This window comes from Bufo gargarizans, chromosome 2, assembly GCF_014858855.1.
Source record: "Bufo gargarizans isolate SCDJY-AF-19 chromosome 2, ASM1485885v1, whole genome shotgun sequence".
In the NCBI taxonomy this organism is placed as follows: domain Eukaryota; kingdom Metazoa; phylum Chordata; class Amphibia; order Anura; family Bufonidae; genus Bufo; species Bufo gargarizans.
The window spans coordinates 280,549,746-280,605,769 of record NC_058081.1 but is presented as its reverse complement, the minus strand read 5'-3'; the positions used below and the strand labels follow the sequence as shown (position 1 = coordinate 280,605,769).

Below are 56,024 nucleotides of genomic sequence, written 5' to 3'. Positions count from 1 at the left end.
AGTTAATGGTTACCGTATGTATATAATCGCATAAGGAGCGCTGTGTATTACCGGTACTTACAACTACAAGCGCTCGCAGAAAGGAGGGAGGAGGCAGGCCGGGAGGACAGGCGCTGGCAGCGTGAGTCATACGTCATGCGCCCACGCCGCCTGCTTTATTCATAAAGTGGGCGGCACAGGCGCGTGACGTATGACTCACACTGCCAGCACCCGTCCCCCAGCGAGCGCTTGTAGTTGTAAGTACCGGTAATACACAGCGCTCCTTATGCGATTATATACATACGGTAACCATTAACTATTAGAGAAACGATTATACAGTGAGAGGGGCCCGTATAGTAGAATAGTCACTGCACGGGCCCCGCTGTCATTATAAAAGCAGATGCCGGCCCCCAGTCCCTCCTCCCTCACAGCTGATACACCCAATACAGGAGCCAGGAGGAGCGGGGGCCGCCTGCAGGAAGTGATAATAAAAGGTGAAGGCTGGCGGCCGGCGGCGGCTACGCGGGCCACATGACGAGGTCTGGCGGGCCGGATTCGGCCCGCAGGCCTTGTGTTTGACACCCGTGTCTTAGAGCATCTCAACGGAAATAAGCAAATAACACCATATCAGCATGGCTTCGTGAGGGATCGGTCACGTCAAACTAATCTAATCAGTTGCTATAAGGTTAGTATATAAAATGAGAATGCTCGGACTGGGAGAAAACGTCTGTATGTGGGTGAGTAACTGGCTCATTGATAGAAAACAGAGGGTGGTTATTAACGATACACACTCAGATTTAGGGCTGCAACGATTAATCGACGTTATCGATAATATTCGATAACGGGATTCGTTGTCATACTACTACAGAGGGATCTGGATAAATTAGAGGCTTGGGCAAATAAGTGGCAGATGATGTTTAACACTGACAAATGTAAAGTTATGCACATGGGAAGGAATAATGCAAGTCACCCGTACATACTAAATGATAAAACACTTGGTAACACTGACATGGAAAAGGATCTAGGAATTTTAATAAACAGCAAACTAAGCTGCAAAAACCAGTGTCAGGCAGCTGCTGCCAAGGCCAATAAGATAATGGGTTGAATCAGAAGGGGCATAGATGCCCGTGATGAGAACATAGTCCTACCACTTTAGAAATCGCTAGTCAGACCACTCATGGAGTACTGTGTACAGTTCTGGGCTCCTGTGAACAAGGCAGACATAGCAGGAGAGGGTTCAGAGGAGGGCAACTAAAGTAATAACTGGAATCGGGCAACTACAGTACTCTGAAAGATTATCAACATTAGGGTTATTCACTTTAGAAAAAAGACAACTGAGGGGAGATCTAATAACTATGTACAAATATATCAGGGGTCAGTACAGAGATCACTCCCATCATCTATTCATTCCCAGGACTGTGACTGTGATGAGGGGACATCCTCTGCGTCTGGAGGAAAGAAGGTTTGTACACAAACATAGAAGAGGATTCTTTACTGTAAGAGCAGTGAGACTATGGAACTCTCTGCCTGAGGAGGTGGTGATGGTGAGTACAATAAAGGAATTCAAGAGGGGCTTGGATGTATTTCTGGAGCGTAATAATGTTACAGGATATAGCTACTAGAGAGGGGTCTTTGATCCATGGAGTTATTCTGATTGCCTGATTGGAGTCGGGAAGGAATTTTTTATTCCCCTAAAGTGAGTAAAATTGGCTTCTACCTTACAGGTTTTTTTTTTTTTGCCTTCCTCTGGATCAACTTGCAGGATAACAGGCCGAACTGGATGGACAAATGTCTTTTTTCGGCCTCATGTACTGTGTTACTAAGTGTTTCTGCCATCTGTGAGACAACCGTTTGCTGTAAAGTACCCTTTCCACCACTTAAAATGTTCGCACGGAGGTGCTCTTTCCAAAATGGGGTCACTTCTTGGGGTTTTTAATTTCTGGGGACCTCAGGATTTTATTTTATTTTTTTATGTGACATGAAATACAAACAGAAAATCCATGTCTGTTCAGGGATTAAGCGACACTTTAATCCCCTTTTTAACAGTCAGTGCTACTCTCTTTAGTCACATGGCCGGTTTTACGCCGTTTCCAGTTGGGCGGGGCGGGACGGGACGGGACGGGGGGGGGGGGGGGGGGCAGAACTCCAGCCCCGCAAATGTAGTTTTTTTCCACGAGGCACAAGGACGGCCATGGATGCGCCTAATTTATGAAGAGGGAGCACACCTCGTCATAAATTGGACAATCTTAGGGCCGCACAGGGGGGAAACTAAGACTGGCCTAAATGTGCCCCAGTACTTTCACCTAGAAGCACTGAGAATGATCTCTGCACCGTTTTGGAGTGTGATGGGGCTACACAAGGACTTAGCTCTTAGTCACACGTCCGTGATGAAATCAATGATCAGTCATTCATGAAGAATCCGTGTTTGGTCCGTTTTTTGGTTTTCCGTGTGTCATCCCTCTTCCACTGACACTGCACGGCTGAAAATGAATTTTCAGGGCATGTCTTATAAATGGTCCATGACGTTGTCTGTGTGCCATAGACTATAATGGGTGTGATGGATCCATAAATCTGGACAAACTAGAGCATGCTAAAACACAGATGTGTGAACACACGCATTAAACTGAGCAGGTATGTGTGCTGTCCGTGGAGAACGCGAACAGTAAACCTCCATGAATCGCTCACGTGTGAATATGGCATAACAGAGTGGGGGGGGGGGGGTCATTTATCAAAGAGCACTACACCAGAAACTGCAGTAAAACAGTCACACAGGACTGTTTTGCGACTTTTCAATTTAGGCGCAGGCTGCGTTTTTACGCCCTCCTCACCGCTGGCCTCAGCAAATTCACCATCAACATCCATTTCCAGGTACAGACGATTGGGGAGATTAAGCAAAACCGGTGTAAAAGAAAACTGCCTTAGTTACCCCTAGCAACCAATCAGATTCATTTTCAGAGCTCCTCTGGAAAATGAAAGGTGGAATCTGATTGGTTGCTAGGGGTAACTAAGGCAGTTTTCCTTTATGCCAATTTGGATGACTGAACTGGACACCAGTATGGAGCTGGAGAAGGAGGAAGGCGCCTGCCGTGCTCTGGCCCCGCACATGAGATGTTTGGCGCACGCACAGCACAGCTTACAGGGCGTCTGTCACGCACGCAATATGGCGGCAGAGGCTCGCGTGAAGAGACGCGCCATCCCAGCCTCCGGATTGGCCAGCAGTAGAGGTCAGCCTCGCCGACGTCACGAGCCGCACTTATAAAAGGCCGAGCAGCAGCGTGCACGGCTCTATCCAGAGGCGTTCAGAGGTAAAATGTATCGTCTTCATTCACAGGCAGTCACCGGAGTTTCATTCAGTTCTTCTTTCAAACATTTCTCCCATCTGCCGATAGAAGATTCGAATCTTATTCCTGAGAGACGTTTTAGTAAAAAGTGCTCTTCCATCGGCTGATTTTTACTTCACTCCACAACTCACACCGAGGAGCCAGGAATAACGCCCGACGCGGTGTGCTAAAGCGGGGCGAGGATTGGGGGAAGCGCCACTGACATGCCTAAATCGAAGAAGAGGAGCAGCCGGCCCGCGGGTAAGCCGGGGGAACTGGGAGGCCTGGTGTCTGAGGTGAGGCGCGCAGTGCATGCCGGATGTTGTGGTTCTTGCAGCACGGCGCCAGGGCTTGTCGCGCGGAGAAGTCATCGGGCGTGGACTACACCTCCCAGCGTACGTCGCGCGCAGTAAAGCCGGTCTTTGCCGGGTTTCTGGGAGCCGCCTGATATGGCTAATCGGATTAATAGTGGTGTCCGGACGTGGCGTGTCCCGCCAGAGGCCTCGTAGGGCGGTGACGTCAGAGAATGCGGCGGAGCACACGCTATTCCAGCATGTAACGTGCTCGTGCGGGTACACGTAGATATGACGCATGCACACGTCTGTCTACAGCAGTGACTGGTCACCTGCTGCTGCTGGCTCATAGCCATCTTGATCCCCTAGATGAGTGTTCTCTAACCTCACTCATCCCCTGCTGCTCGTCTGTCTCATGAATGGACCTGGTTCTGAGATTGGGCAGTGTGGGCCCATTGTGAGACTGATTCAGCTCTTGTGTGGGGGCTCCTGATTGTCCCCCAGAAGATGAGGAAGGACCTTTCCTCGGCGGTATGCTCCTCCGGCCCTGCATCCACACCGATTTGGATAGTGGGGGTAGGGCGCACTGCGCCACCAATGATTCTGTCGGCGGCTATGGCGGCAGAATAACATAGCCGGCACCCTGCCTCAGACAGGGAGCTGTGATCGGCAGCAGTTAACCCCTCAGGGGTAGCACTTGAGGGGTTAACTGCTGCTGATCGCAGCTTCCTTTCATATAGACAGGGCACTGCCTCCTGTATTTGTATTGGATGTTAACTTTCATTGGTGGTGCAGTGCACCCGCCCCTCCTCCTCCCCTCTCTCCTCATTGGCAGCGCGGCACAGTGTTGGGAGAGAGTGACTCCTCCCCTGCGCTGACAGCAGCGCGCTCATGTTCTGTGATGGCGCGCTGGACGCATATCAGCAAGGTTACATGCCGATACTGATAATTTAGAAAATCCATAAATATCGGTCGATCCCTACTGCAAGTTTATTCAGATTGCCAGAACTCTGACTGTTTCCAGGGAAGAAGGCATGTCGGAATAGTCCACAAGGTTTCTGGTAAAGGTCCCTCTGCACGGGACTATTTTCAGGCCGATTCTTCATAGCAATGCTCTCTTGGCGATTGGCCTGTATAAGTGTGCCGCAGATCGCCTGATGATGGAGCAAACACGTGTAACGAAATCATTGTTTACGGGCAGCACTTGTGCTGTGTGAACAGCGTTCTGCTGCCAGAAACAATGGATCTGTATGAGGAGTGGTGATTGGAGTAGTGGGCACTAGTTCCCCATGCCGCTCTTACCACCTCTGAGCAGGCGATTATTGGGGGGAAAAAGTGCTTTCCCGCCAATTGCCTGGTCAGTGTATGTAAGGCTACTTTCACATTTGCCTTTACCCTATAAGGCTAGGTCTACACGACGACAGGGCACAGCTATACTGCAAAATTTTGTTGCACTAATGTCGCGCGACAATTTTTATAATGGCAGTTTATGGTGTCGCACTGCAACATGTGACATGCTGCAACGCGACAGTTGCAGAAAAATCAATCTCAAATGGATTTTCAGCGACTGTCGCGTCATGTTGCAGTGTAACATCTTAACTGCCATTATAAAAATTGTCGCGCGACACTGGTGCAACAAAATGTCGTCGTGTAGACCTGCCCTAATTGTTGGAATCTAAATTAAAGGGATACGAGCGCTCAGGGAAACTGACAGTCATTGGATGTAGCTGAATCAGATTTCTCTCCCTCTATTTAAAGACAAGCTTACAATATATAGGCTTCAAACTGAAAAAATCTAATAAAAAAGAAACATCATATAAAGAACATGACAAGCTTACAATATATAGGCTTCATACTGAAAAAAATCTAATAAAAAAAGAAACATCATATAAAGAACATGACATTTGCGGTAACAAGATATAGATTAGGGCTCTTTCACACCTGCGTTCTTTTCTTCCGGCATAGAGTTCCGTCGTCGGGGCTCTATGCCGGAAGAATCCTGGTCAGTTTTATCCTAATGCATTCTGAATGGAGAGAAATCCGTTCAGGATGTCTTCAGTTCCAGACCGGAACGTTTTTTGGCCGGAGAAAATACCGCAGCATGCTGCGCTTTTTGCTCCGGCCAAAAATCCTGAAGACTTGCCGCAAGGCCGGATCCGGAATTAATGCCCATTGAAAGGCATTGATCCGGATCCGGCCTTAAGCTAAACGTTGTTTTGGCGCATTGCTGGATCCGACGTTTAGCCTTTTCTGAATGGTTACCATGGCTGCCAGGACGCTAAAGTCCTGGCAGCCATGGTAAAGTGTAGTGGGGAGCAGCATACTTACCATCCGTGCGGCTCCCGGGGCGCTCCAAAGTGATGTCAGGGTGCCCCAAGCGCATGGACACGTCATCCATGCGCATGGGGCGCTCTGACGTCATTCTGGAGCGCCGCGTGGACTGTAAGTATACCGCTCCCCACTACTACTATAGCAACCAGGACTTTAATAGCGTCCTGGCTGCCATAGTAACACTGAAAGCATTTTGAAGACGTATCAGTCTTCAAATGCTTTCAGTTCACTTGCGTTTTTCCGGATCCGGCGTGTAATTCCGGCAAGTGGAGTACACGCCGGATCCGGACAACGCAAGTGTGAAAGAGGCCTTATAAGACGTATGTTTCCATTTTTCTCTCCTCTCCCCTTGCACTTCCTGAGACTCGGACTGATACCTCTGCTAAAGACTGGGGAGGAGGAGGGGTACAATCACACATAAAGTGACTTTTTGACCTTGTTTTTAGCTTATCTGAGTATAACCTTTTTCTATTTAACTCTGTAAGCTCCATTCAATACATTGACCTCCATCTCCAACACTTGCGTTGTTTGAATCCGGCAGGCAGTACCGGCAATGGTCTCATCGAATACCAGATCTGATTATAATTTTTTTTTCAAAGATGAAACCAGATCCGACACTTGGTACCATATCTGGCATTAATACATCTGTGTCAAATGCGGTATTGGTCTGGGATTTTGAAATCTTCCGCCCGGCAGTGTGTTTGGTGATGTCACCGGCTCAGATGGGCGTGCTTTTGCGCTGCCCTAGCCGTTTTACTGGCTAGGGCAGCGCTAAAGCCCGCCTTTCAGTGCCGGTGACGTCACTGGGCTTCCTGGCAGCCCCATGGAGAGCCCCGGTACGTCACCGGAATTCCTAAAAATTAGGGATCGACCGATATTGCTTTTTTAGGGCCGATACCGATAATTTGTGAACTTTCAGGCCGATAGCCGATAATTTATACCGATATTCTGGGAATTTTCATTTTTGAAAAAAAATATAAAAATTCCCACAAATCTGCTGAAAATTAATGTTTATTGTTAATGTGTATTTTTTTTTTTGTAAATCTTTCTTTTTCATTTATATTTAATATTTTGGAGTTTTTATTATTTTTTTGTAACTTTTTTTTTTAACTAACTTTTAGCCCCCTTAGGGACTAGAACCCTTGTCCTATTCACCCTGATAGAGCTCTATCAGGGTGAATAGGAGCTCACACTGTCCCTGCTGCTGTGTGCTTTGTGCACACAGCAGCATGGAGCTTATCATGGCAGCCAGGGCTTCAATAGCGTCCTGGCTGCCATGGTAACCGATCGGAACCCCAGCATTACACTGCTGGTGCTCCGATCGGAGGAGCAGGGGAGAGGGGATCCTGTGGGGGGGCGCACTGCGACTGGGGGGGAGGGGGGGGGCGCACCACTGCTTAATACTGGGGGGGAGGGGGGGCGCACTGCGCCACCAATGTCTGATACTGGGGGGCGCACTGCGCCACCAATGAAGCTTAATCTCTAATTTATTCATATACAGGAGACGGGAGCTGCAGGATCACATAGCCGGCTCCCGACCTCTATGAGCTGTAGCTGCGATCTGCGGCACCTGAGGAGTTAACTACCGCAGATCGCAGCTACCGCTCATAGAGGTCGGGAGCCGGCTATGTGATTCTGCAGCTCCCGCCTCCTGTATATGAATGAATGATAGATTAATCTTCATTGGTGGAGCAGTGGCCATAGCTCCTCCCCTCCTCCTGTCCCCTGTACTTTCATTGGCTGCAGCGGCAGGAGCAGCACAGGGGGAGGAGACACTGCTTCCTTCTCCCCTGTGCTGCTGCTGAGGGAACGCGGAGAGCGCGATCTGTGTTCCCCATACACTATCGGAATATCGGCAAAATAAATACCGATAGTGTTCAAAATCCTGAATATCGGCCGATAATATCGGTAAATCCGATAATCGGTCGATCCCTACTAAAAATACCTTTGCCCTGCACGATTTAGCGCAGGGCAAAGGAGAGCATCGTAGCATGAACTGCTCCGATGCTCAAGTCAGGGAGGCTGCCTGGGTGAAAATGGAGGTATGTCCGGGTTCACCTCTGAACCTGGACAACCCCTTTAGGTTCAATGTTTTGTTAATCTGAATTTTATGTGATGGATCAGAACACAATAGTCTTAGTTGAAGTGAAATGAGAAAAAAATATATATATAAAACTATTGTTTAGAAATAGAAAGCAGAAAATTGGCATGTGCGTGTGTATTCACCCCCTTTCTTAGCCCATAAAAAGCTCTGGTGCAACCAATTACCTTAAGAAGTCACATAATTAGTGAAATGATGTCCACCTGTGTGCGCATTATTAAGTATATTAAGTATCACATGATCTGTCATTACATATACACACGTTTTTTTGAAAGGCCCTAGAGGCTGCAACACCTAAGCAAGAGGCATCACTAACCAAACACTGCCATGAAGACCAAGGAACTCTCCAATCAAGTAAGGGACAAGTTTGTTGAGAAGTGCAAGTCAGGGTTAGGTTATAAACAAAATATCCAAATCTTTGATGATCCCCAGAAGCACCATCAACTCTATCATAACCAAATGGAAAGAACATGGCACAACAGCAAACCTGCCAAGAGAAGGCCACCAACCAAAACTCATGGACCGGGCAAGGAGGGCATTAATCAGAGAGGCAGCACAGAGACCTAAGGTAACCCTGGAGGAGCAGAGCTCCACAGCAGAGACTGGAGTATCTGTACATAGGCCGACAATAAGCCGTATGCTCCATAGCGTTGGGCTTTATGGCAGAGTGGCCAGAAGAAAGCCATTACTTTCAGCTAAAATGCATGTTGTGAGTGCGAAAAGGCATGCGGGAGACTCCCAAAATGTATGGCGGAAGGTGCTCCGGTCTGATGAGACTAAAAAAACTAGAAAACGCTATGTCTGGCACAAACCCATGACATCACCCAAAGAACACAATCTCCACAGTGAAACATGGTATTGGCAGCATCCTGCTGTGGGATGTTTTTCAGCAGCCGGGACTGGGAAACTGGTCAGAGTTGAGGCAAAGATGGATGGTGCTAAATACAGGGATATTCTTGAGCAAAACCTCTACCACTCTGTGCGTGATTTGAGGCTATGACGGAGGTTCACCTTCTAGCAGTACAAAGACCCCAAACACAAATGTGTTGGAATGGCCTAGTCAAAGCCCAGATCTCAATCCAATAGTAAATCTGGAGCAGTTTAGCAAGGAGGAATGGGCAAAAATCCTAGTGGTAGGATGTGGCAAGCTCATAGACTTACCAAAAGACACTTGGAGCTGTGATTGCCGCAAAAGGTGGCTCTACAAAGTATTGACTTTAGGGGGGTTAATAGTTCTGCACATTGACTTTTAGACTACTTTCGCACCTGCGTTCGGTGTGGATCAGTCTTGTATCATAATGGATTTGTTTGCATTATTCATTCAAAAAAAGTAAGTCAAAACGGATCCGTCTTGACTTAAAGGGGTTGTCCAGGATTGGGAAGATTAGAGTATGTGTACAACAATGCCCTAAATGTTACAATCGTGCCTGTCCTACCTTTACCCGACATTTCTAATGCCCAGTTTTCAAATCTCCATCTCTCAGCCGGAAGCGCTGTTTCCGAGACTCGGTGATGTACCGGGTCCCTTTCTGCCGAGTGAAGCCTCTTCTTCCGCTTCCCAGGGAGCCCGGTGATGTCACCCTCAGCCACATGAATTATTCAAAGTGCCTGGATGGGCGGTAACAAGGCCGCAACCAACCGTGCTAAGCCACGCCCATCCGGTCCGGTGACGTCACCGGGCAGGGCGCTTTATTATGAATGAAAGAGGCAGAGCACTGAATATTAATTAGGGGGCGGAGATGGAACCACAGTGCAGTGCGGCAGGAAGGTAGGAAAAATTAAACATAGGTGTAAACAAAGCGTGGGGGGACCGTATGAGCAATATAGAAATGGTGAAAATACTTAAAAACATATGGGGGGGCCTTGATTCAGCTGTTAATAGGGAGTACACAAAAAAAGAGAAGAAATTTGATCCCGGACAACCCCTTTAAATTGAAAGTCAATGGGGGACGGATCCGTTTTCAATTGTACCATATCGGTGAAAAGCAGATCCGTCCCCATTGACTTACATTGTAAGTTAGGACGGATTCGTTTTGCTCCGCATCGTCAGGCAGACACAAAGCTGCGTTTTAGTGACCACCTAAAAAACGCAGTCAAACTGATGCATTCTGAACAGATCCTTATCCATTCAGAATGCATTGGAGCTTAACTGATCCATTTTGGATTGCTTGAGAGAGCCCTGAAACGGATCTCACAAGCGGACCCAGAAACGCCAGAGTGAAAGTAGCCTTATTTTGTCCTATTTGTTTGCTTCACAATAAAAAAAAATAATCTTCAAAGTTGTGGGCATTTTCTGTAAATTAAATGATGCAAATCCTCAAACAAGCCATGTTAATTCCAGGTTGAGGCACCAAAATACAAAGTCAAGGGGGTGAATACCTTTGCAAGGCACTGTACATGAGCCCTAAAGCAGGGTGCAGATTAAGGCCCGCTTTTACAAGTGCCAAGGACCAGGGCAATTACTGGAGTTGAGTGCCCGTATTAATGTGCGTACCCAATAAGTGTCCTGTGTAAGTGCACCACTTCTGCTCCTAGAGGCTCCATTCTCCCACCTCCCTCCAAGTCTTTATTGGCAGGGCCCTGAGTGCATGTTAGATCTCGTGCCTGCACCATGCCGTTTGGTGCAGGCATATAGTGAAGGAAGGACGCTCACTGGCTGCCAACTTCCTGCCTGCGCTGAATACTAAACAGCGAGATTTACTATGCACTCAATTCTGGTAGGAGGATGCGAACGCTGCCTGGCCCTGTCAATCAAGACTTGGAGAAAGGTGACAGGTGGGAGAACGGAGCTTCTAGGAGCAGGGGCATATTATAAATGTGCATGTTATAAAAGTTATCGTATTTTTCACCCCATAAGATGCACTTTTGGCCCCATAAAATGCCCCTGCGTCTTATGGGGCGAATGCTGCCATTTTACATCGCAGTCTGCAGACTGATGTATCAGCTTGAGGGAGGAGGGGCCGGTGTCATGCAAATGTGTGTGGGGTCATTCATAAAGTAGGCGGCGCAGGCAGATGACGTCGGTGAGTTACAGCCGCCTGCCCTACTCTGCCTGCTACAGGACATTTAGTAAATGGTACAGATGGGGCTGGGGATCGGAACTTTAATTAAAGTTATTATTATTATTAAATGGTTTAGGCAATAAGGAAGTGAGTAAGTGCATGCCACCGGCCCCTCTGTATATTAGGGCATCTGTGGATGGCACGATTATGGGGGGATTTGATCTGTGGATGGCACTGTTATGGGGGGGGGGATGATCTGTGGGTGACATATATATAGCAGTGCCATCCACAGATCCACCGCCCATAACAGTGCCATCCGCAGATCCACGCCCCATAACAGTGCCATCCGCAGATCCACCGCCCCATAACAGTGCCATCCGCAGATCCACCGCCCCATAACAGTGCCATCCGCAGATCCACCGCCCCATAACAGTGCCATCCGCAGATCCACCGCCCCATAACAGTGCCATCCGCAGATCCACCGCCCCATAACAGTGCCATCCGCAGATCCACCGCCCCATAACAGTGCCATCCGCAGATCCACAGTGCCATCCGCAGATCCACCGCCCCATAACAGTGCCATCCGCAGATCCACCGCCCCATAATAGTGCCATCCGCAGATCCACCGCCCCATAATAGTGCCATCCGCAGATCCACCGCCCCATAACAGTGCCATCCGCAGATCCACCGCCCCATAACAGTGCCATCCGCAGATCCACCGCCGCAGATCCACCGCCCCATAACAGTGCCATCCGCAGATCCACCGCCCCATAACAGTGCCATCCGCAGATCCACCGCCCCATAACAGTGCCATCCGCAGATCCACCGCCCCATAACAGTGCCATCCGCAGATCCACCGCCCCATAACAGTGCCATCCGCAGATCCACCGCCCCATAACAGTGCCATCCGCAGATCCACCGCCCCATAACAGTGCCATCCGCAGATCCACCGCCCCATAACAGTGCCATCCGCAGATCCACCGCCCCATAACAGTGCCATCCGCAGATCCACCGCCCCATAACAGTGCCATCCGCAGATCCACCGCCCCATAACAGTGCCATCCGCAGATCCACCGCCCCATAACAGTGCCATCCGCAGATCCACCGCCCCATAACAGTGCCATCCGCAGATCCACCGCCCCATAACAGTGCCATCCGCAGATCCACCGCCCCATAACAGTGCCATCCGCAGATCCACCGCCCCATAACAGTGCCATCCGCAGATCCACCGCCCCATAACAGTGCCATCCGCAGATCCACCGCCCCATAACAGTGCCATCCGCAGATCCACCGCCCCATAACAGTGCCATCCGCAGATCCACCGCCCCATAACAGTGCCATCCGCAGATCCACCGCCCCATAACAGTGCCATCCGCAGATCCACCGCCCCATAACAGTGCCATCCGCAGATCCACCGCCCCATAACAGTGCCATCCGCAGATCCACCGCCCCATAACAGTGCCATCCGCAGATCCACCGCCCCATAACAGTGCCATCCGCAGATCCACCGCCCCATAACAGTGCCATCCGCAGATCCACCGCCCCATAACAGTGCCATCCGCAGATCCACCGCCCCATAACAGTGCCATCCGCAGATCCACCGCCCCATAACAGTGCCATCCGCAGATCTCCCCCTCCATAACAGTGCCATCCGCAGATCTCCCCCTCCATAACAGTGCCATCCGCAGATCTCCCCCTCCATAACAGTGCCATCCGCAGATCTCCCCCCCCATAACAGTGCCATCCACAGATCTCTCCCCCCCCCCCCCCATAACAGTGCCATCCACAGATCTCTCCCCCCCCCCCCCCCCCCCATAACGGTGCCATCCACAGATCTCTTCTCCCCCCCCCCCCCCATAACGGTGCCATCCGCAGATCTCCCCCTCCATAACAGTGCCATCCACAGATCCCCCCCCATAGTAGTGCCATCCACAGATTCCCCCCCCCCCCATAGTAGTGCCATCCACAGATTCCCCCCCCATAGTAGTGCCATCCACAGATTCCCCCCCCCCCCATAGTAGTGCCATCCACAGATTCCCCCCCCCCCATAGTAGTGCCATCCACAGATTCCCCCCCCCCCCATAGTAGTGCCATCCACAGATTCCCCCCCCCCCCATAGTAGTGCCATCCACAGATCCCCCCCCCCCCATAGTAGTGCCATCCACAGATCCCCCCCCCCCCATAGTAGTGCCATCTACAGATCACCCCCCCCCCCCCATAGTAGTGCCATCTACAGATCATCCCCCCCCCATAGTAGCGCCATCCACAGATCCCCCCCATAGTAGTGCCATCCACAGATCTTATTTTCCTCCTCAAACCTAGGTGTGTCTTATGCGCCGGTGCGTATTATAGGGTGAAAAATGCGAAATATTTCTGGAGTAACGGGGGCATGGATAAAACTAGGAATAGGCTAGCACTTTGCGAATGTCAGCCAGTTTAATTTGGGCATTTCTGGTGACAGTGCACCCTCTGGCAGGGTGTACCGATTAGACTGGTGTAAAATGCTGGTCTTTGATAATTTCCCCCGTTGTCTATAATAGACTTGTCTTTCAGACAATTTTTTAACATTACACTGCTCTGGCATCGCCCTATACAGCATAGTTGGACATGTCCTCCTTGGCCAGGACACCTAATACAGATGTGTTCCTGCAGTCCTTCCTGTGGTTTGGATTACTTCTGGTGAAGGGGCCCGTTCTGATAAGGGGTGCGTGCGGTGGATGGCTGAATTTCCACTGATAAACTGGTTTAAGGACAGCTGAGGTGACGCTCCACCTGACTTCTGCAGATCACCACTCCATGCTTCTTGTAGATAGTGGGCAAACAGCTGATGGTGACTTGCATGTTCTTGGCATAAAGCCTGTGATGGTGAGTCATTCTGATGTCTGCATAGGAGCTGGAACAGTAGTCTGGTTGTGGAAGACTAGAAACGAGGTAATTGTGACTATTTGGGAAGCTCCTGGTAAGTAAAGAAACTCCTATGAAGTGGGGGGAGCAATATATTGTGGTATGGGTGTTCAGTGGATTAATACACGGATTGTTCACATTTGGACATGGTTGCTGTGTTAGCTATGACACTTGTGTGAACTGAGCATGGGCTATTAATGAGCGAGTGGCATCAGAAGTGTGGCTTGGAGCTCACCCCACAGACAATATTACTACAGTGTGCTCCTGTTCTCTTCTGTGGGAGCGGTGCTTGGTGGTGGGCGGACCCTGGGAAATCTGGGGTCCTCCAGCCAAAACTCTCCCCGCACTGTTCTCCAAAGGTGGACCCCCCCCCTATCAGACAATGGGGGCATATCCTAGCGATGCCCCCATTGTCTGTGATGGGAATACCCCTTTAATTCCTGGCAAACCCCTTAAATGCAGTGGATCCATTTGCAGCTTTAGCCCCATTTAGTGGTGCTAATCTGTGAGTAGACACCCACTGAGGTTTCTGGGGTGGTTCACCATGCATGGTTGAATGGGGGTAGTGCTGCATTAACCAGCCCTGACCATTACACAGTGGATGGAGCCATGTAGTTCCAAAGCCGGCCATTAATATAAAAATCCCAGAAAAACCCTTTACATACATTTTATTTTTTTAACAGCATCGGTCCTATAGCTAGTCCACAACATGACAGGGTGTTGAACACTTCTACGTTTATATCTAATGCTGATATATGAACAGAGTTTTCAGCAGCTATCCTGTGGGTGGGCAGTCACTGTTTAACTGGTGGGGGTCTGACCTTGTACTGCAGAATGTCCCATTCACCTTTCAGAGGAGCTGCAGTACCAGGCATGCCTGTATGGACAGTCGCTGTACCTGAATGTCATTCTCCACTGATCATACATGGATATCCTTTTAAGACGGGTACAGAATATGTACCTTGTAGGACCAGTTTCTTTGGGAGTGTTAAATCTGAGTTTCAATTCAGGCCAGCCCAGGTGGCACAGAAGTTCTATACAGATATGGTCCTGGTTAGGTTTGACCCCTCATGGTCTTGCCCCTGAGTTGCCAGGACGAGCCACTGTGTTAGTCTTGTATGTTATTTGCAGTTATAAAAATGCTCATTTATAGTGTTGGGCCTCAATAGTTGGACATGGTGGTCACCTAAAGCTACTTTCACACTGGCGTTTTGGCTTTCCGTTTGTGAGATCCGTTCAGGGCTCTCACAAGCGTCCAAAACAGATCAGTTTTGCTCTAATGCATTCTGAATGGAAAAGGATCCACTGAAAATGCATCAGTTTGCCTCCGATCAGTCACCATTCCGCTCTGGAGGCGGACACCAAAACGCTGCCTTGCAGTTTTTTTCTGTCCGCGATGTGGTGCGGAGCAAGACTGATTCGTCCTGGCTCACAATGTAAGTCAATGGGGACACATCAGTTTTCTGGCCATAGAAGACATAATACAACCGGATCCGTTCATGACTAATGCATGCGGTTGGATTATTGTAACGGAAGCGTTTTTGCAGATTCATGATGGTTCCACAAAAAAAGCTAATGTGAAAGTAACCTTAGACTCCTAACCTCACAAAACAAGTCTGTGTGCAGTTGCTCTCCTTTTTTGACCTGTTCCTTTGTGTTGGGTCATGACCAGGCCTGAGACTTGCACATCTGTGGATGTGTATTTTTCCGCTGGTGAGTGTTCAGTGTAAATACTTCATAAATGGTTTACCTGCTGCGGTAAACATCATGCTCATTCCGCCTGTTGTCTAATACAGACTTGGATCATGGCCTCACAAAACATTTCACCTGCTCCTTTCTGCTAGAAGTGGGCTTGTTCATTGAGATGACAGTACTCCGTGGTTAGAAGTATGGAACAAACTTGTTACCTAGCAGACACCTTTCAAGCAGGAACTAAATGTCAATGCAGAGTTACTCTAGCACTAAAACTATACAGCTCTGTCCAACATATTCAAATACTGATTACGAAGGTGTTACTGAATAAAAAAGTAAATTTTTCATATTCTTTTCTTTGTCAATATATGGAAAACTAGGTATGGTTTACCTGGAGGGGAAGGACTAAAGCTAGTAGAAAGGTTCATTAATAGTAAAGCCAAAAGACGGTGCACATTTCATTGCAGATCTGTGCCGGCTCATAACAGGACAGACCAAAATGCACCAAATTTAAGATATATTTTTTTTAAACTACTAAAAGAAATGCAATTTTTAAAGAGGAGCTGTCACGACAAAAAGAAATGCAATCTGAAACCACTATGATGTAGAGCAGGAGGAGCTGAGCAGATTGATATATTTTGTGGGAAAAGTAAAACCAGTAATTTATACATTTACCGTATTTTTCACCCTATAAGATGCACCTGCCCATAAAATTCACCTAGGTTTTAGAGGAGCACAGTAAGACCTCAGATCAAACCAGTTTGGGGTGAAAAATACAGTATGTCTTTGCATTTTCCACCTCCTGTGAAGAGCTATCAGTTACTGACAGCTATCTCTTATGTACTTATACACACAAAGCTGTCACTGATAACCCCTCCTCCCTGTACAGATACTTCACAGGAGGTGGACAAAGCAAAGATATAAATGGATAAATTACAGAATTGCATATCAATCTGCTCAGCTCCTCTTTATCATAGTTTTCAGATTGCATTGCATTTTGTGGTGGCATGTCCTCTTTAACCACCTAACTATTCTGCCCGAGCTGAGCTCCAGCTGTGGGAAAAGTACATAACTGTTCTGCCCCAGACTGCTTTAGCCACTGATATCTCCACGAATGGTAGCAGCTAGAAGCATGGTCTTGTTTGTAAGCTGGAATTCCAGGCTTTCATACAAGACAAAAATGACAGCATTTCTCAAAGCTAAACAGGAGAGATCACTATTGGAAATAGTCGAGAATAATCACCTGCTTTTACTTTCCCTTTCAGCTCTATTCACTGCATCTTGATTTCTAACAGTGATATCTTCCCATGTACTAAAGATATTGCTGTCATATCTCTAGCCTGTACTAGGGATCGACCGATATTGATTTTTTAGGGCCGATACCGATAATTTGTGAACTTTCAGGCCGATAGCCGATAATTTATACCGATATTCTGGGAATTTTCATTTTTGAAAAAAAATAAAAATTCCCACGAATCTGCTGAAAATTAATGTTTATTGTTAATGTGTATTTTATTTTTTTGTAAATCTTTTTTTTATTTATATTTAATATTTTGGTGTTTTTTATTTTTGTAACTTTTTTTTAAACTAACTTTTAGCCCCCTTAGGGACTAGAACCCTTGTCCTATTCACCCTGATAGAGATCTATCAGGGTGAATAGGAGCTCACACTGTCCCTGCTGCTCTGTGCTTTGTGCACACAGCCGCATGGAGCTTACCATATTAGCCAGGGCTTCAATAGCATCCTGGCTGCCATGGTAACTGATCGGAGCCCCAGCATTACACTGCTGGGGCTCCGATCGGAGGAGCAGGGAAGGAGGGGATCCTGTGGGGGGGGGCGCACTGCGACTGGGGTGGGGGGGCCCTATGCGCCACCACTGCTTAATACTGGGGGGGCGGCGCACTGCGCCACCAATGCTTAATACTGGGGGGGAAGGGGGGGCGCACTGCGCCACCAATGAAGCTTAATCTCTAATTTATTCATATACAGGATGCGGGAGCTGGCTGCAGGATCACATAGCCAGCTCCCGACCTCTATGAGCAGTAGCTGCGATCCGCGGCACCTGAGGAGTTAACTACCGCAGATCGCAGCTACTGCTCATAGAGGTCGGGAGCCGGCTATGTGATTCTGCAGCTCCCGCCTCCTGTATATGAATGAATGATAGATTAATCTTCATTGGTGGCGCAGTGGCCATAGCTCCTCCCCTCCTCTTGTCCCCTGTCCTTTCATTGGCAGCAGCACAGGGGGAGGAGACACTGCTCCTTCTCCCCTGTGCTGTTGCTGAGGGAACACAGAGAGCGCTGACAGCAGCGCAATCTGTGTTCCCCATACGCTCGGAAAAATAAATAAATGCCGATACTGATAGCGTTCAAAATCCTGAATATCGGCCGATAATATCGGTAAATCCGATAATAGGTCGATCCCTAGCCTGTACCAAACCAGAGATATGAGCAGCTAAAGCAGCTGCCCCCCTTCTCCTTTATTCTGGAGGGGGAGCAGTTGCAGACCGGACAGCCTGCAGGTGGAAAGGAAACAGTAAATATATATATATATATATATATATATATATATATATATATATATATATATATATATAGCATTATCATCATTGTACTGAAACACATAATAAAAATTTATTTTACCACGCTGTAAATAAACAGGACTGCTTTAACACAAAGGTGGAACATATTATTGGTCCTTAAGTCTAAAATTTTGTCACTAAGGGGTTAAGAGTGCAATTGTGTCCCCTGAGTTGTGCGTCAACAAGATTTACTGCAGACACGCATAAAAAATATACAATAAAAAAGGGAGGGTTTATCCAATTTTAGGGTCCATTCAGTTTGGATCCAGAATTTTTTTGACACAGGCTATGTGCACATGGCCAGCACTATAATAGAAAATGCCTATTCTTTTCTGCTATTGCGGACAAGAATTGGACATGTTCTATATTTTGCGGGACTGCGGAACAGAAGTGCGGATGTGGAACGGATCCGGACCCGGAAATGTGAATGGACCCTTAATGTGACTTGTTAGGAGGTTAAAGGAGTTTTCCAGGCGCCTGATATTGATTATTTGCATACATCAATATCCGATCTGTGGGGGTACAAAGCCCAGCACCCCACCGTTCAACTGTTCCCTGTGGTCTTGGGCACCGACTAGCCCTTTTAATGGCGCTGGATGCACAGTAGTGCTGTTACTGCTGCTGAGCTCCCATTCAAGTGAATTGTGGCTGAGGTGTAGTAACCCATCATGGCAACTACACTTTGGATGGAATTGTGCTTCCAGCTTCATTTAAAGTGCTAGTTCTGGTGCTGGATGCTGTAGTCATCAATGTCAGGAGCCTATTATAGATGGAAGTTAATGCAGATTTGAACAGAGCCCTATGAAAGTCTTAAAATCCAAATGATCACTTTTATATGCAGTTATATAGCATCTTCGACAAAAGGGTTTCCCATGTATTAACCTGTTGGTAAACAGTGGTTAATGTAATTGCTTTGTTTTTTAGGTGGCCGTCAGAAAACCATCCAGCCGTTCAGTGATGATGATTCTTCTGTTGAAACCATGAGTCATTGCAGTAGCTACAGTGATGCTGCCAGCTGTGCTGAGGATGGTGAGTACTTGTGTCCTGCCGCTCTGCTGTGCTCTGTACTCCACAATGAAGTCTAAGCCGCTTCCTTCCAGCAGGAGCAGAGGTCGATGAAGAAGCAGCTCAAGAAGACTTTGAATTCAAACTGAAGGGACTTATAGAACTTACAATGGACAAGAGGTGAGTGCATAAGGAGAGCCGCCATCTCTTCTCTGGCTCTCAGCCTATAGTCTTCAGACAGGTAGGATGTTCACATTGTTGCAATAAGGTAATGAAGCGAATAGCTCACTTGTTGTCTACATGATGATGGGGGTGTTGCACTTCCAGCAGATGTTCTTTGTATAGTGCTGAGTTATTGTTCACACTTTATGCATTACTTCATTATGTTTTTCCAAATCTCTGCTTGCTGTCATTCTGTTGGCAATAGGATAAAAATCTGTCCAGGTCATGCGATCAGTGAAGGGCGCACAATGTAATGACTGTGGGTGAGTCTGATGATGCTCACTGTTCCTGCCCTCCCTAACAATAAGTTAGGAAAGAAACTTGTCACTCATCATCTGGAGAGTGTGGATGGTGAGCCTCATCTGACCCGGGACCGCTACGCTGAAAGTACTGCAGTGACAGTGAGGGCTGCATAGTGCAGGGGACGGGGTCCCTTTAAACAACATTTTACGTTTAGAATTCTTTACAAATGTCAGCACTGCCCAGGTTAGACTGAGTCTAAAGTTTTATTCACAATGTCTGTGTGACCTGCTCGTTCCCAATCTGCGCGGAGCTTATGTTAATTTACATGTTGGGAAGAGAAGTCCTTAAAGTGTCAGGACCTCAGCTATGCTGTCAGGCAGATTTCAGTGGTGATGACGTTGTCATAGCCGGAAAGCAGCTCTAGCTTCTAATACTGGATGTAACTTGGGTCATGATTGTATTTATGTATATATTTTCGGTTTTATTTTGTAGCTCAAATGTTGCGTTTAAACTCTAAAATATTACTCAACTGTGGTTTTTACCCCTTAACACATAATTCTGTACATGTACAGCATTACCATGCAGGGGATGTATGGAATGAGCTCACAAGCATAGCTCGCTCCATACGGTGCAGGTTCTAACCTTTTTGAGACGGCAGACTCCGATGCCAGTCATTTGAGGCTACTTTCACACTTGCGTTCGGAGCGGATTCGTCTGGTGTCTGCTCAGACAGATCCGCTCCTATAATGCAAACATTGGGATCCATTCAGAACGGATCCGTCTGCATTATCTTTCCGAAAAAATGCTAAGTCTGAAAGTTAGTCAGACGGATTCGTCCAGACTTTGCATTAAAAGTCAATGGGGGACGGATAAAATTGCACCATATTGTGTCAACTTCAAACGGATCCGTCCCCGTTGACTTACATTGTAAGTCTGGACGGATCAGTTTGGCTCTGCACGGCCAGGCGGACACCCGAACGCTGCAAGCTGCGTTTGGGTGTCCGCCCGCTGAGTGGAGGTCAAACGGTGCCAGACTGAGGCATTCTGAGTGGATTCGCATCCACTCAGAATGCATTGGGGCCATATGGATCCGTTCTGGGCCGCTTGAGAGCCTTCAAACGGAACTCACAAGCAGAACCCCGAACGCAAGTGTGAAAGTAGCCTAAGCCCTCTAATTACTACTATCAGTAGTGACCGTGGCAACTGTGGGGTTAGACAGAAAGAGGGGACTCCCTCTGTCCTTAAGTTTGGAGTCCTTGCGGCAACATTGCAGGACTCTAATTGGTTTTCATGACAGCCCGGTGTCTTGTAATGGTTCCCAGTGCTATCACTGCGTGCTGCCTGAAAAGCTGTGCATGTGGCATGGCTTCACAGGTAGCATGTCAGAATCCCATAGACTGCAACCCCTTTAATTTCTCCTTTTGCCAAAAACCTTTAGGGGGAGATTTTTCAAACTGGTTTAAAGTAGAACTGGCTTAGTTGCCCATAGCAACCAATATGATTCCGCCTTTCATTTTTCAGAGCTCCTTTGGAAAATGAAAGGTGGAACCTGATTGGTTGATATAGCCAACTAAACCAGTTATACTTTAGACCAGTTTGATAAATCTTTTCCTTAATGTTTAACTTGAAGGTTTCAATATTTTTTTGGGTTTGGTCTACAGTGCAAAGACTAGACAAGCTGCTCTTGAAGGACTGAAGAATGGGTTGTCATCCAAGATACTGTACGACTTCATCCTAGAAAGAAGAATAACACTCACAGATAGTATTGAACGTTGCTTGAAAAAGGGTAAGTAATCGGATTACTATAAGATTCTGAGTAATTTCTCAAGTGATGGGACTTCAGTCAGTAAATAATTGCACACATTGATTTAGGTAAAGGTGAAGAACAGCGTGTGGCTGCAGCTCTTGCCTGCCTCATGTGCTGTCAGCTTGGCTCTGGAATGGAAAGTGAAGAAGTCTTCAAAACCTTAGCCCCAGTCTTAAAGAACATCATTTCTGACCGGAGTGCAAGCATGACTGCTCGTCAGGCTGTAAGTATTGCAGTCCAGTTAATTGATCTACCTGTAACTGGTGTAGACCAGGGGGTGCACATTTTCTGGTGCAGTGGCAGGGAATTTGTCGTCAGAAAATTTCCAAGTGTTTAATTTATGTTAAATAGGGCTTTAGAATTTTAATGTCATTATCTGTATTTAAAAATAAAATCTAAAACCACTAAGTCTGATATGTTTAGGCTTCTGTTCTATTTAGGTAACTTCAGCATCATCACAGCTGAATTAGAATTACAGATTTGTATAGATCCACCATTCACAATAGGTGATATCACAGCTTATCTACTCCCTCCTGACCTCTACACAGAGCATGTCTAGAAAACTCTCCCATAGAAGTCAATAGGGTTCCCTCATGTCTAAGGCTTATGTGGCTGCTCCCAAAGAACAGGAAATAACATAGTTTATAAGGCCGCAAAAATAAATTTGTCCCTCCAGTTCGGCCTGTTATCCTGCAAGTTGATCCAGAGGAAGGCAAAAGAAAAACCATGAGGTAGAAGCCAATTTTCCTCACTTAAGGGGAAAAAATTCCTTTCCGACTCAATCAGGGAATCAGAATAACTCCCTGGTTCAACGACCCATCTCTAGTAGCATTCATCCTGTCCCCTCTTGAACTTTTAGCGAGCTCACCGTCGCCACTGTTTTAGGCAGAGTTCCATAGTCTCACTGCCCTTACCGTAAAGAATCCTTTTCTATGTTTGTGTACAAAGACGCAGAGGATGTCCCCTCATCACAGTCCTGGGGATAAATAGATGATGGGATAGATCTCTGTACTGACCCCTGATATATTTATACATAGTAATTAGATCTCCTCTGTCGTCTTTTTCTAAAGTGAATAATCCTAATTCTGATCTTTTATGGTACTGTAGTCCACCCATTCCAGTTATTACTTAAGTTGCCCTCCTCTGGTCCCTCTCCAGCTCTGTCTGCCTTGTTCACAGGAGCCCAGAACTGTACACAGTACTCAGTGTGGTCCAACTAGTGAGTGGCAGAACTATGTTCTTATCACGGGCATCTATGCCCCTTTTGATGCTAAACATTATTTTATTGGTCTTGGCAGCAGCTGCCTGACACTGGTAACTACAGCTTAGTTTGCTGTTCACTAAAATTCCTAGGTCCTTTTCAATGTCAGTGTTACCTAGTGTTTTACCATTTAGTATGTACTGGTGACTTGCATTATTCCTTCCCATGTGCATAACCTTACATTTGTCAGTTTTAAATCTCATCTGCGACTTCTCTGCCCAAGCCTCCAATCTAGCCAGATCCATCTGTAGCAGTATATTGTCCTCTTCAGTGTTAATTACTTTACAAAATTTAGTGTCATCTGCAAAAAACTTTAGCATCATCATTTTATATACTAACCTTTTATGCAGCACAGTGTCAAATGCTTTGGAGAACTTCATATATATGACATCCATTGATTTGCCGCGGTCAAGTCTAGAACTTACCTCCTCATAGAAACTAAATTAGTTTGACATGACCAATCCGTCATGAAGCCATGCTGATATAGCGTTATTTGCTTATATTCCTTGAGGTAATCCAAGATAGCATCTCTTAGAAAACCTTTAAACAGTTTACCCATGACAGATGTTAAACTTACCCTCCTATAGTTTCCAGGCTCTGTTCTTGGACCCTTTTTGAATATTGGCACCACATTTGCTATGCGTCAGTCCTGTGGAACATTTCCTGTCAGTATGGAGTATGTAAATATCAGAAATAAGGGTCTGGCTATGACATTACTTAATTCTCTTAGGATACGGGGGTGTATGCCATCTGGTCCTGGAGATTTGTCTATTTTAATCTTTTTAAGACACCACTGTACTTCTTCCAGGGTTAGACGGGACACTTTTAATGGAGAATTTACTTTTACATTCTGCATTTCATCTGACAGTTTATTTTCCTCAGTGACTACAGTGGAATTTTTTTTTTTTATTAGCTTTTCTTTTCTCCTTGTTCTCTGCAACTCCCCCCTCATCACTCTGTAAAGGGCCGACACCTTCAGATTTATACTCTTTACCATTTATATCATTGAAGAACATTTTAGGGTTAGTTTTGCTCTTTTGCAATTAATCTCTCGGTCTCTAGTTTAGCTGCTTTTATTAGTTTTTTTTACATATTTTTTTTTTCCTTTTTTAGTTTTTCAGTGCTTCCTTGATACCGTCCTGTTTTAATGATTTAAATGCTTTTTTGACATTTTTTGCTTTCTTTACATTTCTATTCATAGTTTTTTTTTTTTTGTTCCGTAACCTTTTATTCCCATAAGGTATGTACCTCTCACAATTAGATTTTAGGATGGTTTTTAAAATATCCAATTTTGTTGCTGTATTTTTTATTTTTGAGGACTTTGTCCCAGTTAGTTAGGCCTATGGCCTCTCTTAGTTGGCTAAATTTAGTTTTTTTGCAGTTTGGTAATTTTGTTCCTCCCTGTAGAAATGCTCGTTTGAAAGATACAGTGCTGCCCATAATTATTCATACCCCTGGCAAATTTTGACTTAGTTACTTTTATTCAACCAGCAAGTAATATTTTGACGGGAAATTACATAGGTGTATGCCAAAAGATAAGACTATGTACAAGATTTTGGATTTACATTTTATTTACATTTGAGAAAAGTGTCCAGTCCAAAATTATTCATACCCTTCTCAATAATCAATAGAAAAGCCTTTGTTGGCTATTACAGCAATCAAACGCTTCCTATAATTGCAGACCAGCTTTTTGCATGTATCCACAAATATTTTTGCCCATTCATCTTTAGCAAATCTTTCAGGTTGGAGGGTCTTTTTGCCATCACCCTGATCTTTAGCTCCCTCCACAGATTCTCAATTGGATTCAAGTCTGGACTCTGGCTGGGCCACTCCAAAACGTTAATGTTGTCTGTTAACAATTTCTTCACCACTTTTGCTCTGTGTTTTGGGTCATTGTCATGCTGAAATGTCCACTGGTGCCCAAGGCCAAGTTTCTCTGCAGACTGCCTGATGTGGTCGTTGAGAATCCTCATGTATTGCTCTTTTTTCATGGTGCAGTTTACTGTGATTAGGTTCCCTGGTCCATTGGCTGAAAAACACCCCCAAAGCATTAGGTTCCCTCCACCATGTTTGACAGTGGGGATGGTGTTCTTTGGGTTGAAGGTTTCTCCTTTTTTGCGCCAAATAAAGGAAACGTCATTGTGGCCAAATTTCATCTGACTATAACACAGAAGACCAGAATTCATAGTCTTTGTTGAGATGAGCTTTTGCAAAGGCCAAGCAAGCTTTTGTGTGCCTTATCTGGCGTCCTCCTTGGTCTGCAGTGTCCATTGGATTGTCTGCCTTGAGATATTGCCACCAGCAGAACCCAGATTCACCAGGCTGGCCTTGGTGATCCTTGGATTCTTTTTCACCTCTCTAACTATCCTCCTGGCCAGCACAGGTGTCACTTTTGGCTTCCGACCAAACATCTTGTATTTTTTGCTCACATGTAAATAAAAGCTGAGAATTCCCCCCCACAATAATCCCTCTTGTACATCGTCTTATTATCTTTTGGGAGACACCTATATCATTTCCTGTAAAAAAAAAAAAAAAAAAAAAGAAAATTACTGGTTGAATAAAAGTAACTAAGTCAAAATTTGCCAGGGGTATGAATATTTATGAGCAGCACTGTAATTGGAAAGTTATTACTTTAGGGTCACTATTTACCAGGTGTCCCCCAACCTGCACATCTGTTCTGTCAGGTCTATTGGTTAATACGAAGTCCAGTATGGCCATCCTGAACCAGTTGGGAGAGGTAATTGTCTTTGGTTATTGCCAAGAACCTGTTTCCCTTATGAGATATACAAGTTTGTTTCCCAGTCTATCTGGGTAGTTGAAGTTCCCCATAATAACCTCATTACGATCTGCCGCCTTATCTATCTCGTTTAGTAGATTTTCTGTGGACTCTGCTATTAGGTGGTTTATTATAAACTCCCATTAGTAATTTATTATTGTTTTTGCCTCCATGTAGTTCTACCCACATTGACTCCACATGTTTGTCCCTCACTTATCTTCTCGGACTGTGGGCTTGAGTCTTGAGATCTTAAAGGGAACCTGTCACCAGTTTTATGGTGTCCTAACTAAGGGCAACATAAATAAGTGACTGATTCTCTGGGTCACTTTCTTTAATTGACCCAGTCAATTTGCCAACATCTTGTATTGAAAAGCTCCAGCTGATAATGAGTCCTGAATATTCATGAGCTCCTGACTCTCCCCGCCTACCTGCTGCTGATTGACAGTTATTTTCCATATGAATCAGCAACAGTTGGGCAGGGGAGTGGCTATAGCTCTGAATTAAACACTGCACTCAATGACATCACGCTGGACTCGAATCAGCTCATTAGCATGTGGCATGCAGCATCTTTGTGTGTATATTATGAGGTAACCGTCTGTCACACCAGTAAGGAATACATCTAAGGCACTTTTTAGTAGTTAATGATTGTATATAATTAGTTAGATTATAATCAAATGACATGACAGGTTCCCTTTAAGGCCTAGTGGCCAGTGAGAAAACAGCAGGATTTTAGCATTATTTTTTCAATACGCTTTTAAGATTTTAACAGTAAAATCGGCACATAAAGATTATTTCACTGCAACTTTCTCCCCTATACATTGAAGGTGAATTTCATGGTGACTATCCACTGCAATTTTTTGCCCCCCTCCTAATATACTTTTATTTTAATTTTCGACGGATTCATGGTGCAGAATCCTTCCTGCTCATCAGAAGTGTGCGCTACGTTTACATGCAGCAGTCACCTCCACTGTCTGGGGACAAGTGGTGGTTGCTGCAGTCGCTTGTCCTCATACAGCAGCTGCATTGTTTTTGGACAGGAGATCAGTGATTGCACAGCACAATCTGCTGTCCGGAAACAATGCTTTCAGTGTCAAAATAAACTATTACTTCACCCAATGCATGAGCGTTTGCTTGTTCATTGGGTGATTACAGGCACGTTTACATGAGAAGATTGGGAATAAACACTAGTTTTTGGTATTCTGTAAAGGGACAGAGAAGGGTAAGATCTATTAATTCTACATTTTCTACATACTAATCTTTCCTGGGAAAATGTAGTTGGAAACCACATAAAATGACAGATGTTGTTGATCTGTGGCACTCGTGATTGTATGGAAAATCCAGCCAATCAGGATGGTCTTTCACTGGTGAAACAAGTACTAGCTGGCGGTGCATGCCCTGACTGGCTCGTGGATGCCTCTTTACACTACAGTTGTTTGTGTATGACGTGTACTGCACTTTACGTGTGCCATGAGCTGATACTGTGTATACTGTACAGGACACTGGAAGCTCCTCTTCAGATAAAATGTTCGTACAGCTCTCCCAGGACGTTATTCTGTTATATGTAAGGTGTTCGACTTATTTTTTTGTCAGTATTTACATTTTTTGCATTATTTGGGTCTTTCTGAGTTTTCCAGGTATAGTCTCGGGTTACAACAGTTTAAACTTTCACCTGCCATCCTTGGTCCAGTTAATAATGTACCTTGAGGGACCTTTGTACTTGCCTTACTAAAGCCGCATTCAGACAGCTGTATTGGCAATGCTGTTGCATCTTACTGTGTGTATTATGGCTGGAAGTCCCGGCCAAACTGGTTTTCATGACCCAAAGAAACTGCATCAGAGAATTTTTGAGATGCTGTTTGGGTCATTAGACCCAACTTCACTATAAATGGAATGTCACGACTGTTACGTGACATTAACAGCACAGAGGACCAGCTGGAGAGCCATGTGCAATGTATATATTCTTTGGTTGTTGCGGGTATCGAAATTTCGATACCAAATCGATACTTTTGTACCGATACCGGGATTTCCATTTTTTCGATACTGGACTGTGCAGTCTAGTATTACAGAACAAGAGCGTGCTGCTGTCAGCGCGCTCATATTCTCTCAGCGGCACAGGGGAGAAAGGAAGCGGTGTCTCCCTCCCCCTGTGCTGCTGCCACCAATGCGTAGAGAGGGGCGGAGGTCGCACTGCACCACCAATGATGGGACTTTACATGGGTCCGGACTTTAAGTAGCAGGCTACACAGGGCGGCGCCCAGGGGGGATGTCCCAGCACTTACTATTATTCCTGGGCGCCGCTCCGTTCGCCCGCTGTGCCCCATTACGGTCTCCTGCTCCATATGCTAATTATTATCGGAGTGATGGGGAGGAGACATCAGCTTCTCTCCTGGGCGTTCCTTCTCCCTGCTCTGCAATTGGACAGCGCTACAGCCAGGGAGAAGGAACGCCCACTAGAGATGCATTCTGATGCATTCTGAGTGGATCCTTTTCCATTCAGAATGCATTAGGGCTAAACTGATCCGTTTTGGACCGCTTGTGAGAGCCCCAGAACAGATCTCACAAATGGAAAGCCAAAACGCCAGTGTGAAAGTAGCCTAATTAACTGGAGGACTGGGCAGTAGAGCAGCATGACGCTCCGCAGTCTTCATATTGAGGGGTGACCTGTAACAGCCTTGAGAGCAGAGCGTAGGTTTACGCTAGTCCTTGTGATATGAAGATAGCAAATGTGCTGCCAACATGTTGCAACTATTTTCCGTTTGCAGTGTGACCACATTCATTACCAGTAGTACAGTCTTGCATCAGAATTACAAGTTGCCATATAACGTCAGGAGTAAAGGTTTTGTCAGGAAAAGTATGTGTTCAGGGTTATGGTGTTCAGTGGAGCTGCACAGACATAAGGTATAAGGGAAAGATCTGCACCCTAGAGCCGAACCTGGTTTTGTCTCAGTCACAGATGGAAAACACTGAAGTGTGAACGAGGCATTAGTAGTCGCAAGAGCTTTAACATGAAGTGTGAATTGGCAACGTAGAAAATAATTGCTTAGGATGTAGGGTTGTTTCAATACCAAAATTTTTATTCGGTTTTGATAACATAAAAAAGTATTGCGATACTAGATACCAATGTTTTTAATGACTGGGGGGGAGGGGGGCACACTGCGCCACCAATGATTAACGTTTAATATACAAGTGCAGCCGACGGCAGAAACACATTGCTGGCAACCGACCTCTGACAGAGCGCTGCGATCAGCGCCAGTTAACCTCTCAGGTGCAGCACCTCAGGGGTTAATTGCCAGGGATCGCAGCGCCCTGTCAGAGGCAGGGTGCTGACAATATGTTTCTGCCCCTGTACTTGTATAATAAACATTAGTTATCATTGGTGGCGCAGTGGTCACAGCCCCGTCCCTTTGCGCTCATATTGGTGGCAGCAGCACAGGGGGAGGGAGAGACTGCTTCCTCCTTCCCTGTGCTGCTGAGCAGCGCGATCCATATTCTCGGGTACTGGGCTGTGCAGTATTGATAAGAAATCCCGGTATCGTATCGATACCGGGCTAAAAGTATCGATTGGGTATCGAAAGTTGGATACCCGAAACAACCCTATTAGGATGATTGCCCTGTTAGTGGTGTACGGCTTCACAAAGGCTTGACTGTTGACATGGTTCTGTGCAATAAGAAATCCTGAAAATTGACATATTAAAGACCTGTTTTACTGATTGACTTATTAAAAAGTGTTGTTGTTTTTATTTTTTATTTTTTTAAATAGTGCGCAAGTTATTTGGGCTTGTGCTGCTTCATTGCTACGGATGACGTTGAGGTAAGACTGTAATTATACTTTTACCTGAAATTATACATAACCTTAATTTAAAACAGAAACCACAAAATTCTATTAAAATTCTTCTTCTTAGGATTTATACATGACAATGGAGTGCATGGAAAATCTCTTCACCAAGCAGTATCACTCAGAAGGTGGAAGTGATGCCGCTACAGCTCTTCACATCCAGGCTCTGCTGTCATGGGCTCTCCTGCTGACCATTTGTCATAGCAGCGAAGTGAAGAAAAAGATTGACATGTGAGTAGACTTGCAACAACATCCTGTGACACTTAACAAGTTCAGCTATCTAGCCACACATATGAAGGTAGCCTTCTATAACCACAACAAAGACTGACTGCCGGCTAAGAGACACAGTTATAGAAGCACACTTGTCGTCAGATTTCTTTCTGAGACCAACCCTTAATATCTTAGGCATTCTACTACAACCAACTATGTCTGTAAGCTTATAAGTGCAAGAATTTGTTCCTAATCCACAGGCTAGAGGACCACTAGGACCCCTGCCAATCACAATAAGTAGGCTCATGTTCCCTGTTTGAATGGACATTCGTATCTGCAACACCATTCAACTTTATAAGAGTACAAGCACTTTGGCCGTATCTGGTGGCTCCACAATGTTGAATGGATCAGCATGGTGCATGCATGTTGTGTTCCATTTAAACAGGAACATAGTCCCCTGCCGACCAGACATCCTGTGGATAGGGGATAAGTTGTTGTCATGGGATATCCCCTTTAAAGGGGTTCAGAACCCAGACATATCCCCATTGTCACCCCTCCAGCCCCCCTGATATGAACATCAGGTAGCGCAGGGCAAGGGCTTTTTTGTTTATATTACACTGCCCGGCCATTAGTGCTGGTACGTCACCGGATCTCAAAAAAAGCCTTTGCCCTGCGTGATTCAGCGCAGGGCAAAGCAGGGAATTGGAGCTTGAAATGAATAGAGCTGTATGTAGTCCAGTTCCTCCTGTAAAATGATTGCATTTGGTTTAGAACCATCAAAGAGAGCCCTGACATGTGAACTAACTGAGCATGCATAACTCTACGTGACCATCCACGTGGCAAGCTAAACTTTTTTTTGTTTTTTAATAGACATCTGCATAAACTTCCACATCTGTTATCCTGCGATGACGTGAACATGAGAATCGCAGCCGGGGAGACGCTGGCTCTCTTGTTTGAACTAGCCCGGGAAGCAGATGCTGTGAGTACATACATCTTCTCTTGAATTTCTACTCTTCACTTGTTTCCAGCACGGTTGTAGACAGCTAAAGTTATATAAAGCTGCATGTGATTGCATTTTAATAACTTATTTATAAGAAGAAATACATTCAATACATTTGTTTCTGCTGAACTAGACAGCGATTCCTGTTTTTCATATTGAAACTGACCTAAAATGTCTAGTCTTTTTTTCTTTTTGTAGTCGTGCAACAGTTTGTGCTCGGTGGTCTGTTTTCCTAACAGCACTAACTGGTTGTGTTCTATTAGAAGAATGCCAGATGAGCTCCATGCAAAGCACATCAGCATTGACCAAGATGGACAGCACTCGTGGAAGAAACCTTATGTAGTGGTCACAGCGATATGATCATCCAGTGGCAGAGGGATGGGCATAGAACATGGCATATTACTGGGATACAATTAAAGGGGTTTTCTGGGTTAATAATATCTACCCTTAGGATAATCAGTATCAGAACTGTGTGTGTGTGTGGGGGGGGGGGGGGGGGGGGTGATGCCTGGTTGTTCAATGCAGCCTTTGATCGGAATCCAAAGTCTTATGCCAGTGCTGGGTTCCTGCAGCTCAGCTTCAATTCACTTTAATATTGCACTTACCATGGAAAATCTCTTTAATCCCTCTAAGACCCGGCCTATTTTCATGTTTGATTTTTACCCACATTCCAGTAGCCATAACTTTTCATTTTTTAGTTCACATGCTCTTATGAGAACTTATTTTTTGTGGGACAAGATGCATTTTGTAATAACACTATTTAATTTACTATGTCTTGTGTTGGAAAATGAAAAAAATATAAATTTGTTGGGTGAAATAAAACAAATAAAAAAAAAAATCTGCCAAGTTTTTAAGGTTTTGATATCAGAGCGTTCACTGTACTCTAAAAACGACATGTATTTATTTATTCAGCCACTCGTATTGAGTTGTGGTGATAACAAAATTGTATAGTTTGTATTTTGGTTGATGACGTTAAATTCTTTGAAAAAAACATTTTTGTTTACATCGCCATCTTCTGTCATTTTTTTATATTTCAGCCTGCAGAGCTGTATGAGGGATTTCTGTAGAATGAACTGGTTTTTATGGGTACCCATTTTGTAGTATGTGCGGCTTTTTGATCACTGTTCTATTTATTTGGGGGGCGACAAGGTGACAAATAGCAAAATCTTTTTTTTTTTTTTTTATTTTAGTTATGGCGTCCCCCGGACAGGATTTTTTATAAATATTTTAATAGCTCAGTCAGTTTTGGACGTGGCGATACCTAATATTAGTTGTGTTTATTTTATATGCAGAATTGGGAATGGCAGGTGATTAAACTTTAATATTTTGGTGGTTTTTAAACTTCTTTTTTTCACTTTTTATTAAAGGGCTTCTGTCAGCCCACTAAACCGTTTTTTTTTTTTGTTTACTAATAATCCCTATACTGCGAGCTCTGCATACATAAGTTAAAAAATCATTTTGGTTCAGTAGAATTTGATAAAAAGCTATTTTTAAAATATGCAAATTACCTTGCTACCAGCAAGTAGGGCGGCTACTTGCTGGTAGCAGCCGCATCCTCCGATCCTAATGACGCCTCCTCCGCATTGTGATTGACAGGGCCAGGGAACGGAATCGTTCTCTGCTGGCCCTCCCTGTTTGCATTCAAAATCTGGCGCCTGCGCTGCGGCCATACCTATCCTCAATCTGTGCAGGCGCACTGAGAGGCGGCCGCTCCATCCTCAATGCGCCTGCGCCGATGACGTCGCATCTACACCCGGCGTAGGCGCATTGAGGAGCGAGCGGCCGCCTCTCAGTGCGCCTGCGCAGATTGAAGATAGGTACGGCCGCGGCGCAGGCGCCAGATATTGAATGCAAACAGGCAGGGCCAGCAGAGAACGATTCCGTTCCCTGGCCCTGTCAATCACAATGCGGAGGGGGCGCCATGAGGATCGGAGGATGCGGCTGCTACCAGCAAGTAGCCGCCCTACTTGCTGGTAGCAAGGTAATTAGCATATTTTAAAAATAGCTTTTTATAAAATTCTACTGAACCAAAATGATTATTTAACTTGTGTATGCAGAGCTCGCAGTATAGGGATTATTAGTAAACAAAAAAATAACTGTTTAGTGGGCTGACAGAAGCCCTTTAAAGAACTATATTAAACTATAACTACTACCCTCCTTTGGGGGCTAGAACCTGGTGTCTTTTGATCCCTTGTCCTGTTGATCCTAATAGAGATCTATTAGGGTGAATAGGATTTTGACACGCCCCTTGCCGAGCTGTGCCTCGTACACAGCTTAGCAGAGAGGTTTACCATGACGGCCCTAGGAAACCTCAGCAGGCCCCAGGCTGTCATGGAAACCGGTCAGAGCCCCGTAAATTCAATGCATGGGCTCCAATCGAAAGGCAGAGGAAGCTGCATCCCTCTGCCCTACCTTACAGATGCTGCAATCTGATTGTAACATCTGATGGGTTAAATGACAGGGTTTGGCATGAATGCCGATCCCTGTCATTGTGGCCAGGTGCTGGCTGTATTATCCCGCAACGTATGGAGCAGGCTCACTGCAGCAGCCCACTTTATACAAATGCGGGCGCATAATGCCATACATGAACATAATTATGTATTAATGTGAAGAACCTTTATCATTTAGTGGTTCCTAATGAAATGCACATATTTGTGTGGCTCACTTAGATACCCTTGAAAATATACATTGCAAAGTTACTGCATCTCTTACTAGTGATGCAAGTGTGTACATATTCTATAATCGTAATAATATATCATCTAGAAGGTCCTGCTTGTAAATTTTCAAAGGCACACAACTTAAAATGTACTTCTTTCATTGGGTTGTATTTTTGCAGCTATGACTTTTAGAAATATTAGAAATTTGGTTAATTGTACTGAAATTTTCCCCGTGTTCTCACTTGCGCTATTTAATTTAGGACTTTTACTATGAAGATCTTGAACCCTTAACTGAAACTTTGAAAGCTTTGGCCACTGACTGCCACAAGCACAGAGCTAAAGTAGACCGAAGGAAACAGCGCTCGGTTTTTCGGGATGTCCTTAGAGCGGTCGAGGTATGTAACGTGGTAATCCACTCTGCTTGAAGGCTTTGTTCAGTTGTCAGCATTTCTGTTATCTTACTTCACATAGGATGGAGAATTCCAACCAGAGGCGATTCGGTTTGGTAGGGAACGCATGCACCTCGACTGCTGGGTGAAGAGACTAACGTATGGAGTGTTCAAGGAACTGTTTGGCTCTGGGATGCAGTTTCATCTGATGGTGGGTTTAGAATACATATTTTATGTACTGTTTTTGAGGAAATTTCGCCCTTTATCATTACTCACATAGGCAGTTACTGAACATTAATATTAACCTGCAGGCAGAGAAAGAACCAATGCTACACAGGTTCAGAGAAAGTTGCCACTTTTTAATCTATTGGTGATAAGGCTACTTTCACGTTAGCGGGGTCCGGCAGGGGAACAGCCTACCGAATCAGTGCTAACGCTAAGCCAATGTGCGCCAGAGGAAGTCTGCTCTGGCCCCATTCACTATAAAGGGGATAGGCAGTAGGTTCGGCCGCAGCACAGTAAACCTGCTGAGAGGTGGCCAGACAAAAACTGCCTTAGACAAAGTAGCCTTAGTGTCATGTAGTCGCAGGTACTACTGATTTGAGTACTTGTTATAAGGGAACATAAACCTGGGTAGTTTCCACTGCTGAGACCTAATTAGTTTTCACTAGGTCATCTACATTGTGAATGCCATGTCATTTTATAGGTGAAATGAAGTATCACAATGATTAAAATCTGGCTTATGAGTTTAGGGAATGTGGGGTCTCCCTTAAAGCAGGCCTTTAAAATGGGTTGTCTATATAGGTCTGTCTGAGTTTACTGAAGAATCCAGATGGACCCAACAAACCAAGCACTTCAGAAATTAGATGCAGGATTTCTTAGAACTTGTTCCCTTAGTGGATTTCTGTGCCAAATCTGCATGGAATCCACCTTTTTTCTGTGTTCCTTTTCTTTTTCGTGCTCAAATTTCCCCGCAAACCACCACCTTGAAGGGGGCTAAATCTAAGGGCAGCGTGCAAAATTGTGCCAGAAATGCAGCTGTTGGGCGCATATTCCTCTGTGCATTTGCTGGCTGAATAACCCTCCATGTGAACATACCCTTATACTCTAATTCAGTGCATTAATAATCCCAGCTGAGCTTTTTTTTTTATTTATGTATACTTATGGTCTCATATACTTATACTTTAGATATATGATGTCAATAATTATTTTTTTTCTATACATAGACAAATGGATTTCTGCGTAGCATTTTTGAGCTTGGTCCCCCATTGCTCTTGGATGCAGCTACTCTTAAAGCAATGAAGGTTTCTCGCGATGAAAGGGTAAGAATATGTACTTTAGTTGCCATATCTTATAATAGAACAAAGCAGTAGGAGTTGAGCAGATTAACAGATACTTTTTATGGGAAAAGATTCAGTACAGCTTTTCAGTTAGTGCATTTTAAATCCCTACCGTTTGTGAGTTCAATTTGATAGCATTCCCTATGTGTGTGTATACATAGAAGTCAGTCACTGGTAAGACAGCTGGCATATGAGCTCAGCATGATCAGATATAAATGTATAAATTACAAGTTATACCGACTCTTTCCCCAGAAAATGTCAATCTGCTCAGCTCCTTCTGCTCTATAACATGCTGCCTGCAGAGTGCATTGCAGTTCCTGGTGACAGGTGCTTCTTAAAGGGGATGTCCCCATTTTCACTTCCAGCCCCTCTGACATGAGCATCGGAGCCTAGCTTACCCTATGGAGAGCCCGGAACATCACTGGATCTCTATAAAACGCCTTTTGCTCTGTGCGAATCGCTGCAGGGCAAAGGAGGGCATCGGAGCATGAAATGCTCCGCTGCTCATATCAGGGGGGTTGCCTGGGTGAAAATGGGGGTGTCTGGGTTCAGCTCTGAACCCGTACAACTCCTTTAAGTGCACATCTGTAGGTAGAGGATTTGTAGATGGTTATCGGCGTATTGTACAAAGTGGCATTCATCTTTCATCTTTGATTATTTAAGCACATGAACAACTCTGCTGCATTCAAGGCTCGTACAAAGGCTAGAAGCAAACTGCGTGACAAGAGAGCAGATGTCGGAGAGTTCTTCTAAATATTCAGGATGGGATCCAACCTTGAAATGTAGTCGGCAAATGAAAAGAACAATTCCTTGGAGTGAGTTGGCTTATGTGGATGTCCTCAGCCAAGCCATTTTATTTCAGTTTGTCTATTACTTGGGTTTATATTTTATTTATCAGTCTGTAGTAGTGCTTCTGTATATTTGCTTATTTGTCAGGTCTGTGACACCTGCCCCTTGTACAGAACAACATGCACTTGCTGCAAACTGTTACCTTCCAAGTAACTTGTATATATATTAATTTCAAGATTTCCTTTCCAAATGTACCCTACACTTGCATATCTGATTGAAGCAAACCTTAATTGGGTCTCCTATTGGCTGCCGCTTGATTTTATATCAATGTCTAAATTAATAAAATAAAAAATCTTTGTATTTCTAATATAAAAAGTTTTTGTTTTGAGTGGAATCATGCAACAAACTGCAGTGTGGGGTGGATATCGTAAAGGTGGGATGCCTACTATAATTTTCTATTAAAATATTTTAATGTATATTGTCACTATGAAAAAATGGCATAATGTAATAAAGTATTTGGTCTGTAAAGCGGTTTGTGTTTAGTGTTTGTACGCGTGTCTTATCTGCCTGTTGTGCTCTGTACCCTTTCTACATTTGTACCCCCTAATGTCGTTAGTAGCTTAAAATAAAGTAATATTTTGTTTTGAAGTGGACGTGACAATCCATTAAAGTGAATGGCACAGTAGCCGCAGGAGGTCAGATGCACGGGATCGCAAGGTACAATTATGCCTGAGGTCCAGTCAAAATTTTGTTTGGACTGGACCACAGGCATAATGTGCCTTGCGATCCTGTACAGCCGATCACATTTCAGCTGTTATGCATGGTTATGGTGCCAATCACTTTAACAGACCACTATGCCCACTCCTGCCCCAATGCGGTACAGTGCATTCTGGACAGAATCAGGCCCGAACGCACTGCTGGGTGTAAACGAGGCCTTAATGTGATCACAGCAATTAGTTTAGTGCAAGCTCTTGCTCTTAGCACATTACTACCCATACCTCTAGGTCAGTGGTGGCGAACCTGTGGCACTCAGAGCCCTCCCTGTGGGCACCCACGCCCTGGAAAAAGTCTAATATGCCTTTTCCTGCCATTCATCAGCGCAGGGCGCACTATGAACAGCACAGCCAGCGCACTGAATGTAGCTATTATAGCTAAGTGATAAAGTACATGGAAGATACACTATATTGGACTGTAGTATTCGGGGTAAATTGCCATGTTGTCACCTTGTGATAAATAAGTGGGTTTTGGGTTGCAGTTTGGGCACTCTGTCTCTAAAAGGTTCGCCATCACTGCTCTAGGTGGTTTAGGCAAATTAGCTGCTGATGTGGCATGGAAAGGACCCCCTCACCTTCCCAGTTTGACAACACCGCCCCCCACCCCCGCTCTTTCACCACTGCTGCGTCACTGCTCTACGCCCACTGCTGCTCCATGCCCCGAGCTCATTGCCGGTCCACTGCTCCAGTAAACAAAGCCATCTCAGCCCTGCTACTTGCCTGCCTGCAGCAGGGCTAAGCTACTGAACAAACTACCTGCCCGACGCTCCCATTTGGTTGACAGGGGCAGACTTCTTGTCTGTCCCTGTAAGTCTCATGCCTGTGCTTTTGCTCACAGTAGAGGAGCAAGCACAGAGGCTGTAGAAATTCCTACTGGGTGCACCCAGATGTGTGGCACATGCAGTCTTCGTCTGTGCTGGTAGTAGCAGAGCCTCTGCTGCTTGCATTGCTATTTGGAGCAGCTGTAGAGGTGTGGATTGACAGGCCTAGGAGGATGATTTTTGAACAAATTCAATGCATACGAATAGATTTGCTTATAACTACTACTCGCATCTAAAGGTTTGCTATAATCTGTCAGTCTAGACAGTCTTTTGAACTGAACAGCCTGTGATTGTGTCTAATGGCTATTACCTACAAAGTATATGGGTTGGTGTTAAGAAAATTTAAGTGCCTGACAATTTGTTTTAAAAGGAATATATTAGAAAATGGCCAACATTGTGTTGTAGGCTAGCTACACAAACTAAAAAGACAGGGTGGCGTTAGCAGGAGGTGCTCAAACCCACATGCAGTCGTGCATATATACAGGGGAGCAAATCCTGCACTTGTGGCCCGTTGCTAATGGCGATCCCCAGCAAAATGCATACGGTGGAGGATGCCCGCGGTGAACCACAAGTACCACAATAGACATCTCACACAAGGTAACAAGTGCGTATGTCATATCAATATAACAAAACTAACAGACAGGTGCACTCTGCGGTCTCACTAAACCCTCAAACTGATTTTAAAATTGAGAGATTAGTCAACATGTCCTACGGTGTAGAACATGTCTAAGCCCGGGCACCACGTCAAGGTTTCTCAAGTAGCCCGAGACCTAACACTCTCCTACCTGAGTGGTCAAATTATAGGAGCATGAGGCCGACTCACAAACAGCTCACCAGTTACCTCCAGCATGTAACCATGCTTGCAATGGGAGGAGGGAGGAGTCTGCGAGTCCCACTCAAGACTGGCTGGTATGGCCCAGGCCTCACAGGTGCACCTAAATGTGGCCTGTAGATGGAAAACAGGCACATTTAAATTGGAGTTTATACATCTCCAGGAATCTATATATACAAACTAAAAAGACAGGGTGGCATTAGCAGGAGGTTCTCAAACCCACATGCAGTCATGCATATATACAGGGGAGCAAATCCTGCACTAGCTACTGCAACACAGTTGGCCAGACATTATAAACTAAGTATCCGGCTATGTAGGGGATAGTGCAGGGATCTAACCACACTTACGATTTTTTTCTGGGCGCTGCTCCGTTCGCCTGCTGTGGCCCCTGTTGTATTCTCCCGTCCGGTATGCTAATTCATAGCATCGAAGCAATGGGGAGGAGACTGAGTTTTTCTTCGTGGGAGTCTTCTCACTGGCTGTAGTGCTGTCCAATCGCAGCGGAGAGAATCACAGCCAGAAGGTGAGTGTGTTTTTTTTATTTTTTCTCTCTCCCCCCTCCTGGCTGCGATGCTCTCCGCTACGATTGGATGGCGCTATAGCCATGGGGAAGGAGATGCCTACGGAGAAAGGCTGTGTCGCCTCCCCATTGCTCTGATGCTATTAGCATACCAGACGGGAGAATATAACGGAGGCCACAGCAGGCGAACGGAGCAGCGTCCAGAAAAAATTGTAAGTGCAGTTAGATCCCTGCACCATCCTCTACATAGCCGGATACTTTGTTTATAATGTCTGGACCCATGAAAGGTCCTCTCTAAAGTCTGTTATCCACCTTCAGCAATGCCTGCTTGTTAGAACTGTACATGACAAACTGATCACAGCAATCTACAAAATACATTATTCCACTGTCTGCAATTTCTGACACTTGCGAGCGGCTACTCCCTTTGTCTATTCTGACCAGTGTCATACCTCATGGGAGGTGAGATACTAGCCATTACCTTCATTGCACCTTGCATACAGTGTTTGCTTGCAGTATGGCAGCCTCGAGGGTATATTACTTATCTACATGTCTTAATTTTTTTCAGGTGTAAATGGAACATTACAAAATTACTTTGGGTCACTATATTCTGGCACCCATAAGTACCGCTCTGGATAAGCCCTCCCAAATGCTGGACAGGAACCATTGCAATATGAGCGAGACATGCCTCCACACATCAGTTCTGGTTTCCTGTCCAGGCCTGTCAGATGGTGGGTGATACCACTTAAAGGGGTTGTTCCATTAAAAATATCCCAGCCCCCCACTAACACTTCAGTGTTTTCCTGTCCCTACAGGGGCATTGCACAGAGAAGACTCCCTAAGGGAGGTGAATTATTTTTTTTTAAATCGGGTTAAATGTGTTGTCTATCCATGAATAAACATTAATTCAAATTAAGGTTTTGTCTTTAGGATTAAATTTTGGACCTTCAATTAACTGATATTTTTACGACTATACTTGATGTTAACAGGTTTGTTAGGAATCTTACAGTTATGAGACATTTTCATGGGGTGGCACGGAGAAACCTGATAATATATATAGCAATAAGCTTTTTAGTGAACAAATGTCTTTCCTGTGTCTTTCTGATCTTCAGTGTGAATCGGGTTCCAGTGAACCTGCCAGCATCAGTAGTAGTTTCAAACCACCGAACCCCAAATTCTATCCCACTGTTTCGCGTACTCCCAGCATTGACAGCTTTTGAGAAATATTAGAAAAAGTTATCTACTCTGCATGCTCAAAGCTGCCATCCTGGGAATCTCAACAATCTGAACAAATGCCCCCAAAAAAGCTTTAGAGGAATTAATTAACCTAGATCAGGTGATCATTAAAATGGATGATAAGGGGGGTGCAGATGTTATTTTGGACAAGAGCGTATATCAACAACAGATGCTGGACATTTTGTTGGACACCTCCACATACAGACAATTGGATCGAGATCCTTTGACAGAGTAACAAAATATTATGAGCTTTTATGCAAAGATTATGCTCTAGGTTTATTCCATCATAAACAATACAATTTTCTGTGTGGAGACTCCTATCATGCCTATTATACATGCCCTACCCAAAATCCACAAGGGTATCAACAAATTCCCCCCCCCCCCTCCCGATTCATCCCGTGTCGGGCATTGTTTCTCTTGAACATTTAGGAGAATGGCTGGATTTTTTAGTCCAGCCTATGGTAAAAAGAGTACTGGGTTATATCAAAGATTCGACAGATGTGCTTAAATCCCTATATGACATTGTTTGGTCATCTGACTATACATGGATCACAACGGACGTTGTCTCCCTGTATCCCTCCATTCCCCACACTGTGGCACTACTATCTCTAGAATACCAACTCCATAAATACAGCAAATACTCTCCAGAATTTATTGATTGTGTTGGAGGTTACGCTTTTTTTTTTATTAACACAATTTTTCTTTTGATTCACGATTTTTATTTGCAGATTAGAGGTGTGTCCATGGGAGCGAAATTCTCACTCTCATTGGCAAACCTCACTACAGTATGGCGTATTGGAAGTAACGGTAGGTCTACAGTGTGGATAATCCTTTTTTGCGGTACATTATATGGTATGGCAGATATATCGACGATTTGCTCTTCGTCTGGAGCGGTGATGTATCTGCCATCCCTGATTTCCAACAGTATTTGAATGACAATACCTATAATCTACGATTCAGTTCAGTTGATACACATTGTATGTGTTTCTTGGACCGCAAGCTGACCGGGTTTCCTAATCAATTGGTGTTGATGGAAATGTACCGCAAAGAAACCGCAGGCAACACAATTCTGCGTGTGAATAGCCATCATCCCATGCACACCATTAAAGGGATCCCTGTAGGGGAAGGCACGCAGGATTTGTAGTACTAATCTAGTCTTTCAAAGGGAGTGCCAGAACATTAGCGCTCAGTTGAGCCAAAGAGGCTATCCACGATGGATGCTGCAAAGAGCTATCAGTATAGCATCCCATAAATCTAGATTTGAACTGTTATTCAAAACTAAATCAGTGAAAAATAGTGATAACTTGCCATTGCGTAATCAGAACCATAATAATTAAAACAAACAAAAAAGCGAAAGCCAGTTTACCGCACAAAAGGAAAATACCAGCATTCATAAGAAAGGAGACAATATACCTACTTTAGTTCTTATGTATAGCCGACAATTTACACGAATACAGAATATTGTCAGGAATTGTCTACCCATTTTATATGATGATGACATACTTTACAGCAGGCATGTCCAAACTGCGGCCCTCCAGCTGTTCCAAAACTACAACTCCCAGCATGCCTGGATAGCTTACAGCTATTAGAGCATGCTGGGAGTTGTAGTTTTGCAATAGCTGGAGGGCCGCAGTTTGGACATGCCTGCTTTACAGTATTCTGAAAAACGGCTATAGAATTGTCTCTAAGAACAGCCCCCACGATTGCCAGCTCTCTTTCTCCTTCATTGTTTCGGTCCACTAAAGCTGCACGGGACACTTGGATCAAATATAATGGCTTTACCAGGTGTGGTAGCCATCCTTGCAGAATGTGCAGCTTTGTTAATGTCACAAAAACTTTTCACAATGCTGACCATTCACTAACCTTTCCGATCAAGACATACATTAGTTGCAATAGTGTAGGGGTTATTTATATAATTAATATTTGTGATTTAATATATATCGGAAGCCCTTTTACGAATAGGATTCTGGAGCATTTGAATTATATCTCAAACCCTTTGGCAATAAATATTTCCAATAATGCCAAACATTTTATTCATATACAGGATCGTAGAGTTAACTCTTTTTGTGCTTTTGCCATTGAAAAAGTCTCTTCTCCCCCCAGAGGGCGAGATTATAAAAAAGGATTCTGTTGAGAAGCCTACTGTATTTTTCGATTGAACACTAGAATGCCGTCAGGTTTAAATCAAAGAAAAGAGTTGATGTATTTTTGTCAATGATCTGATTGCATCACTTATGTTCTTTTTGTTTTTTGTACTTTGTATTAGAGGTCGCATTTAAATGCTATTCAGTGAATTAATTTTAGATTTCATTGGTATTATACGCATGTCCACATTTTTTAAAATGTTTTTTTATGTCTTCATTCACACCATGCAGATCTGTTTGTGTTTAGGAGGGCGTGTTTTTGCTTCATGTTGAGCAACTGCACGCTTCCAACACCACACTTGCATGCAATTCACATCAGGTGGTTGTTGCTGGAGAGGTGATTTTCCTCCTTTTCCCCCTCCCATTTTGGGGGAATGGATTTTTTGGTGGATCCATAAAATCTCCCATTCCAACATCAACCTTTGTTACGACTAAGGACATCTGTCCGAAACGCGTCACTTTGTGCGAGGTTCTGTTTGTACTTGGATTTATGTTACGTTCAATAAAGAGTACGTTTTTTACTGAATATCATTCCAGTGCCGGATATTTTTCCTTTCTTTATATTACCTGGATAACCTATTCCTTCCGTGCACGCAGTGTTTCCACACAAGGTAAGCTGGATATGTAACATTTTGAACACAACAGTGGTCGCTTATCTAAAACATCAAGGGGGGTACAAGGTCCCTAAATTTGAAATCCCTAGTAAGAGAATTTTTTTTCTGGGCAGATGAAAATGTCCTATTACAGCTGTTCATATGAAAGGATCAGAAAATTCAAAGGCAGATTTCCCAAGCAGAAATACCCTGGACCCAGGGGAGTGGTCCTTAAATCCAGGGATCTTTCAAAAGATATCAACCAAATGGGGCCGGCTGAAAATAGAACTATTTACCTCAAAAAGAAATGCAGAGGTCAAATGCTTTTGCTCCTTAAATCCCGGGAAAAGCCATGGGCAGTAGACACCTCAATAAAATGGACATGGAATCTGGCATACGCGTTTCCTCCTTGGGCATTAATTCCTCATGTTCTGCAGAAGATTCTAACAGACCCTGTAACAGCAATATTAATAACCCCCTATTGGCCCAAGAGAAGCTGGTTCTCCATTCTAAAAAAAAATAACGCTGGAGGATCCCTGGCTGATAACTTTTCAGGAGGATATTCTTTCGCAGGGGACAATTCTCCATCAAAATCCATGCATCTTCAAACTATGTCTGGATCCTGAAAGCGAGATTTTAAGGAGTAAAGGCCTCGGATTAAGTTATCCATACTTTAAAAGCCTAGCCGATCATAGATGGGTTAGAAGATTTATAAGAGCAGCGTCCAGACTTAGGCCATCATTAAAACATAAGGTTCATCAATGGGACTTAAATTTAGTCCTAAATGGGTTGACAAAATCACCTTTTGCTCCCATGGCGGATATTTCCATAAAGCACCTTTCCTTTAAGACGGCCTTCCTAATAGCCATAACTTCTGCTAGGCGCCTAGGAGAGATTCAGGGTCTCTCATGTAGAGAACCTTATCTTTCCATCTTTTCTGACAGGATTGTGTTAAAATTAGACCCGGGCTTCCTTCCAAAAGTAGTTTCAAACTTACATAGAGACCAGGAAATGTTTTACCATCCTTCTGTAGTGCCCCAATAGATCCCACGGAAGAACAATTTCATCTCCTTAGACGTCAGGGAAACTATTATCCAGTACCTGAGGGCCACAGAAGTTTTTGGGAAAGATGATAATCTTTTAATCCAGTTGGCGGGTAGCAATAAAGGAAAGAAACTCTCCAAAGCATCCATACAGCATTGGCTAAAATCCACAATTTCATGCTGCTACTCCCTAATGGGTCAAACTAGTCCTACTGGAATAAAGGCCCACTCCACTAGAGCTATGGCTTCTTCATGGGCAGAGAAAGCTGGGGTGTCTCTTGATCAGATATGCAAGGTAGCTACTTGGTCTAGTATCAATACTTTCATAAAACATTATCGTCTAAATATCTGTGCTTCTACGGATTTGGCCTTTGACCAGAAAGTTCTGCAAGCAGTAGCCCCCCTTACAATATAATCTGTTAGTTCTCATCTGTAGCCGTCATAGTGGATGAAATGGAAAACCGTAATTAAACTTACCAGTAATTCTGTTTCCTTGAATCCACCATGACGGCTCGTATATTCCCTCCCAGAATTAATAGTATGAGTTAAATACTAAATATATATATATATATATATATATATATATATATTTCTCTTTAGTGTAAATATTTGTATACTTGATAACACCCACTTTGGTAATTGGTAAACACTGAAGGGTGACAGTGGGTGGGGGCTTTTAAACGCTATTTCTGTGTATTCCTGCCCCTACAGAGGTCAAGGGGTCAATCTCATCCGTAGCCGTTATGGTGGATTCAAGGAAACAGAATTACCGGTAAGTCTAATTATTGTTTTCAAACCAACACCTGGATACGAACACTTCTGTAATTGCATGTAATTAAAAATTTAGTACAGCCACTGAGTTATTCCATAAAATGTATCAGTATAGTGCCACCTGCTCTTTGTTCTTTATCTTATTTTTTTGTTCTGCTTATTAAGAAGGCCGCACATGCTCAGTTTCATCCTTCAACTGCCTCCTGAGCTGTGATAGAGGGAGCTGCAGCAGAAAAGACACACCCGCTTAGCTGCAGCAGAGAAATACCCCATGAGCTGCAGCAGAAAAGACACTCCCCTTGAGCTGCAGCAAAAAAGACACACCCCCTGAGCTGCAGCAGAGAAGACACTCCCCTTGAGCTGCAGCAGAGAAGACACTCCCCTTGAGCTGCAGCAGAGAAGACACTCCCCTTGAGCTGCAGCAGAGAAGACACTCCCCTTGAGCTGCAGCAGAGAAGACACTCCCCTTGAGCTGCAGCAGAGAAGACACTCCCCTTGAGCTGCAGCAGAGAAGACACTCCCCTTGAGCTGCAGCAGAGAAGACACTCCCCTTGAGCTGCAGCAGAGAAGACACTACCCTTGAGCTGCAGCAGAGAAGACACTACCCTTGAGCTGCAGCAGAGAAGACACTCCCCTTGAGCTGCAGCAGAAAAGACACACCCTGAGCTGCAGCAGAGAAGACACTCCCCTTGAGCTGCAGCAGAAAAGACACACCCTGAGCTGCAGCAAAAAAGACACACCCCCTGAGCTGCAGCAAGAAGACACTCCCCTTGAGCGGCAGCAGAGAAGACACTCCCCTTGAGCTGCAGCAGAGAAGACACTCCCCTTGAGCTGCAGCAGAGAAGACACTACCCTTGAGCTGCAGCAGAGAAGACACACCCCTTGAGCTGCAGCAGAGAAGACACTCCCCTTGAGCTGCAGCAGAGAAGACACTCCCCTTGAGCTGCAGCAGAGAAGACACTACCCTTGAGCTGCAGCAGAAGACACTCCCCTTGAGCTGCAGCAAAAAAGACACCCCCCCTGAGCTGCAGCAGAGAAGACACTCCCCTTGAGCTGCAGCAGAAAAGACACACCCTGAGCTGCAGCAAAAAAGACACACCCCCTGAGCTGCAGCAGAGAAGACACTCCCCTTGAGCTGCAGCAGAGAAGACACTCCCCTTGAGCTGCAGCAGAGAAGACACTCCCCTTGAGCTGCAGCAGAGAAGACACTACCCTTGAGCTGCAGCAGAGAAGACACACCCCTTGAGCTGCAGCAGAGAAGACACTCCCCTTGAGCTGCAGCAGAGAAGACACTCCCCTTGAGCTGCAGCAGAGAAGACACTACCCTTGAGCTGCAGCAGAAGACACTCCCCTTGAGCTGCAGCAAAAAAGACACCCCCCCTGAGCTGCAGCAGAGAAGACACTCCCCTTGAGCTGCAGCAGAAAAGACACCCCCCCTGAGCTGCAGCAGAGAAGACACTCCCCTTGAGCTGCCAGCTTGATATAAGTGTAACGGAGCAATGACTGAGGAGATCTCTTGATCCATGTGGCATAGCCCTTTTAAGGACTGTAGGTTCCCTTAGAGTAGAAGTGTTAAGGGGTTTCTTTGAGCAGCCTCTAGTTTGGAGCAGATCATTCACTTCTAGGAGTTGATGTGGTGGATGAGCTGTCCTCCTTTGGGTGGGTGGGGGGGGGGGGGGTCTTCCCTTTCTGCATCATTTCACCAAGCAGAAAATATTGTGACTGAATGGATGTGGCGTCACTTCCTGTGATTAGTGTTGACCAAAGCATTCAAAGCGGAATTCGGTCTGAAGCTTAGGAAAACTTCGATTCAAAAACAAATCTGAATTTTCTCAAGCTTCGTGGTAACGAATCAGGTTTCACTAAAATGGCAGTTGCCATTGAAACTAAGTGAAGAGGAGACAAGCCTGGGAACACAAGATTACCCATAATGCCGATCAGCCAGCCTATCCGGACATAGCCATCGCCTGTGATATCACAGCCCTATAAAACCCTCATCTCGCGCAGTCTATGCCATTGTCTTGTGAGCGGAGTATAGGGACAGTGATGTTGAAAACAATTAATAGAATAATATTGGAGAGGGAGAGTGCAGGGAGACTTAGTCTGCATCAGTTTTATTTATTCCTATATTTACTTATTCCTACATCAGTCGTAAACTGAGATATGTACCGTAATTCAATACCAAGACTATGGAAGCCTTTATTATTCCAGTGCCAGTGTGCCAATCAATACCATCCAGTCTGTACACCTTACAGGGGCCAGGTCTAAATGATGACCATCCTCATCTTTTGCTGCCTTTACTTCCAAATCATCCTTCAAAGTCTCCATGTCCTAGAAAAGTCAGTGAGATGCAGAGAGATGAGGAGCTGGATGTTCCTGATGATGTTTTCTTATTTATATTAGATGATGTGGAAAAGCAGATGGCAGAAGAAGGGCTCCCACATGTAGGAAAGGAGAGTGCTGGGGTTGGAGAAGTGGGTATGCCAGAGCTGTGTTTACTGGCAAATAACCTGCAGAAGATTGCAGACCAGAACAGTAATAATACAGTTAGGTCCATATATATTTGGACACTGACACCATTTTTTTTATTAGCCGTTTACTAAAAACACATTAAAGTTATAGTTATATAATGGTCATAAAGTCCAGACTTTTAGCTTTCATTTGAGGGTATCAACATTAAAATTGGATAAAGGGTTTAGGAATTTCAGCCCCTTTACAAGTGGCACCCTGTTTTTAAAGGGACCAAAAGTAATTGGACAATTGACTCAAAAGCTGTTTCATGGGCAGGTGTGGGAAATTCCTTCATTATTTCATCCTCAATTAAGCACAGGCCTGGAGCTTACAAACAAGCCATACTTCATCTGTGAAAACAGAAAAAAAACATCAGAGAAATTGCTAGACCATTAGGAGTGGCAAAATATACAGTTTGGTACATCCTGAGAAAGCAAGCACTGGTGATCTCAACAATGCAAAAAGACCTGGACGCCTACAGAAGACAACAGTGGTGGATGATCGCAGAATAATTACCATGGTGAAGAGAAACCCCTTCACAACAGACAACTAAGTGAACAACACTCTCCAGGATACAGGCGTATCAATAACCAAATCTACCATAAAGAAAAGACTGCATGAAAGTAAATACAGAGGGTTCACTGCACGGTGCAAGCTACTCATAGGCCTCAAGAATAAGAAGGCTAGATTGAACATCTTAAAAAGCAGCACACTTCTGGAAGAACATTCCTTGGACAGATGAAACCAAGATCAACCTCTACCAAAATGATGGAAAGGAAAAAGTATGGCGAAGACATGGTACAGCTCATCATCCAAAGCATACCACATCATCTGTAAAACAGGGCGGAGACAGTGTGATGGCTTGGGCATGTTGGCTGCCAGTGGCAGTGGGTCCCTAGTGATTATTGATGATATGACACAGGACAGAAGCAGCCGGATGAATTCTGGGGTTTTTCGGAGAAATACTGTGTGCTCAAATCCAGCCAAACTGATTGGTCGGCGTTTCATAAAACAGATGGACAATGACCCAAAACATAAAGTCAAAGCAACCCAGGAGTTTATTAAAGCAAAGAAGTGGAATATTCTTGAATGGCCAAGTCAGTCACTTGATCTGAACCCAATAGAGCATTTCACTTGTTAAAGACTAAACTTCAGACAGAAAGGCCCAGAAACAAACAACAACTGAAAACCGCTGCAGTAAAGGCCTGGCAGAGCATTAAAAAGGAGGAAACACATTGTCTGGTGATGCTCATGAGTCCAAGACTTCAGGCTGTCATTGCCAACAAAGGGTTTCAACCAAGTATTAGAACATTTACTTACAATTATTTAATTTGTCCAATTACTTTTGTGCCCCTGAACTGGAGGGATTGCGTTTAAAAAATGCTTTAGTTCCTCACATTTTTATGCAATCATTTTGTTCAACCCACTGAATTAAATCTGAAAGTCTGAACTTCAACTGCATCTGAATTGTTTTGTTCAAAATCCATTGTGTTAATGTACAGAACAAAAATTAGAAAAATGTTGTCTGTCCAAATATATATGGACCTAACTGTACGCATATTGTGCCCCATCTAACCATCCTATCCCCATACCAGCAACAGCTCCCGTTTAAAGGTATCACACAGCCATTAAATACAGAGCGGTCTTCATTATTAAATGAAAGGCATCTGTGGCTGCGCAGTTCTTCACTGCAGCACAGCCGCTCCATGTGCCTGTAGCCTAAGGCAGAGTGGCCTGAATATACAAAAATGTATAGCGATTCATGATGAATTAATTTGGAACAAATCTAATTTTGGTGAACTTTGGCGAAATTGCCAAATTGAATTTTTAAAAACTTTGCTCATCTCTACGCGTGGCGTGTGCAGCTCCAGAGTCTGCCTCCCACATGGAACGAGGGGCATTTAGAGTTCATCAGCCTGTGATGCACTCCAGCCATTCCTCAGCCGGTATGGCTCTTTCCTCCTTGCGCAGTCTGGAAGGAACAGGAGGCAGTGACTGGACATATGCAAGGTCCTCGCTCGGTACACTTGGCAGGTAAGATGTATGAACACATTACTAAGACCTCATGCACCCGACCGTGCCCCTGCAATATACAGACACATACCGCGTGCGTTCTGCATTTTTCTTATTCCCATAACTAGAAATGACTATTCTCTCCACAATACGGAATAGAATAGGACATGTTTTATAATTTGTAAAACAGACATATACATGTGAACACACTGATGACATCCGTCTGCTGTTAGTTTTAATTTTTTTTGTGCACTCATATAATTAAATGGGTCTGTGCGATCTCATCCACATTACGGACAAGAATCTCATATGTCCTGTGGTTTGCACAACTGGATGAACATATCTTTTCTTAGCCTTATGAAATGTTACTATGACGTACGAATCTAGACAGTACGTTTAAGGCTACTTTCACATTAGCCTTTTTTGCAGATCCGTCATGGATCAGCAAAAACACTTCCGTTACAATAATACAACCGCACGCATCCGTCATGAACGGATCCGGTTGTATTATTCTATGACAAAATGCATAACGGAGTGCCTTAAGAGGCATTCCGTTATTCATTCCGTCATAATAGAAGTCTATGGCCTGCATAACAGATCCGTCCTGTTTCCGTTATGCAGGAGAGGACAACCCCTGCATAATCAGTGATGATCAGTTTCAGGTCAACTGTGGGTCTTCTGTCTTGTACTCACATGATGCGGTGAGATTGGCAGTCGGATTGGGACTTACAGCATCATAGTTTATTCTATGATGCAGTGAGTTAGAGTCAGGCAAGCCATGGTTGGTCCAGGAAACGTGGCCGTATTTTCTGGATCTCACACGCATTTCAAACTGGTCCTAGACTTTGCTGCTTTAGCATTGTGAGGAATACAGGCACATGGAACATATATACCTAAAACTGTAAAGCAAAAGTAAACTAGAATATGCTTATTACTTCCGTTTCCTCTCCAAAGTTTCAGTTCTTCTTGTTTATCAGCTGTATGTCATGTCATGTGGTCATGAAAGATGGTCATCAGCAAGGACAAAGCATCTTAGTAGCACATCTTAGTTCATTCGATCATGTAGGCCCATCTAAGCTGACAACCAGCCAAGAACACTGCGTGTAACAATGTAGGGTATTACGAATAATTTACAATATGGATAATAACATGGGTCCAGCTGGATAGGGAAATTAATTTTCATACCTGAAGCTGCCCTTTAAATAACACAGTGAAGTGCGATTAGAAGATGAGCTGTCCTGAAGGATGATCACGCTCTCCATATTTACTGTTTTCTTATCTAAAATGGTTTTCATTCTGCGCACAGTCGGTGCATCATAGGTTCCCGAAACTGGGCTATGACTCATAGGATTTTACTGCCCATTAAAACCAGAATGCACATAAACTCAATTTCATCAATTATTCTTCTTTTTATATTGCATCTGTGATAGCTCAAACCAAGTGTAGCGAATAATACTATAAAAGTCTATGAGTAGCTAAATTGTCTATAAATATAGCTATCCCATAGGGTAACATTTTTTGAGAAATATGAAAGCAAACTCATATCAACCATTTAATTTGAAGAAAAAAACTTAACTGTGTATTTGCTTGAAGTATTAACAGCAGTGATCGCCACCTGTCCTGTTCAGTAGGGGTGGATAATTGGGCCTGCCAACAACTTTAAATTTGTCTGACTCGCCAGATACATGTCAGCTGATCTCTTCACCATGCTGTCAGAAATCAATTGTTGCCTATTTATATACCAACTTGGACCCTATGCACATGTGTGGATTTGCATATAGTAAATACCAGCTAAGTAGATTAAATTATTAAAATCTCTTCTACATGCTGCGGAAATTTTCAGCTTGTAAACTGACCTCCCTGCGGATTTTGAAATCCACAGGATCTCAGTTCTTTCTGCAGATTTCACCCTTTACGTAGGGTGAAATCTGGAGCAAATTGCAACAAAATCAGCAGCAAAATGCAGATTTCCATTTCATCAGTCCGTATGAGGATTATGCATTTCTTACAAGATCAGATGAAGTCAAAGAAATCCTACAAGGCAAAGAAATCTTTCCCAAAGGAAGGGAATTCCTGCTGTTCTTTACACATGTGGCTAATATAGTTCCCATTTCTGTTTGCCCAAAATGTACCGTCATGAGGCTCTGATTTTACACAGAGGCAAATGTAGTGCTGTTTTCATGGACTCAGTCATGGTTATTACAAATAGAACTCTAAAGGTGAGTGTTAGAGTCAAGCTTACAGAATATTAAACAATAGTTTCTGCACATATAGCATAAAAAACGCACCAAAAATGCACCAACATATTATGAGTCCAAAATAAATAAAAAAATCGTAAAAATCTAAGAATTTGAAAAAATAGAACAAGGAAAAAAAATCAAATGAGTTCGAATAAATTAAAAATATCGATTAAGTAGGGACTGATTTGTGAACAACATAGACAATATTGCAATGTAGAGTTATATGCTGTAGTATACTTAAAAGGAAAAAATCCAGCACCTCGATTTTTCGTGCTTAACGATGTTTTATTCCACAAAACCAAATATACAGCGGTAAAAAATCCTCAAGGTGCAAGCCCCAATACGGTCTACGCGTTTCGAACCAGATGGTTCTTAATCATGACCTTCATAATAAATTTCTAAGGAAGTATATATAGGAGTGAACATAAAAAATCCCTCCCCCCTCAAACTAGCTGGGCGGTGAGTCTGGGTCTCTTCCCATCCGTGCACCTTCCAAACTACTGATGCAGGTGAGCTGGACTGTTACTATTATATGCTGTAGTAGTCAGTTGCGATTATAACTCTCAAGGTGGATATATGAATGTATTTTTCTTTTGCATGTGTTATATTCTTCTTTATACTCGATAAGCCTGGTAAAATATCTGTAAGTACAGAGAATCGAAAAGAAAAAATCTGATATCTCTGAAAATTCGGAGACCCTCGTTTTGAAAAAAATCGGGCATTGTAACCACTTAACTAAATTACCAACACCTGTTGAAACCCAATGTGGAAAATTAAGGGATGATGTGGAGAGTTTAAAAGTCGAGGTTCTCAGACCACAGGTTACCCACTGAGGAAGAGATAAGCTATCTCGAAACGCATCTGGGCGGAGTACCTGTGCGTGAACTCGACTGCGCTTTACACATGGCCATGTACTAAAACCAACTATGCAAGAGAGAGATTCTGCTTGACTCACGAAAACCTACAGATGGACCAAGTCCCATGAGATTTTTAAACGAGATCCTGAGAGCTGATGCAGAGGGAAACCAACATTGCTGGACTGGGATGTGAATGGTGGAACGCCACCTGAAATAATTCCCATACAAAGAACCTCTCGATCAGCGCAAAAGGTTGTGAGTAACTAAAAATATATATATTTTCGTGAAAGCTGGTTGCATTTACTAACTATGCAGGCCTGAAAAGGCGAAACTATGTTCCTTATATAAAGCACTGAGGATACAGCTTTGATATTTTCCACTGGGACTCACCCATACATATGGGTTTATTGTACTGGGACTTCAATTGAGATATATTCAGGTCTCCAGAAAAAATCGAGCAACTATTGATTAAGAATATAGCATTTTATTTGTATTTTTATGTATGTATTTTATTCGATTCGATTTTATTAGATCGATTCACCGTAATCGATTTTTTATAATCGATATTCTATCGACTAAAACTGTATTATTAATGCTAGTATACACACTCGATTTATTTTATTTTATTGTGCTTAAATAAATACGTTTGGATCCACATTTCTCTTGGTGTTTTGAGTGCCGGTCCAATCGCCATTTACCATTTACTTTAATAAGAGCAAAGGGTGGCTCTTTTTGTCCAGAGCACCTAGGCGTGATTGTTCATAGTGAGCCATCTGTTCATTTTATCCAAGTGAATATAGAAACATGCATAGCTTTGGGAAATGATGTTATTTCTCTGGCTCGGGCAGGGTCCACTAAGGCACATAAACATATCAGGGCCACTATATTGAATTCCATGACATTGTACAGCAATTCATCTATGCCCCATGCATTTTTCACAAGATACATTGCAAAATTAAATTGTGTGTCATGTACAATAGCAGATGACCTCAGGGTGTTTTAAATATTATATTTTATTTTTGTAGGCCAATCGGGTTAGTGTAGTGATGCATTATTTCACGCTTCATATTTAGACCGTGTTACATTGAAATATCCAATATGCCTCCCTATTATGCAGTAGATCTTTGACATTGCCGCCCCTAAACCATTTTTTTTATTTTTTTCCATACTGATGGAAGGTAGATGCAAGGAATAGCTGATATTACAACCACCTGTGTGGTAATGGCATTTCCAACCTGGTTGGTGGAGCCACTTTCATCCCAGGTATATAAGAGCACTATACTTGCATTTTACCCATACCATGATTAAGATCTGATAGATCGAAACGCGTTGGTCCATGTGAAGAATTGGATTCTTTTAAATTCATGGAATAAAGATTGAAGATTTTTTATTCATCTCAGTGCTGGACATTTTTCGTTGTATCCCTGCGGTTTACCAGTTATATATAGCTGAGGTATTCATACATTCCACCTAATGTGTGTCTGCCTCTTTCTGTATGTACATTCTGTTCTTCATAATTTCACAGAATATATCCTTAATAAAGTGTTATATGTGGCAACCATATAACTGACCAAACACCTCATGTTCACAGGGCAGCTACATTGTAACTGTTGTCCTGAACACAACCACCATTAGGCTACATTCACACCACCGTACGTGTTTTGCGGTCCGCAAATTGCGGATCCGCAAAACACGGATACCAGCCGTGTGAATGTAGCCTGCCCTATGGTAGAAATGCCTATTCTTGTCGGCAATTGCGGACAAGAATAGGACATGCTCTATCTTTTTTGCAGGGCCGCTGAACGGATCTACGGATGCGGACAGCACATTGAATTGCGGAACGGATGCGGAGCCAAAAATACAGTCGTGGGAATGTAGCCTTATCGTCGCCCTCATTGTATTGTGGCAAACTAAACCAGGCACTTAAAATTTAGTTTGAAAACATCGTCAGTCGCCTGCTGTCAGTCGAATCATGGCCGCGTCAGATCCCCTCTGTTGGATTGTTGTACAAATGAAAAATACCGTTTCCTTTACACTTGCATGCACACATATCACATAGATCAGGGGCAAACAGGATTTTTAATAGAGGTTTCAAGTGCATTGGGGCCCATGGTGGAGATGGCAAAATTCCCCACTCCTCCCCCAATGATACCAGCTTTCTAGATATTCTACCACATACATTTAAGAAGGTATAGAGTTTAGTGGTAGCAATACCCCATTGTGGCCTTCATTTAATACCCAGGGTTTCATCATCCAAGTTGCTTTCAGGTAGTTATGGGTGTTTGATTAATTTCTGCAAATGTATTCAATATATGTCACCAGGTATATGCAACTGGTAGAGATACACATGGGCCCTGAAGGCAAAGAGGGCCCACTGCTCATGTAATACTAGTAGATCACATATCATGGGCTACACTCCTTTTATCCATATCTCATAATTACTAGTGAATCGGTAAAGTTAATTTTCTAAAGTGCCATGAATGAGGAGGTTTATGACTAGCACCCTTCGGTTATCAAAGGTAGTTGAACATCCAGGAGACCATATACAGTAGTATTCTTACACATAGGCACTCCGTTGGTGTCTGGCCCATGGTAAGCTCCTAAGTCTGTTTCTGTCGGGTAAGCTTTGACATCACAATTGTGTTTCAGTCAAGTGTGGCAAAATCTCATTTTTTTCCCCCTGCCAGGTAACTTCTGTGATGTGTTTCCATTAGGTAAAGTGCTTTGACATCACAAGTGGGGTTCGGTCAGCTAAGCCACTATGACATCACAAGTGGGGTTCGGTCAGCTAAGCCACTATGACATCACAAGTGAGGATCAATTACGTAAGCTACCATGATATCTCAATTGTGTTTTCGTCAGGTGACTGCTGTTATATAAAAAATGGGTCTCCATCAAAAAAGCTGATGTGACATCAAAAGTGTGTTACAGTAGGGGACTTGGGACATCACAGCTGTGGTTCTGTCTGGTAACTGTTCCTCCATGACAAATATTTGTGATGTTTAGTTAGGGGATCTGCTATGACATCACATCCATGTTTCAGTCTGGTAAATACTATGACATCACAACTTCGGTTAGATAAGCCACTGTGATACCAGAAGTGGGGTTTAGACAGGCAATTGCTGTACTATTATAGATTCATTTCTGACAAGCGGCTGCTGTGAGATCACAAATGTTTCAGTCAGGTAAGCTGCAATGTCATCTCAACGTCTTCGTAGGTAACTAAAAAGAAACTGGTATGACAGCATAATGGTTTTAGTCAGGTAAGGGTGAGTTCACACTTCATTTATTTCCATCAGTTAGGGCTCATGCACACAAGCGTATTTTGTTTCTGAGTCTGTTTCATTTTTTGCGGCCCGTATGTTGAACCATTTACTTCAATGGGTCCGCAAAAAACTGAAAGGACTCCGATTCTGTTTTCGTATGCTCCACAAAAAAGATAGAACACTTCCTATTCTTGTCTGATTTGCAGAAAAGGACAGGCACAGTTACAATGGATCCACAAAAAGCGGATGCAATACAGATGTCACACGAACGGCATCTGTATTTTTTGCAGATCTGTGTTTTGCGGACTACAAAATACATACGGTCGTGTGCATTAGCCTTTATTGAGAGCCGAAACCAGCGGTGAAGCCTACTCAGAGATAAGGTATAATGGAAAGATGTCCTCCTGTTTTGTGTTTTTGACCCTCACCTGGTTTTGGCTCACAATAACTGATGAAAATAACTGACCAAATAACTGAAGTGTGACTTTGGCCTAAGCTACAACTGTGTTTCAGTCAGGTAGCTACTATGAGATCACCGGTGTTTCAGTCAAGTGAGCCATTGTGACATCACATCTGTGATTCTGTCTGGTAAAATATAGTGACATCAGAAGTGAATTTTAGTCAGGCATGCTATTATGGCATCATGAATGCTTCAGTCAGGTGAACTATT

General features: G+C 44.2%; 1 protein-coding gene across 4 annotated transcripts; it reads left to right on the top strand.

Annotated features, from left to right (window-relative positions):
* The first annotated feature begins 3,242 nt into the window (after positions 1-3,242).
* IFRD1 (interferon related developmental regulator 1) lies at positions 3,243-36,265 on the top strand. Of its 4 annotated transcripts, none has more exons than XM_044280319.1 (12): positions 3,243-3,560; positions 19,128-19,232; positions 19,307-19,388; positions 21,335-21,459; positions 21,546-21,703; positions 29,278-29,328; positions 29,420-29,583; positions 30,433-30,541; positions 33,480-33,614; positions 33,691-33,819; positions 34,835-34,930; positions 35,612-36,265. In XM_044280319.1, exons 1-12 carry the CDS (start codon positions 3,524-3,526, stop codon positions 35,699-35,701), a joined length of 1,281 nt encoding a protein of 426 aa, XP_044136254.1. In that variant the 5' UTR covers positions 3,243-3,523; the 3' UTR covers positions 35,702-36,265. The 4 variants fall into 4 exon arrangements, with proteins under 4 accessions (XP_044136254.1, XP_044136253.1, XP_044136255.1 ...); XM_044280318.1 differs by having other exon boundaries at positions 3,244-3,560; positions 19,304-19,388; XM_044280320.1 differs by lacking the exon at positions 3,243-3,560 and adding an exon at positions 13,966-13,985 and having other exon boundaries at positions 19,304-19,388.
* Positions 36,266-56,024: the final 19,759 nt, after the last annotated feature.

Bases quoted from the DNA above. Each gene is read 5' to 3' on its own strand.
- IFRD1 (XM_044280318.1), top strand. From the start codon at position 3,524: ATGCCTAAATCGAAGAAGAGGAGCAGCCGGCCCGCGG. The intron at 19,233-19,303 runs GTGAGTACTTGT...GCTTCCTTCCAG, and splicing joins TGCCAGCTGTGCTGAGGATG to CAGGAGCAGAGGTCGATGAA. The intron at 19,389-21,334 runs GTGAGTGCATAA...TTTGGTCTACAG, and splicing joins GAACTTACAATGGACAAGAG to TGCAAAGACTAGACAAGCTG.